At 50.9% G+C, this 55,875-nt stretch overlaps 4 protein-coding genes and 1 non-coding gene across 8 annotated transcripts; 1 reads left to right on the top strand and 4 right to left on the bottom strand.

Moving 5' to 3' along the window:
- Positions 1-15,855: 15,855 nt before the first annotated feature.
- On the top strand, positions 15,856-24,468 carry ATG4D (autophagy related 4D cysteine peptidase). 2 transcript variants are annotated; one of them, XM_040240716.1, is made up of 10 exons: positions 15,868-16,395; positions 17,150-17,233; positions 17,316-17,489; positions 18,116-18,389; positions 18,465-18,529; positions 21,269-21,399; positions 22,710-22,788; positions 22,870-22,946; positions 23,027-23,146; positions 23,927-24,468. In XM_040240716.1, the coding sequence occupies exons 1-10, from the start codon at positions 16,164-16,166 to the stop codon at positions 24,107-24,109; spliced, it is 1,419 nt and encodes a 472-aa protein (XP_040096650.1). In that variant the 5' UTR covers positions 15,868-16,163; the 3' UTR covers positions 24,110-24,468. The 2 variants fall into 2 exon arrangements, with proteins under 2 accessions (XP_040096649.1, XP_040096650.1); XM_040240715.1 differs by having other exon boundaries at positions 15,856-16,395; positions 22,710-22,946.
- On the bottom strand, positions 24,119-33,477 carry KRI1 (KRI1 homolog). 2 transcript variants are annotated; one of them, XM_040240712.1, is made up of 19 exons: positions 33,341-33,477; positions 33,151-33,224; positions 32,438-32,543; positions 31,646-31,751; positions 30,992-31,046; positions 30,857-30,906; positions 30,442-30,538; positions 30,272-30,349; positions 29,695-29,831; positions 28,680-28,806; positions 28,489-28,584; positions 28,229-28,399; positions 27,411-27,486; positions 27,234-27,322; positions 27,028-27,154; positions 26,812-26,942; positions 25,837-25,901; positions 25,623-25,721; positions 24,119-24,990 (listed from the first exon to the last, which is right to left on the bottom strand). In XM_040240712.1, exons 1-19 carry the CDS (start codon positions 33,432-33,434, stop codon positions 24,651-24,653), a joined length of 2,118 nt encoding a protein of 705 aa, XP_040096646.1. In that variant the 5' UTR covers positions 33,435-33,477; the 3' UTR covers positions 24,119-24,650. The 2 variants fall into 2 exon arrangements, with proteins under 2 accessions (XP_040096646.1, XP_040096648.1); XM_040240714.1 differs by having other exon boundaries at positions 30,857-30,903.
- Positions 33,478-33,901: 424 nt separating this feature from the next.
- Positions 33,902-36,246, bottom strand: CDKN2D (cyclin dependent kinase inhibitor 2D). The gene is made up of 2 exons (XM_040240719.1): positions 35,809-36,246; positions 33,902-34,851 (listed from the first exon to the last, which is right to left on the bottom strand). Exons 1-2 carry the CDS (start codon positions 35,947-35,949, stop codon positions 34,492-34,494), a joined length of 501 nt encoding a protein of 166 aa, XP_040096653.1. The 5' UTR covers positions 35,950-36,246; the 3' UTR covers positions 33,902-34,491.
- A 1,594-nt stretch (positions 36,247-37,840) lies between these two features.
- On the bottom strand, positions 37,841-48,691 carry AP1M2 (adaptor related protein complex 1 subunit mu 2). Of its 2 annotated transcripts, none has more exons than XM_040240718.1 (12): positions 48,580-48,691; positions 47,163-47,319; positions 46,898-46,965; positions 44,676-44,806; positions 44,417-44,564; positions 44,186-44,312; positions 43,351-43,493; positions 43,199-43,270; positions 40,502-40,660; positions 39,810-39,935; positions 38,679-38,754; positions 37,841-38,252 (listed from the first exon to the last, which is right to left on the bottom strand). In XM_040240718.1, exons 1-12 carry the CDS (start codon positions 48,619-48,621, stop codon positions 38,230-38,232), a joined length of 1,272 nt encoding a protein of 423 aa, XP_040096652.1. In that variant the 5' UTR covers positions 48,622-48,691; the 3' UTR covers positions 37,841-38,229. The 2 variants fall into 2 exon arrangements, with proteins under 2 accessions (XP_040096652.1, XP_040096651.1); XM_040240717.1 differs by having other exon boundaries at positions 43,351-43,499; positions 48,580-48,682.
- LOC120864978 lies at positions 46,307-46,410 on the bottom strand. The gene has a single exon (XR_005721305.1). It is a non-coding gene; the product is annotated as a U6 spliceosomal RNA (small nuclear RNA).
- Positions 48,692-55,875: the final 7,184 nt, after the last annotated feature.

Raw genomic sequence — 55,875 nt, 5'->3', positions numbered from 1 at the left:
AACTGTGAAGGAAATCAACCCTGAATATTCATTGGAAGGGCTGATGCTGAGGCTCTAATACTTTAGCCACCTGATACAAAGAGCCGACTCATTGGAAAAGACCCTGATGCTAGGAAAGATTGAGGGCAAGAGAAGAAGGGGAGGACAGAGGATGAGATGGTTGAATGGCATCACCGACTTAATGGACATGAGTTTGAGCAAACTCTGGGAGATAGTGAAGGACAGGAAAGCCTGGTGTGCTGAAGTTTATGGGATTGCTAAGAATCAGACACGACTTAATGACTGGACAACAACAACCCATTGTCTCTTTGTTTCTGGTGTCTTTGAATGTGTTGTTTGTTCTACCAAGAATGCACTTCCTTCCTCTCTTTTCTTATTTATTTATTTGGCTGTGCTGAGTCTTCATTGCTGCATGTGGGCTTTCTCTAGTTGAGGCTAGTGGGAGTTACTCTCTAGTTGTGGGGCTTCTCTTGCTGCTGGGCACCAGCTCTCGGGCGCGTGAGCTTCAGTAGTCGCAGCACTCGGGTTCTAGTGGGTGGGCTCAGTAGTGGTGGTGCACGGCCTTAGTTACTCTGCAGCATTGTGGGATCTTAATTCCCGGACCAAGGATTGAACCCATGTCCCCTGCATTGGCAGGCAGATTCTTATCCACTGGACCACCAGAGCAGTCCTCCTCTCTTTTTCCAATTCCCACCATCTTTTAGCTCCTATGATAAACATTTTTAGAGATCACTATCTTTTGAATGAAAAACAACTTCAATTCGGTGACTCTCTTGACTATTTCTGGCTATTGAAATGTGAGTGGAAATGACATTTCACTTCTGTATGTCAGTCACTTCTGAGGAGGCATGAAAAAGCCCATACAAGCTTCTCCAGTCTCTCTCTCGTCCCTCCACAGCAATTGAGACAATGATTTCTTCCTGATGGTGCAGCTGCAAGATGGTGGATATCTGGTCAACCTGGACCCCAGCAAGACCGTGTGGAGCTAAGCCCCTGCAGCTCATGTAGGATGAATAACACGAGGGAGAAGTAAACTTTGGTTGAGTTGAACCACTGAACTTTGGACTTGTTTGTTACTGCAAGGAAACTTGACCTTTTCTGACTAACGTCAGCCTCTTCTGACTAATAAGCTTCTTCAGAAGTCCTCCTGAATCACAACCCCTGAACTATGCTATTTCCCACCATTGCAAGCTTTCATTTTCCTATGTGACCCATATTGTAATCATTAACTATGTAATTATTTGTGTAATGAATTCAATATCTATCTCCTGGGACTTCCCTTGTAGTCCAGTGGCTAAGACTCTCCATTCCCAAATCAGGGGGCTGGGATTCAATCCCTGGTCAGGAAATTAGATCCCACATGCTGCAGCTACATCTCAGTACAGAAAAAAAGAAAGAAAATAAAGAAAACATCTCTCTCCTTTATCTCACCTCCAGAACCCCGAGAGGAGACAAAGATGTTTTTGTTCCTGTTAATACCTAGCAGAGCTTGACATACAATAAATGCTCAGGATACACTTGTGCTTTTTTTGGTTTTTGTTTTCATAGCATTGTTTTAATTTTTATTTTAATTAAAATTTCTATTGATGTAGAGTTGATTTACAATGTTGTGTTAGTTTCAGAAGTACAGCAAAATTATTCAGTTATATGTCTATATATGTATGGGTGCAGACGATCACTCGCGTGTATATGTATTCTTTTTTAGATTTTTTTCCATCATAGGTTATTACAAGAAATTGCATATAGTTCCCTGTCCTCTTCAGTAGGTCCTTGTTGGTTGTGCTCAGTAGCTCAGTCATCTATTACTCTTTGTGACCCCATGGACTGTAGCCCACCAAGCTCATCTGTCCATGGGATCTTCCCAACTCAGAGATTGAACCTGGGTCTCCTGTGTCTCCTGCATTGACAGGTGGACTCTTGACCACTAGCACCACCTGGGAAGCCCCATTTTATTTATAGTAGTGTGTATATTTTAATCCCAAACTCCTAATCTGTCCCTCCCCCCAGGATACATTTGTTGAATGAAAAAAGAGTTTAGCATTCTTTCAGCCAAAAAGGGGAAAAGGCAATGGCACCCCACTCCAGTACTCTTGCCTGGAAAATCCCATGGATGGGGGAGCCTGGTGGGCTGCAGTCCATGGGGTCGCTAAGAGTCGGAAACGACTGAGGGACTTCCCTTTCACTTTTCACTTTCATGCATTGGAGAAGGAAATGGCAGCCCACTCCAGTGTTCTTGCCTGGAGAATCCCAGGGACGGGGGAGCCTGGTGGGCTGCCGTCTGTGGGGTCGCACAGAGTCGGTCACGACTGAAGCGACTTAGCAGCAGCAGCAGCCAAAAAAGTAGCGTAAACAGAGAGCTTCCCTGGTGGCTCAGATGATAAAGAATCTGCCTGCAGTGCAGGAGATGGAGGATCTATCCCTGGCTTGGGAAGATCCCCTGGAGAAGGAAATGGCAACCCACTCCAGTATTCTTGCCTGGAAAATTCCATGGACAGAGGAGCCAGTCAGGGTACAGTCCATGGGGTCACAGAGTCGGACATGACTAACACACATATACAAACAGAGTTCATTTCTAAAACATTCTGTCATGCAAATCTCATGTGTAATAGAAGCATGAAAGACAGGACAAGGTGGCTCCAACAAGGCAAGGAAGTTGGATGAGGAAAATGATCTCTCATGAGAAAGCATCTTTGCACGTATTTATGTTTCTTTCAAGAGTATGTAATTTAGTCAGCTCAGCCATGGGGGGAGTTATTGCAGAAAAGGGCATGAGAACTGGATGGAGAGACACAGAAACATTCCAGAAACATTCCTAGAATTGCTGAGGAACCCAGGATGAAATTCATGCACTGAAGCCAAAATACAGTCACCAGAAGACAAGCCTACCTCATTGGATTCCACTCAAATGTAATTTTGTTCCTGTGTCCTAACATTACCATGGTGATTTGTTCTTTCAGCTTTATTGGGGTGTCACTGACATACGAAAAACTACCCCACTTTTTTTTTAATTTCATTTTTTGTCCGCATTGGGTCTTCATTGCTGTGAATTGCCTTTCTCTAGTAGCTTGGGCTTTTCGTTTCAATGGCTTCTCTTGTTGCAGAGCACAGGCTCTGGGGCGTGTGGGCTTTAGTAGCTATGGCTCGCCGCCCAGGCTCTAGAGAGCAGGCTCAGTAGTTGTGGTGCGGCAGCTTTAGGAGCTCCGAGCAGTCTTCTCGGACCGAGGATTGAACCCGTGTCCCCAGCATTGACAGGTGGATTCTTATCCACTGTACCACCGGGGAAATCCTCTTCTTCCTTTTTCTTAATTGAAGTGCAGTTGATTTAAAGTATTAGTTTCAGATGTACAACATAGTGATTCAGTATTTTTGTAGAATACTCCATTTAAAGTCATTATAGGAGGACTTCCCTGGTGGTCCAGCGGTTAAGAATCCACCTGCCAATGCAGGGGACAGGAGTTCAGTCCCTGGTCAAGGAAGATTCCACATGCCTTGGAGCAACTAACCCCACGTGCCAGGATTACTGAAGCCCATGCGCCCTCAAACCTGTGCTCCACAACAGGAGAAGCCACTGCAATGAGAAGCCCGCACACGGCAACTAGAGAGTAGCCCCCACTTGCTGCAATTATGGAAAAGCCCATGCAGCAATGAAAACCCAGTGCAACCAAAAATAAATAGGTATACAGAGTCGTTGCAGGGAATCCCCTGATGGTCCAGCGGTTAAGACCCCAGGCTTCCACTGCAGCAGGCATGGGTTCAGTCATTCATTGGGGAATTACTACACAAGCCACGTGGTGTGGCCAAAACATTTCTTTTAAAAAGTCATTATAAAATACTGGCTATCTTCCCTGCATTGTACAATGTATCCTTGTAGCTTATTTATTTTATAAGAGTAGTTTATACCTCTTAATCCCCATGCATATGCTGCCCCTCCCTCCTTCCCCAGCCCACTGGCGAGCACTAGCTCGTTCTCTATATCTGTGAGTTTGTTTCTGTTTTGTTATATTCATTTATTTGCATTGCTTTTTAGATCCCACCTATAACTTTTTGCTTTGTCTGTCTGATTTATTTCACTAAATCCTGATACCCTTCAGGTCTATCCATGTAGTTGCAAATAGCAGAATTTCATTCTTTGCCAGGGATGTTCTTGAAAGAGTAATGGAATTAGGACCACTGTGATTCTTGTCTTCATGGAGCTTCTGCTCTCACAGGAGACACTAGGATTAATAAACAATGACACAGTTGATTGTAATGATGTAAAGTGGCTCAGCAGTGAAAAAATCTGCCTGGAATGCAGCTGCCTGCAATGCAGGAGACACAAGTTCAACTCCTGGGTCAGGACGATCCCCTGGAGAAGGAAATGGCAACCCACTCTAGTATTCTTGCCTGAGAAATCCCCTAGATAGAGGAGCCTGGCAGTCTCTGGGTTGCAAAGAGTCGGACACGACTTAGCAGCTGAAACCATCACCACAATAATTCATTTGTGTTAGGAGGAGCCTGAGAATAAAGAGAGCCTGGCCCAAGCTGGAGGTCAGGGCAGATCTCTAAGAGCAGGCGATGGGCAAGCCAAGACCTGGTGAAGAGAAGGAATAAACAGGTTGCATTGGTTTCCTAAGGATGCTATTCCCACAGACAGTGTGTCTTGAGACAGAAATAGATTCTCCCACAGGGCTGGGAGTTGGAGGTGCAAAGTCAAAGTTATCAGCAGGGCTAAGCTCTCTCTGAAGGCTTGAGGGGAGAATCATTCCCTGTCCTGTCCTAGCTTCTGGTGGTTGCTGGCCTTCTTTGGTTTGCATGCAAGTGCATTACCCGAATCTTGGCTTCTGTTCACATGACCTCCTTCCTCTGTGTCTGTCTGCATCTCTGTCTTCTCTTCTTGTAAAGACAGCAGTCATATTGGACTCAGGACCTGCTCTAGTTCAGTATTGATCTTGTCTTAATTAATTACACCTGCAAAGACTCTATTTCCAAATAAGGTCCCAACCATAAGTACCTGGGGTTTGGATTTCAACACATCTTTTTTGGAGAAACAATAGAGCCCAGAAGAGAGGCTGGTCTGTGACAGTCATTGTTAGTTGGAATCTGAGGTAGTGGCCCCCAGGTGAATCCAGACAAGCCTGGGGTGGCCTAGTGGGGTTGCCTGGTATCTGGTTTGCTTAAAGTAGTGGGACCTTGCAGGAGGAGGAGGGAAAAGAGGAGAAGGGGTTCAAAGAGCAGAGTAGCACCTAACTGACTCTGTTAGAACATCTCAATTCCGACTGGCCATATTTCAAGTTCTCCATGGCCACATGTAGCTAGTGGCTACTGTCTGAAGGTACAGACGGGGGCATTTCCCTGGTGGTCCAGTGGTTAAGAATCCACTTGCCAATGCAGGGGACACGGGTTCGATCCCTGGTCTGGGAAGATCCCACATGTTGCAGGCAACTAAGCCCGAGTGCTCCAGCTGCTGAGCCTGAGCGCCACAAATACTGAAGCTCATGCATCCTAGAGCCTCTGCTCTACACCAAGAGAAGCCACTGTCGTGAGAAGACCGCTCACTGCAACTAGAGAGTAGCCCCCACCTGCTGCAACTAGAGAAAGCCCACACACAGCAACAAAGGCCCAGCACAGCCAAAAAATTAATAAATAAAATTTTTTTAAAAAGAGCAGTCAGCACCTTTGAAGATACAGCCTGGGTGCCAACCCTATACCAGGTGGTCCACCCTGACACAGGCAGAGGTTGTCTGGGGACACAGAGGGAAGAACCCAGGGTTCCAACTGTATCTGGTATGTCCCCTGTCATTTCCTGGCCTGTAGTTACATTTTCCACACGAATACAGTAGCCACTAGCTGCATGTGGCCAGGGAGAACTTGAAATATGGCCAGTCTAATTGAGATGTTCTGTGGTTGCAAAACACACATGAAATGATATCAGACGTACAGACCACTACCAAAAAAAGGTAAAACAGCTCCATGATAATTGTTTATACTTGTTACATGCTGAAATGATCATATTTTGTGTATATTGGGTTCAGTAAAGAGTATTATTGGGAATTTCCTGGTGGCCGCTTGGTCAGGACTCATGCTTTCACTGCCAAGGGCCTGGGTTCAGTCCCTGGTGGTGGTTTAATTGCTAAGTCACGTCCAACTCTTGCATCCCCATGGGCTGTAGCCTGCCAGGCTCCTCTGTCCATGGGATTCTCCAGGGAAGAATACTGGAGTGGGTTGCCATTTTTTTCTCCAGGGGATCTTCCTGACCCAGGAATCGAACCCGGGTCTCCTGTATTGCAGGCAGATTCTTTACTGACTGAGCTACAAGGGAAGCCCGCAATCCCTCATTGAGGAACTAAGATTCTACAAGCCATGTGCTCCTCCCCCTGCCAAAAAAAAATAGTATTAAAATTAATTTCACTTCTTTTAATTATTTAATGAAGTTAGAATTGACATGTAACACTGTGTTCATTTTTAAAATATTTAAGTATGCAACAGTACAATTTGCTATATGTATATAATCTGGAGTGGTCACAATAAGTTTAATTAATATCCACTACCACATATTTTGGGCTTCCCTCATAGCTCAGTTGGTAAAGAATCTGCCTGCAATGTAGGAGACCCAGGTTCGATTCCTGGGTTGGGAAGATCCCCTGGAGAAGGAAATGGCAACCCACTCCACTATTCTTGCCTGGAGAATCCCATGGACAGAGGAGCCTGGCAAGCTATAGTCCACGGGGTCGCAAAGAGTCGGACACAACTTAACGATTAAACTAAACCACCACCACCTGGTAGCTCAGCTAGCAAAGAATCCGCCTGCAATGCAGGAGACCCAGGTTCAATTCCTGGATCGGGAAGGTCCTCTGGAAAAGGGATAGGCTACCCACACCAGTATTCTTGGGCTTCCTTGGTGGCTCAGACAGTAAAGAATCCGCCTACAATGTGGGAGACCTGGGTTCAATCCCTGGGTTGGGAAGACCCCTGGGGAAAGGAACAACTGCCCACTCCAATAAAGGGCTTCCCTTGTAGCTGCCTGTAATGCAGGAGACCTGGGTTCGATTCCTGGGCCAGGAAGATCCCCTGGAGAAGGAAATGGCAACCCACTTCAGTATTCTTGCCTGGAGAATCCCATGGACGGAGGAGCCTGGCAGGCTACAACCCATGGGGTTGCAAGAGTCAGACATGACTTATCAACTAAACCACCACATATAGTTCAGTTTTTTTTCTTGTGATGAAGATTTTTAAGAACTACTCTCTTAGCAACTTTCAAACACAATACAGTATTATTAACTATAATCACCGAGTTGTACATGACATTCCCTTGACTTATTTGTCTTACAACTGAAAGTTTGTACCTTTGACTCTGTTCACTGATTTCATCCACCACTCATTGCCTCTGGCAACCACTTATCTGTCTCTGTATCTGAGTTTGTTTGTTTGTTTTTTTACGATTCCACATATAAGTGTGATCCTGCAGTGTGTCTCTCTGTCTGTATATTTACGCAATATAAATTTATATATATATGAATATATTTATATTGTTGTTGTTCAGTTGCTCAGTTGTGTCCAACTCTTTGTGATCCCATGGACTGCAGCACGCCAGGCTTTCCTGTCCTTCACCATCTCCTGGAGTTTGCTCAAACTCATGTCCGTTGAGTCGGTGGTACCATCCAACCATTTCATCCTTTGTTGTCCCCTTCTCCTGCCTTCAATCTTTCCATCATCTTTTCCAGTGAGTCAGCTCTTCGCATCAGATGGCCAAAGTATTGGAGCTTCAGCTTCAGCATCAGTCCCTCCAGTGAAAATGCAAGGTTAATTTCATTTAGGATTGACTTGTTTAATCTCCTTGCTGTCCAAGGGACTCTCAAAGTCTCCTCCAGCACCACAGTTCAAAAGCAGCAATTCTTCAGTGCTCAGCTTTCTTTATGGTCCAACTCTCACATCCATACATGACTACTGGAAAAACTATAGTTTTGACTATATGGACCTTTCTTGGTAAAGTAATGTCTCTGCTTTTTAATATGCTTTTTAGGCTTGTCACAGGTTTTCTTCCAAGGAGCAAGCGTCTTAATTTCATGGCTGCAGTCACCATCTGCAGTGATTTTGGAGCCCAAGAAAATAAAGTCTGTCACTGTTTCTGTTGTTTCCCCATCACTTACCATGAAGTGATTGGATTGGATGCCATGATCTTCATTTTTTGAATGCTGAGTTTTAAGACAGTGTTTTCCGTCTCCTCTTTCACCTTCATCTTTAGTTCCTCTTTGCTTTCTGCCATGAGTGTGGTGTCATCTGCATATCTGAGTTTATTGATATTTCTCCTGGCAATGTTTCTCCTAACTTGTGATTCATCTAGCTCAGCATTTCGAATGATGTTTTCTGTATATAAGTTAAATAAGCAGGGTGACAATATACAGGCTTGATTCCTTTCCCAATTTTGAACCAGTCTGCTGTTCCATGTTCAGTTCTAACTGCTACTTCTTGACTTGCACACAGATTCCTTAGGATGCAGGTAAGATGGTCTGGTAGTCCCATCTCTTTAAGAATTGTCCACAGTTTGTTAAGATCCATACAGTCAAATTTATATATTAATATATACACATATATAACTTTTCCCCCATACTTCTTAGCTTGTGAGATCTTAGTTCTCCGACCAGGGATCAAACCCATGCCCTGGAATGGAAGTCCCGAGCTCTAACCACTGGACTGCCAGGGAATTCCCCTATATCACATTTTCTTTATCCATTCATCCATTGGTGGAAATTTATGTTGCCTGCTTCCACATGCTGGCTGCTGTAAGTAATACTGTAATAAACATGAGGGTGTGCATATCTTTTTGAGATAGTGACATCATTTTTTTCAGATAAATATCCAGAAGTAGTTGGATCATATGATAGTCCTATTTTTACTTTTTTGAGGAACCAACATAGAGTTTTTGATAATGGCTCCACTAATTTGCATTCCTACCAACAGGGCTGAAGTGTTCCTTTACTCCACATTCTCACCAACACTTGTTATCTCTTGCCTTCTTGATAATCGTCATTCTAACAGGCATGAGGTGCTATCTCATTGTGGTTTTGGTAAGCATTTCTCTGATGATTAGTGTTGCCAAGCACCTTTTCACATACCAGTTAGCCATCCGTATGTCTTCTTCGAAGACCATCTATTCAGATCCTCTGCCTGTTACTGGAAAACCTGCCTCTTGGTGAGTGTCGAGCCCAAAGACACAACCAGAGATCTTTCTCAGAGCAGCAAAATTGGGGACCTTTTATGCTAAGATTATGTGCATATGCATGAAGGGGCTTGAGCAAAGGAGAATTCAGCATAGAATTTGGACAAAGGTTAACAGAGTCCAAGCTTTGAAAGTGAAAGTCACTCAGTCGTGTCTGATTCTTTGAGACCCCATGGACTATATAGTCCATGGAATTCTCCAGGCCAGAATACTGAAGTGGGTAGCTATCCCTTCTCCAGCAGATCTTCCCGACCCAGCAGTCAAACTGGAGTCTCCTGCATTGCACTGCATTCTTTACCAACTGAACTATCAGGGAAGCCCTAGTCTAAGCTTTAGTTAATTGAAATCAGGAGGATTAGAAAAGGTCAACATCATTATTCCTTCAGTTCAGTTCAGTCTCTCAGTTGTGTCCGACTCTTTGCAACCCCATGAACTGCAGCATGCCAGGCCTCCCTGTCCACCACCAACTCCCGGAGTTTACCCAAACTCGTGTCCATTGAGTCAGAGATGCCATCCAACCATCTCATCCTCTGTTGTCCCCTTCTCCTCCTGCCCACAATCTTTCTCAACATCAGGGTCTTTTCAAATAAGTCAGCTCTTTGCATCAGGTGGCCAAAGTACTGGAGTTGCAACATCAGTCCTTCCAATGAACATCCAGGACTGATGTCCTTTAGGATGGACTGGTTGGATCTCCTTGCAGTCCAAGGGACTCTCAAGAGTCTTCTCCAACACCACAGTTCAAAAGCATCAATTCTTTGGCACTCAGTTTTCTTTATAGTCCAACTCTCACATCCATACATGACTACTGGAAAAACCATAGCCTTGACTAGACAGATCTTTGTTGACAAAGTAATGTCTCTGCTTTTTAATATGCTGTCTAGGAGAAGGCAATGGCACCCCACTCCAATACTCTTGCCTAGAAAATCCCATGGATGGAGGAGCCTGGTGGGCTGCAGTCCATAGGGTCCCTAGGAGTCGGACACGACTGAGTGACTTCACTTTCACTTTTCACTTTCATGCATTGGAGAAGGAAATGGCAACCCACTCCAGCGTTCTTGCCTGGAGAATCCCAGGGACGGGGGAGCCTGGTGGGCTGCCGTCTGTGGGGTCGCACAGAGTCGGACACGACTGAAATGACTTAGTAGCAGCAAGTTGGTTGTAACTTTCCTTCCAAGGAATAAGCGTCTTTTAATTTCATGGTGCAGCCATGAAAATCACCATCTGCAGTGATTTTGGAGCCCCCAAAAGTAAAGTCAGCCACTGTTGCCACTGTTTCCCCATCTATTTGCCATGAAGTGATGGGACCAGATGCCATGATTTTAGTTTTCTGAATGTTGAGCTTTAAGCCAACTTTTTCACTCTCCCCTTTCACTTTCATCAAGAGACTTTTTAGTTCCTCTTCACTTTCTGCCATAAGGATGGTGTCATCTGCATATCTGAGGTTATTGATATTTCTCCCGGCAATCTTGATTCCAGCTTGTGCTTCTTCCAGCCCAACGTTTCTCATGATGTACTCTGCATATAAGTTAAATAAGCAGGGTGACAGTATACAGCCTTGAGGTACTCCTTTTCCTATTTGGAACCAGTCTGTTGTTCCATGTCCAATTCTAACTGTTGCTTCCTAACCTGCATACAGGTTTCTCAAGAGGCAGGTCAGGTGGTCTGGTATTTCCATCTCTTTTAGAATTTTCCACAGTTTATTGGGATCCACACAGTCAAAGGCTTTGGCATAGTCAATAAAGCAGAAATAGATGTTTTTCTGGAACTCTCTTGCTTTTTCTATGATACAGTGGATGTTGGCAATTTGATTTTAGGGTCTAGTTAATCTGGTGGTTGAGTGCTTGAGGGAGGTTTGAATTTTACAAAATGCTTCAAGTGCTTCAGGCTAATCCTTACCACTGAAACAGAACTGGAAGTCTTTACAACTAATTTATTACCTTCACTGTTGTTACTTCTCTTGCCTAATAACAGTTGTATGTTTCTCTATCTTTCCTTCCCTTATGATCATTAATTACTGAGACTTGATCAAGGGCAAGCTTGTAGCCAGGCTTAGATCACAAAATGCCTTAGGGAAAAAAAAAAAAAAGGCTTCTCTTATGTCAAAGGGCTTCCCTGGTGGGTCAGACAGTAAAGAATCTGCCTGTAATGCGGGAGACCTGGGTTCAATTCTGGGTTGGGAAGATCCCCTGGAGAAGGGAATGGCAACCCATTCCAGTGTCCTACCTTGGGAAATCCCATGGACAGAGGAGCCTGGTGAGCTACAGTCTCTGGGGTCGCAAAGAGTAGGACATGGCTGAATGACTTTCAGTTTCACTTTTCTTATGTCAAAAAGGTGTAGTTGGTTCTTTTCCTCCAGGGATCTCTACCCTGTCTGCTTAAAGCCCACTTAAATTTTTTTTTTTTTAATTTAGCTGTAGCGGGTCTTCCTGGAGAAGGAAATGGCAACCCACTCCAGTATTCTTGCTGGGGAAATCCCGGGGACAGAGGAGCCTGGTGGGCTACAGTCCATGGGGTCTCCAGAATTGGACATGACGGAGCACTCATCAGCAGCAGCGGTTCTTAGTTGCAGGATCTTCATTCCTTCACACAGTATCTTTCGCTGTAGCACTCGGGCTCAGTTGCCCCAGCATGTGGGATCTTAGTTCCTCATGCATGCATGCTTGCTCTGTCACTTCAGGCCTGCCAGACTCTTTGCCACCCTATGGACTGTAGCCTGCCGGGCTCCTCTGTCCATGGGACTCTCCAGGCAAGAATACTGGAGTAGGTTGCCATTTCTTTCTCCACTTAATTCCTCAACCAGGATCAAACCTGTGTCCCCTGAATGGCCAGGCAGATTCTTAACCACTAGACCACCAGGGAAGTCCCACATGCCCGCTTTTTAACCCAATTATCCGTATATTTTTTTACATGGTTACTAGAATATTGAAAAATGTACTTCATGTTTCTGTTGAACAATGCTGCTCTAGATTTTTTTGTGTGTGGTGGAAATTGTTCAGGAGAATAATTTTATATATAGGCATGTTCCTAGGACTTCCCTGGTAGTCCAATGGCTAAGACTCTGAGCTCCCTATGCAGGGGACCCAGGGTCTAATACCTGATCAGGGAGCTAGATTCCATATGGCGAAACTAAAGACCTCACATGCCACAACTATCAGTAATAATAAACGAAACAAACCTGCTTGCCACGACTAAAACTCCCACATGATACAACAAAGATCAAAGATCCTGCATGCCACCACTGAGACCCAGTGCAGTCAAATAAATAAAGAAATATTTAAAAATAGTTTCTTCCAACTGTTGTGTGGATTCGAAGGGTCAACGATGGCATTCAGGAGGCCAAGAAGGATGCACAGCGATGGTGGGTGCCGGACCTCAGAGGGCAATGGTGGGCGTAAGAATGACAATAGCAGTAACAATTCACAGTAAAGTGGTAGTTGCTGTGTTGTAAGCATTTTGCATGTTCATTTCATTCTTCTCCGAAGCCCTAGGAAGTAGGAACAATTACTATCCCATTTGGCAGATGAAGAAACTGAGGTATAGAGAAGCAAGGTCATCTGTTTAAGACACCTGGTTGCAGCCTATGCCTCTTTGGGGACACGAGGACAATTATGGACAGATTAGTAGGTGGACTGACCGACCCTGGGAAGGGAGACAATGAAGCCTGTGTATGGGGGAGCCAAGGGCATGGGAGGAAAAGCCAGAGGTGGTGAAAGACAGGATCAATTAAGGGTGCATCAAACCTGGGGAGCCTGGAGGACCTCCAAGGGGGGATACAAGTTGCAACTGGATGCTAGGTGGGGACAGACTCCAGGTGGAGAGCTGAGGTTGTGGCTATACTTGCATGAAATGGGGGTAACGGGAAGGAACTGAGGGTCACAGTAAATCACTGCCCTCCTCCAGGCAGGAACTGTTGCAGGAAGGGGGACCCCTTCTGGGGCCCAAGAATGGGCCCTTGTCTAACACTTGGAAATGAATTGTCTGAGGAGACACGTGTGCTGACAAAGCAGAAGACTATTGGCAAGGCACGCGCAGGCAGAGAGCAGCAGGGTAAGGGAACCCAGGAGAAGTGCTGTAGCACGTGGCTTGAAGTCTCACGTTTCTATGGTGATGGGGTTAGTTTCCGAGTTGTCTCTGGCCAGTCGTCTTGCTGCTGCTGCTGCTGCTAAGTCGCTTCAGTCGTGTCAGACTCTGTGCGACCCCATAGATGGCAGCCCACCAGGCGCCCCCGTCCCTGGGATTCTCCAGGCAAGAACACTGGAGTGGGTTGCCATTTCCTTCTTCAGGCCAGTCATCTTGCTTGGCCCATATTTGGTCTGACTCAGGGTCCTTCCTGGTGGTTTGAATCTCTCAGCTGAGAGGGACTTCAGTGCAAAGGATCCTTGGAGGTTGGTAGGACATATGATAGACTGGCATCTCCTCCCTCCTTTTGACTCCTCCGGAATTCTCCTGGTTAATTTTGGCGGCAGCGCTGTATTCTTTATTGGAATCTCCTGTTGTGAGACCACGCATGCAACTGGTTATCATTCTGCCTGGCCAAGGTGGGCAGTTTCCATCAACAGTGGTGGTCGTGGTGGGAGGGGGTCCAGGCAGGAAATCAAACAGAAGGGGGTCACCTGTGGCCACCCAGTCAGTCTGCCCCTGAGAGGCTATAAAGTCTCCTTGCATTCCACAAGTTGCTTGAGCACCTATGTATGCCAGGCCCATGTTGAGTGTTGAGGAGTCAGCAGTGACCAAGATGGACGGAGATGTCTGCCCTCGTGGTGTGGTGGGGACAGTGGATATAACATAATAAGAATTATATATAAATAGAAGATCAGTGCTTTGGTCTGAAAGTTTGTGTCCCCTCTCCCAAATCCATATTTTGAAATCCAACTTCCTTATGTAAAGTTATTAGGAGGTGGGGCCTTTGGGAATTGATTGGGGTTAGATGAGGATTTGAGGGTACAGCCCCCATAATTAGATTAATGCCTTTATGAAGAGGAAGAGAAACAGGTATTTCTTTCTGTGTGCAATGCACTAAGGACAGGCCATGTGAGGACGTAACCAGGAACAGGGACTTCACCAAGACCCCTGCAGCGCTGGCACCCTGATCTTGGACTTCCACTATCCAGAAGGATGTGAAATAAATGTCTGGGAATTCCCTGGTGGTCCAGTGGATAAGAATCTGCCTGCCAATGCAGGTGACAGGAGTTCGATCCCAGGTCCAGGGAGAGCCCGCATGCTGTGGAGCAACTAAGCCCGTGGGCCACAACTACTGAGAGCCTGCATGCTGCAACTACTGAAGCCCATTAAGCCCTCAGGCCTAGAGTCTGTGCTCTGCAACAAGAGAAGCTACTGCACTGAGAAGCAGCAATGAAGACCCAGTGCAACCATTAATAAATAATGTCTAAAATTTTTTTTAAAAAGAAAGAAATGTCTGTTACATAATCCACTCAGTCTGCCCTATTTATTATAGCAGCCCCAGTTTACTCAGACAATCAGGCTATGATAACTGCTCTGGAAAAAAAAAAATGTAACAGGGAAGGGAGAAGGGTCCCAAGGGTAGGGATGGGGTGGAATTTTGAAGATGGTCACACTGCAGGTATGACATATGAATAAAATCCTAAAGGAGGCTGAGAGAGAGCCATGCAGATACCTCAGGGAAGAGAGGTCTAGGCAGAGGCAACAGCAGGTGCAAAGGTCCTGAGGTGGGATGGTACCTATTGAATTTGAGAAAGGGGGCAGATCTTCACATCACACACCCTTGTCCAGATCCTTCATCCAACTTCCTTCAGCCGGCTGGGGACACAGCCCTTGAGCTGGCCACTAGAGGCCACTCTCTCTGCGGTTTCCAGGGTCACTACACACACTCTGCCTGTGAGGTCACGATTGGCTTTCGCTGAGCCCTAACTGTGCCTCAAATGCCATGCTAAGCGCTTTAGAGAGATGAACTCAGCTGTTCCAAACGTTCCTCTGAGTTAGACGCATTGAAAACATTTATTGCAGTTTTATTGAGTATAAGTAACATACAACAAACCATACACTTTTAACGTGCACAATCCGTTGAGCTGGAAGCAATCACCATAATCAAGATATTAATACTAAACAAATCCTAGTTCTTTTTTTTTAATCCCTTCCTCCCACGTCTCCGCACCCAACCCCCAGGCAACCACTATAGATGAGATTGCATTTTCTAGAGTTTAAATAGAACCATAGAGTACATACTTTCTAAATTTTTGGTCTGGCTTCTTTCCCTCAGTAAAATTAGGAAGATTCATTGTGTTGTATTTTCGAGTCCCTTTTTGCTCCTGGGGAAACTGAAGCACGTAGAGATGTGGCTTGAAGGGGGATTTTGGGTGAGTGGGTGTCATGCACAGATTAGGCCCCCGGGGAAGGCGGGTCCTGGGTGCGCAGCTCTCCGAGGGGCGCTCTGATCCCTCGGGGGATGCAGGCAGGTGCAAACGGCATAAGTGGCCCCGCCTCGCGGGCGGAGGGTAGTCAGTCCCTCAGCACCTGGAGGGGGCGGGGCCGGGGCAGGGCAGGGGCGGGGTCGAAACCGGGGGCGGGGCGGTACCGGGGCGGGGCATCCCGGCTCTGGGGCCTCCGATAAGTACCTGCAGGGGCTCGGTCGCGCCTGGGCGCCGCGATAAGGCGGGCGGCGGTGAGGGTCGCGTGGCGCTGCCGGGAGGCTCCGCGTCAGGAGGACTCAGCGCCGCCACCCGGGACCGGGACCGGGGCCGGGGCCCCAGGCTGGGGGCCGGCCAGGGCGGGGCGTCCGGCCGTGTCACGCCCGCCTCCCTCCCGGGGCCAGGGCCGCTAAAATGGCGGCGGCGGCGGCGATAGCGTCCCGCACCGGGCCCCGGGGCCTGGTCGCCGCGCCGGGGCCCCACTAGCACTTTCCTGGGCGTCCGCGTCCCGGCCGCGTTCTGGCCTCTGGGGCGCTCGCACGCGGCCCCCGGGGCCCTCGGTCCGCCCTCCCCGCGCGCCCATGAACTCCGTGTCGCCGGCCGCCGCTCAGTACCGGAGCGGGAGTCCGGAGGACGCGCGCCGCCCGGAGGGCCGCAGGCCGCGGGGACCCCGAACCCCGGACCCCAACGGCCTGGGGCCCTCCGGAGCTAGCGGCCCCGCTCTTGCATCGCCCGGGACCGGCCCCGGAGAGCCGGACGAAGTGGACAAGTTTAAGGCGAAGTTTCTGACCGCTTGGAACAACGTCAAGTACGGTGAGGAGGGGGCGGGGCCGAGCGTTCAGGCGGGCAGGGCTAGGAGGTGGGTGGGAGTCAAGGAGAGCCAGGACCCTGCCGTTGCCAAGTATTCCACCCTTTGTTCCCCTCCTGTGAGTCACCTGTGGGTCGTCTCCCGCCCTTCCCAGCCCAGGGCGGGCCGCTGGCTGGCAGGTCCAAAGGGGAATGTGTTTTCAAGTCTCAGCCGACACCTCAGTGTGACCTAGGAAACGGGTTTTTTTGTTTCCCTGTGCCTCCATTTTCCTCCTCTGTAAAATGGGTACAACAATCAGACCTGCTTTGATTCATCCTGAAATTAATTGCAGACATGCATGTGGCTTCTCAGGTGCCGCAGTTGGTAAAGAATCTGCCTGCCAATGCAGGAGACTCAAGGGACATTGGTTCCCTTCCTCGGTGGGGAAGATCCCCTGGAGGAGGAAACAGGCAATCCACTTCCATGTTCTTGCCTGGAGAATCCCATGGACAGAGGAGCCTGGCGGGTTACAGTCCATGGGGGTGGTATAGTGTTGTACATGACTGAGCATGCATAGGAAACACATGTGGCTGTTACTAGGGGCCCCGCCTCCATCTGAGAGGAATGTAGCAGATTCCCCAAGAGCCTACCCTGACATAAGAAAAACGAGAGTCCCCGTCTCACACACGGAGGCACGTAAGCGCTGTTGCTGTCCTGTTAGGGTGCGTGTCTGCCAAGCAAGTGCTTCATCTTGCTGGGGGCTGCCCTATGTCTCCCCAGGCTGGGCAGTCAAAAGCCGGACCAGCTTTAGCAAGATCTCCAGTGTCCATCTCTGTGGTCGCCGCTACCGCTTCGAGGGCGAGGGTGAGCTGGTGGCCCCTGACTAGGGTTGGAGGAAGCCCCAAAGGGGTGTTTCTGGTGGTAGCTAACAAGCCTGCTCTTGCAGGTGACATACAGCGTTTCCAGCGGGACTTTGTATCCCGCCTATGGCTCACATACCGCCGGGACTTCCCACCCCTCGCAGGAGGCACCCTGACCTCAGACTGTGGCTGGGGGTGCATGTTACGAAGCGGGCAGATGATGCTGGCTCAGGGCCTTCTGCTTCATCTCCTGCCCAGAGGTGAGCGGTGGTGGAGGGGGAAGGGCTCAGTAGGAGTATAGCGCCAACCCCAGATCAGCAGTGTTAGAATGGTTTGTAAACCAAGAATTTCAAGTCCTGTTAGAATTGTGTGTAAAGTTACAGTTTGGGGGTGGAGTGAGAGTTGTTTGTAAAATAAGTTTAAGGGGGCTTCTCTGGTGGCTTAGGGGACGGTAAAGAATCCACCTGCAATGTGGGAGATGTGGGTTCGATCCTGGATTGGGAAGATCCCCTGGAGAAGGGAATGGCTACGCACTCCAGTATTCTTGCCTGGAGAATTCTGTGGACAGAGGAGCCTGGCAGACCCCAGTCCATGGGGTCGCAAACAGCTGGAGATGACTGAGCGACTTTCACTCACTCCTGGTGGCCCAGCAGTTAAGACTCTGTGCTTCCATTGCACGGGGCTAGGTTCAATCCCTGGTCAGGGAACTAAGCTCCCACATGGCATCAGTGCAGCCAAAATGTAAAAACTAATAGTAAGTTTAAGGAATGTGAACAGTGTAGTTAAACACGAGGTTTCTAATGGAGCATTAGTGTTGTGTGTGAATCATGGGAACTGCCCCACCCCCACCCCATCACCATTTGACTCTTTGCTGCATCCCTACCAGACTGGACGTGGTCCCAGGGCGCAGGCCTGGGCCCCGCTGAGCCGCCGGGGTTGGGCTCTCCCAGTCGGTGCCGGGGGCCTGCCCGGCGGCTGCCTCCGCACTGGGCCCAGGCCCCTGAGCTGGAGCAGGAGCGCCGGCACCGGCAGATTGTGTCCTGGTTTGCTGACCACCCCCGGGCCCCCTTTGGCCTACACCGGCTGGTGGAGCTGGGGCAGGGCTCAGGCAAGAAGGCAGGCGACTGGTATGGGCCGTCACTGGTGGCACACATACTCAGGTGAGGGCCGCGGCAGGGGGCGCGGGAGCCCCTGGGTGCCCCCCGGGGAACTCAGGCCTTTCCTCCCATCCCCAGGAAAGCGGTGGAGAGCTGCTCAGAGGTCACCCGCCTGGTGGTGTACGTCTCTCAGGACTGCACAGGTAAGGGACTGGGAGCCGAGGTTATGGGGTTCTCACCCTGAGCCAGTCGCTGCCTCAGCTGCCTCTTAGGACCCACTTTCCTCAGGGGCTGAAACAAGTCCTGCAGCAGAGGGACCCTTGGAAAGGACTGGAGGCCCACACTGGGCGGTGGGGGCGCTGCTCAGGATCCCTTCATTCTCTCTAGAATCAGGAGAGGAGACTTCAGGGGCGTCTCTGAGTAATAGAATAAAGGACAGAGGAATTCCTCTCTTGGGTCCAACTCACTCTTTTTTAAAGAACTAATGATTATTTATTTGTGGCTGCACTGGGTCATCGTTGCTGCGGGCGGGCAGGCTTTTCTCTAGCTGTGGGGAGCAGGGCCTACTCTCTTTTACTCTAGTTGTGGTGCATGGGCTTCCCATTGCTGTGGCTTCTCTTGTTGCAGAGCACAGGCTCAAGGCACTCAAGAGTCCATAGTTGTGGCACATGGGCTTAGTTACCCCTCGGCATGTGGAATCTGCCTAGGCCAGGGATCAGACCCGTGTCCCCTGCATTGGCAGGCAGATTCTTAACCACAGGACTGCCAGGGAAGTCCCCCACTCACTTTTACTTTGTAAACAGTGCTAACGCATACAAAAGTCAGGTCTCCTCTGCCTCACAGGGTTTTCATGAGGATTAAGTGAGTCAGTGATAAACATAACTCTTAGGGGCTTCCCTGGTGGCTCAGTGTGCTAAAGAACCCACCTGCCAATGCAGGAGAGATGGGTTTGATCCCTGATCCAGGAAGATCCCACATGCCACAGAGCAGCTAAGCCCATGAGTCACAACTACTGACCTGTGCTCAACAACTGTAACTATTGAGCCTAAGGGTCACAGCTACTGAAGCCCTCACTCTAGAGCCCGTGCTCCACAACAGGAGAAGCCACTGGCAATGAGAAACCGGTGCACACAACTAGAGAGTAGCCCCTGCTCTCTGCAGGGAGAGAAAAGCCAGAGCAGCAATGAAGACCCATTACAACCAAAAATGAATAAAAATTTTAAATTAAAAAAAAGTAACTTTTAGAACAGAGCTTCTCATATAGTAAGTATTCTCTAAATATTAGCTCTCACTGTTATTGAGTGAGTGAAAGTCGCTCAGTTGTGTCTGACTCTTTGTGACCCCATGGACTATACAGTCCATGGAATTCTCTACGCCAGAATACTGGAGTGGGTACCATTTCCCTTCTCCAGGGGATCTTCCCAACCCAGGGATTGAATCTAGATCTCCTGCATTGCAGGCGGATTCTTTACCAGCTGAGCCACAAGGGAAGCCTAAGAATACTGGAGTGGGTAGCCTATCCCATCTCCAGCGGATCTTCCCAACTCAGGAATCGAACTGGGTTCTCCTCCATTGCAGGTGGATTATTTACCAACTGAGCAATCAGGGAAATCCCCCTCATTGTTATTATGCCCTCCCAATCAGTTTAGAAGGGAGCTTTTGTGGATTGATATCAAGGAATCTACAGATCCTATACATTTTAATGAAAGAATATAGATGTTTGGGGGCAAGGTGTAATTTTTCACAGAGAGCCTCTTAGTCTGTTAGGGCTGGTATAACGAAAATACCATAGGCCAGGGAATTCCCTTCCCTGGTGGTCCAGTGGTTAGGTGCGTTCAGTGCTGGGACCTGGTTTTGATCCCTGGTTAGGGAACTCTGATCCCACAAGCTACACAGCATAGCCAACAAAACAAAACAAGCACCCGCAGGCTGGGTGGCTTGTAAACAAGGTGTTTATTTGTTATAATTCTGGAGGCTGGGAAGTCCAGGATCAAGGCACTGGCTGTTTGGGTGTCTGTTGGGGGCCTACTTCCTGGTTTGTTTCTCTGTATCTTCAGGCAGCAAAATGGGCAAGCTTGCTCGCTGGGGTCCCTTTTACTGGGGCAGTCATGATCTCATCACCTCCCACTTCCTCATTCCATCACTTCTTGGGGGTTAGAATTTCAACATATGAAATGAGGGAGGGGGGCTGTGGGGGACAGTGCTTCCCAGGTGGCGCTAGTGGTAAAGAACCTGCCTGCCAGTGCAGGAGATGTAAGAGACTCGGGTTCCATCCCTGCGTCAGGAAGATCCCCTGGAGGAGGGCATGGCAACCCACCCCAGCATTCTTGCCTGGAGAATCCCTTGGACAGAGAAGCCTAGCGGGCTGCAGTCCATGGGTTCTCACGGAGTTAGACACAACTGAAGCATTCAGACCATTGCAGCCCCTGTCTCCAGGAAAGATTAAATGTACTTTTCTGGGAGTCAGGAGGGGGTTACATAGGCATGAGGGAGACGACAGGAAAGCAGAGACCAGTGGATGGAACTTGAGGAGGGACATACAGGGATATCCAACTGACTGACGAGCTGCTTGGTGCTCCCATCTCCATCTCGGCAAACCAGGTGCTGAGGAGGGGAAGACTAGTCAGGACCGGGCTTGGGCAGGCACTGTGGGCTGTGGGGAAAGCTCTTCACCTCCCTCCTGGCTCTACACTTTTTGTCATAATCTCAGGACCTCAGTTGCCCTCTCTGTGAAATGGAGGTGTCCATACCTGCCTGGCGTGCCTGGGATTGTCTGAGGGAGTTTGGGGCAGAGGGTGAGGAATGCTGGAAAGCTTTTCTGCCAGCAATAGGAGTGTCATCCAGGGAGGTTGCTCAGGCGAGGTTGGGCCCCAAGGATGGAGGGTCATACAATGAGACTTGAAAGGCGGGTGAGAATGTGACCTGCTGCCCTGTTCTTGCAGTATACAAGGCGGACGTGGCACGGCTGGTGGCTCGGCCAGACCCCACGGCTGAATGGAAGTCCGTGGTCATCCTGGTACCAGTGCGGCTTGGTGGAGAAACTCTCAACCCCGTGTACGTGCCCTGCGTGAAGGTAGGTTCTGCCAGGCTCCCCCGTGCCTCCCCGCACCGCCCCCCTCACTGGAGCCCTGCAGACATTTTCAGCTTGGGTTAGGGGTTTATGCTTCCTTTGTCTCTTCATTGGATTATCCAGTACTTATGAAGCAACTATTATGTGCCAAAAACCCTCGCAGCTGCTGAGGCCTCAGAGGTGAACAGGCAACAGTTCATGCCCTCTGGGAACTGACATTCTAGTGGGGGAGTGACAGGCAGTAGGTGTGGAACCACATCAGCAGCTGTGGCATTGCAACTCGTACTCTAACGGAACCAAAACTAACGTGGTGAAGGGCAGGTGGGGGTGGCTGCCTGGCCTCGGAAAGCCCCTCTCTGGCCAGAAGCAAATGAGAAGCCAGGGGAATAGTAGTCCAGGCAAAAGGAACAGCAAGGCTGCAAAGACCCTGGTGTGTTTACACTCAGAACAAAGGCCAGCAATCTCCCCACAGCCCACAAGGCCCTCTACCATCTGCCCACACGCTGCACCTCACTTCACTCTGCCCCAGCCACACAGGCCTCTTTTCTGTTCTCAGAAAACACCTGCCTCAGGGCCTTTGCACTTGCCATTCCCACCACTTGGAGTGCTCTTTCCCAAAATGATTTCTGAATTCCCTTAACTGTTTGCTGAAACATCATCTGTCAGTGAGGTCTTTCCTGACTCCCCCTGCTTAACACTGCAAAGCCTTCTTCCCTCCTTTTATTCTTCTCCAGAGAGCTACCACCTTCTGACGCATGACAGAACTTATTCCTCTTGTTCTTCATTCTCCCACACTAGAACATAGGCTCCATGGGGACATGGTTTTGTCTATCTTGGTCACTGCCACCCCCCAGAGCCCTGGCTTGGGTTTGCACACATTGGGCCTTTGTCTTTTTTTTTTTTTTATGATTATATTTATCTATTTTTGGCTGTGCTGGGTCTTTGTTGCTGAACAGGTTTCTCTCTAGTTGCGGCGAGCCAGGGCTATTTTTTGTTGAGGGTGCAGGTTTGTTATTGCAATGGCTTCTCGTTGGGGAGCACAGGCTCTAGGGCACGGGCTTCAGCAGTTGCAGCTCCCAGGCTCTAGAGCACAGGCTCAGTAGTTGTGGTGTATGGGCTTAGTTGCTCCTTGGCGGCTGGGGGGTGGGGGGGGGGTCTTCCCCCAGCAGGGATCCAACCCATGTCTCCTGCACTGGCAGGCGGGCTCTTTACCACTGAGCCACCAGGGAAGAAGCCCTGGGGTTTTGCGAGGCATTTGGGTGCCTGACAGCACCTGCCCTGGGCCGTCACTCCGTCCCCTTTCCTTCCCGCAGGAGCTCCTTCGTTCAGAGCTGTGCCTGGGCATTATGGGGGGCAAGCCCCGCCACTCGCTGTACTTCATCGGCTACCAGGGTAGGCCCACACGATGCTGTTCCATCGCAACCCCTACCCCCCTTTCCGCTGCCACCCCCCCCTCACACGTCCTCCCTGCAGATGACTTCCTGCTCTACCTGGACCCACACTACTGCCAGCCCACCGTGGATGTCAGCCAGGCCGACTTCCCCCTGGAGGTGAGAGAGCTGGGATCCCCAGGGTGGGGTTGGAGGTGTGTGCAGGGAACCCGCTGAGCCCCCTCGTCTGTCCACCCCAGTCCTTCCACTGCACCTCACCCCGCAAGATGGCCTTTGCCAAGATGGACCCGAGCTGTACCGTGGGCTTCTATGCTGGAGACAGAAAGGAGTTTGAGACACTCTGCTCAGAGCTGACCAGGGTGAGCTGGGTGTGCTGGGAGGTGGGGGGTCAAGGGGAGGTCTACAGCAGAAGAGGAACAGAGGCCATGAGGCCAGCAGACCTGGCCATGTTGTCAGGATTATTATCCTGCAGGAGCCCTACAGAGTTTTTCAGTTTGGGTTAGGTCTGATTAGAAAGCCCAGCTGATTAGAGCAAAAAGCTTCATGAAATGAAAAATTTAAGGGAACAGCTGGTCCCCAGAGGCTGAAGTGGCAGGACCTGCCTTGTCCTTTGGTTCTGTTCTATCAGGGATTTACCCTTACGGTGGCAAGAATGACCACCAACTTCTCTTGGTGTGCACACCAGTCATGTCTGACTCTTTGCAACCCTGTGGACTGTAGCCCACCAGGCTCCTCTGTGTATGGTATTTCCCAGGCAGGAATACTGGAGAGGATTGCAATTTCCTTCTCCAGGGATCTTCCCAGCCCAGGGAACCTGGGATTCTTTATTGCTGAGCCACCAGGGGAGCTGCCCCCCACCCCACCCCCACTATCTAGTTCAGTGGAAAGAGCCCCATGTTCTTAGCAGGGAAGGAAAATCCCAGGGCTGTGGTTCATTGGTTGCACAAGGTCATATGCTCATTACTGAGCCAATCACTATAGCCACAGCATGGAAGGTGCTGATTGGCTGCTCTGCGTCACTGCGCTGGAGGGATGGGAGTTGAGTTCAGGAAGCACCTGATAAGTACGGCTGTTAATTGTATCCACTTGGATAATTACCATGGCTTCGGGGACTGAGCTGCTCCCTCCCCTCGCACCAGGTCCTCAGCTCCTCCTCAGCCACAGAACGATACCCCATGTTCACCCTGGTCGAGGGCCACGCTCAGGACCACAGCCTGGATGACCTCTGCTCCCCGCCCTCCCAGCAGACACTACGGCTCCCTCGAAGTGGCCGGCTCCTCAAGGCTAAACGCCCAAGCTCTGAGGACTTTGTGTTTTTATAAAGGGAGGGGATAAGGGAGAAGACATGACCCTATTTATTTTTTAATTTATGTCATGTTAGGTGTGGGAGCTTGAACTCCCCCCTGACAAGTGCAGCTGAGAGAGACCAGTCCAGGAAGCCTCAGGGCTGGGGCTGTTCAGCCAGGAACAGAGCCCGCACACCTGCCTCCCACCAGCTGGGCCCTCCTCATGGGGCAGGGAGGGAGGCCCCCGGGCACCCACTCAGGGCCTGACTCCGTACTGTAGTTTGCACTGGACCGTCCATGCCCCTCCCTGGTCACAAAGCCCCCATCCTGCCAAGAACTGGTGAGAGGGAGGAGGGGCTGTGGCTGCTGGGGGGTAATAAAGCCGTTTGACTTGAGTGTGGCTATTGCTGGGCCCAGCATTTGAGTGTGTCTTGCGGGGAGGTTCCCTGAGTCATCTGGGGAAGCTTGTTGAGTAGGCCTCAGCTTCCACATCTCTAAGATGGGAAGACTCCCTGGCCTACAGGTAGATGTGAGGGTCGATAAGAAGGGGAAGGGGCCCCCGCAGGCTCCCTCGAGCTCAGTGGCTAGCCTTGGGCCCCTGCTGCTTCCTCCGCTGTCGGCCCAGCTGCCGGAAGTGCAGCCGTTTGGGGTTGAGGCCAAAGGCCTGCAGTCTCTGACGGCTGAACTCATGTCCCCCAAGTGTCACTGTGGGGCCCAGGAGACGTGCCTTCTTGCCCCTCTTCCGCCTCTGGGGGCCCAGCTTCTCCGTGAGTGTCAAAGGGTCTGCCTCTTCCTCTGCTGGGGTGCTCTCAGGCCGGGACCGCTTGCCACAGGCCCCATCAAGTGCCACCAGCTGTCCTGATGAGCCAGCTCTGTCTCTCTGTGGCTTCCCTGTGGCTTCCGTGGGCATCTCTGCCCTGGAGGAAGAAAAGTCATGGATCAGCCCAGGCAGGTCACAATTTTTAGAGGCCCGTTTTTACAGATGAGAAAAGCAGCAGCTCAGAGAAGTGGCCAGAACAATTTGGGGGCCTGCCTGCACTCAAACATGGGTCTGATACCACACTGGGATTTTTCTACTCTGAAGCTAGAGTGGGAAATTGATGGATGCTCTTGATCACTGAGCCTGTGCCTACACTAAGCTCTTCACACAGACTAACTCATTTTAGCTTTATGTCAACTCTGTGAGCACTCCTGATTTATTGATCAGGAAATAACAGGCACAGTAACAGTAACAAGAGCTAACAACTAACCAGCATTTATTGTTTTAAGCACTTTACATGAATTGATTTACTTAATCTTCAAAAGAAAAAGAAAAACCCAGCAACAAGTGAGCCATCTGTATCTCCATTTTGCAAATGAGGAAACAGGCCCAGAGAGGGAAAATGACTTGCCCAACGTCATACAGCTATGGCCCAGCCAAGACCTGATGCCCGGGTATTGGAAAGGAAACCCTACCCCCAAGGTCATGTGACAAACAGCTGACAAAGCATGACTCAAACCCTGGGCCTGACAGGGCTCCGAAGCCCACCCCTCCACCAGCCATACTCACTCCTCTGGGCAGAGTGACTTGAAGATCTGCCGTTTTTTCCATACGTTCTGGGCCTTCTGGCTGTATGCCCTCTTGTCCTGCAGTTCCTCCTGCTCCGACCTGCGGTCCCCCAGTGGACATGTTTGTTGCTGGGTGGCCTGGATGGGGCCCATGCTTGCCTGCCAGCCTGCTTGCCCCTCCTCCCGGGGTACCTGGCCCAGCCCCACCCCATCACCTGTACATGCAGGTCTTCTTCAGGGAGCACCACCGATTCAGCTCCTTGTCGTCGGCAGCGAGGATCTGTAAGGGAAGGGCGGGTGGGGTCCTGCTGGTGAGCCCCGGGGGCCCCTGACTCTCAGCCTTAGTCACCTCATGGGTCAAAGCAAAGTAATGCTAGTTCCACCAAGCAGCAGTGTCATGATGGTGAGAACTGATTTCTGCAAAGGCCAATGGAGGTTTTTTTGTTGGGGGCATCAGATGGGGAAACTCAGAAAAGGGGATCCTTACCCTAAGTCACATGGCCAGGAAATGGCTAATGTCAGATTTACAATCTGGGCCCTGACGGGTACACTGGTCCCAGCAGACTCAAACCAGGGGAGGGGTCTGCATGCCAATGACCAGCTTTGCTAATGAGACCCAGGTTCCCAACCTTAAGACCTTAAGTCTCCTCACTTATGAGTTGGGCAGCCCCCACCAGAACCTACTGGAAGGTTGTAAGGATGATGAAGTGAATACAGATGGTATAAGCTCAATTATCATGGCTATTTTTACTGTCAAGCATCCACAGCCATCATGGCTAGGGCACAGTGACATTCAAAGCACATTTGTTTCACAGCCACAGTCATAAGGTGGGGCTGTTATAAGGCCCATTTTACAGATGGGGAAACCAAGTTACAGAGCCTTAAGTCATACGTCCAAGGTTATACAGCTGGTGAGTGGCCCAGTCAAGATTTCAATTGGTGCCAAGTCTTAATGGCCACGCTGCTACCAATATACAGAATTAAAACTGATATTTACAGGGGCTTCCTGTGGACAGAGCACTGTTTGAGCCCCCGCCTCACAGAAAACCTTTGTGGCAGGCAATATTACTAGTATTATTATTAGCACTCTTGGTCCTGTTGTTTTGGAGATAAAGAAATAAATAGGCTGTGTCACAGCATGGCCAGTTCTGGGCATCCCCGCTTGCTTCTGGGGTACCCCAGGGTCCCACCTCCTCAGTGCTAAGTCCAAAGTCACAGGGCACCACCGTGCGGTACTTGAAGCGACAGGGCAGATCATCAATGATATCCTCGTAGTCCAGACGGTAATACTCGTCCAGGTACTCCTCGAATGTCTTGTCCCCTGAGTGGGGACAGAGCCAGGCTGTCGGGGTGTGCTGGGCCCCAGGGAGCCCCTGCCCACCCACCGGCACCCGCCTGGGCCTCACCGGGGTCAAACACAGGCTTCTCCTGTCCCACAGCCGCAGCGAAGGGTGACTTCCGCTTCTTCTTGCCCAACGAAGGGGCCTCTCGCTGCTGCTTCCGGGGCTGGCTGGGGTCATAGTCTGCGTCCATCTGCCAGGACACACAGGTCAGGCCTGCTGGGGGACCCCCTGAGGTGCCCCCCGCAGGTTCCCATGCCCAGGGCACCTACATTGAAGTCGGGGTCCTCGCAGTGAGGCTCCTGTTGGCTCCAAGCTCCACCTTGCTCCGGCCCAGCCCACATGTCCCAGTTCCAGTCGTCTGGTTCGGGCCAGACAGGCAGGGGGTGAATAAGGGATCGGTGGGCCAAGCACCCCCACCCCCAGCCCGGTACCCCAAGTGACCTCACCTTCCAGCCCTTCTTCTTCCTCAAACTGTGGCTTCTCCTCCTCCATGGCGCCATAGTACTCGTCCCCGAAGCACTTCTACATGGTCAGGGCCGGGAGGGTCAGCAGGGCCCGTTCCCTGCCAGACACTGGTGCTCCCGCACCTTCTGTGGCTTCCCGGCCACCGCCCCCCAGGACCCAGCTCCTGATGTGGGGAGAACCCTGTGTGTCTAGGTCCCTCCACCCCCACTTCTTAGCTCATCTTGCCCCACTGACCCTCCCGCTCTCTGCCCCCCCCCCCCCGTTCCACTGGCTAGCAAAGGCAAATATTGCTAACTGTGCCACTTATAAACATCTACTACATGCCCAACACTGGGCTGTGTCTCACTGCATTCTCACAAGCACCCCAGAAGACAGAAACTACTAACAAACACAGAACCTGAAGCTCAGGATTAAGAAGCTCCTAGAAAGCGAAAGTTTAACTTCAACTACCCTTCCATGAACCCCCAGGCTGAGTCTGGGTCCACTTTTTGGTGCCCGGAGTCCCCACTGCAGCTCCCATCCAGGCCTCACTGTCTGTTTCCATGGTCTGAACCCGCGTTCCCCTCCCAATACAACAATCAACACTAATGGCTCAGTAAATGGGTTTAAAGAAAATATAGCAGCCCACGGTTCCTTGAGCCTTTACCAAGCTAATTAGCATTTAGTATATCTCACAGCCCTGAGGTAAATGCTGCAGTTTGGACCCACTTTACAGACAAGAGACACAGGATTAGAGAGGTCAAGTCACTTCCCTGAGCCAGAAAGGGACTGCTCGCTCCAGAGCCACCCTCGGCTGCACCTGCATGAGCTGGTCGTGCCGGGCAGGGTCGAAGTCCTCCTCCAGGTCCTGCTCTTCAAAGCCCAGCGTCTCGTTGCCTGTGACCTGCCGCAGCCTCTCCAGCTTGGCCAGGATCTCCTTCCTCTTCAGGTTCTTCAGCTGCTTGAGTTCCTCCCGCTTCCTCGCTTTCTCCTGCAGGTGGCAGGTCAGAGGGTGTCAGCAACCCCCCCAACCCCTGCAGGATGCACGTCCCCCCAAAGGCCACCCTGAGAGTCACTCACCCTCTTCTTCCGCTCCCGTGTCTCCTCCCTCTTCTCCTTCCTGCGCTCGTCCTTTCGGCGCACAGAGGAGGCAATGCTCCGAGGGTAGGTCTTGACCTGTGGGCACCAGAGAGGATTCTGGGTTCCTTCCCTGGCCTGGGACCCTCCGGCCAGGGCCTCCTCAGCCCCCAGCCCCTGGCCCTGCCACCTACTGAGGCAGAGTCTGGCTCCTCAAAGCGGAAGTTGTACTTGAGCTCAAAGTCCTCCTGCTTCTTCAGAAACAGTTCACCCTCATCTGAGGAGTCGTCCACAGCCAGCTGGACTGGGGGACCGGGGACCCTGAGGGATGAGATGGGGTGGGGCTGAGGGGTCAGCAGAGCTCCTGCACACTTATGTACCAGCGTGTTCACACATTTAATCCTCACAAGAATGCTCTGCTAGGGAGCCACTGTTACCCCATTTTACCGATGGGGAAACCGAGGCATGGAAATCCAGGAGCAGGGTCCCCTGGCTCCAGAGCCCACACTCTGGGTCTCTTCCTCAAGAAAGGCTGATTCTGGGGACTTCCCTGGTGGTCCAGTGGTTAAGGCCTGCGCTTCGAGTGCAGGGGGCACGGTTCAACCCCTGATCAGGAAACTAAGATCCTACATACCGTGTGGTGCAATCCCCCCCACCAAAAAAAGGCTAACTCAGCTGCTGTTGTTCAAGCGCCAAGTTATGTCTGATTCTTTGCGACCTCATGGTCACAAAGCCAGGCTTCTCTGTCCTCCACTATCTCCTGGAGCTTGCTCAAACTCATGTCCATTGAGTTAGTGATGTCATTCAACCATCTCTTCCTCTGTCGTCCCCTTCTCCTCCTGCCTTCAATCTTTCCCACCATCAGGGTCTTTTCCAATGAGTCGGCTCTTCATATCAGGTGGGCAAAGTATTGGAGTTTCACCTTTTGCATCAGTCCTTCCAATGAATATTCAAGGTTGATTTCCTTTAGGATTGACTGCTTTGATCTTGCAGTTCAAGAGACTCTCAAGAGTCTTCTCCAGCACCCCAGGCGATCTTCCCGACCCCAGGATCGAACCCATGTGTCCTGCATTGGCAGGCGGATTCTTTATCACTGAACCACCAGGGAAGTCCCTAATTCTATTACCATCTGTGTGATAAAGTAAACACCCAGTGCCTTTTCCTTTCTGGCCAGTGCTGTCTCCAGGCCCCTGGAGGACGGGCGCTCACCTTTCCTCCTCTTCATCTTCCTCCTGCTCATCTCCCTCCTCCCCTTCTTCCTCATAGCGTTTGTTGAGGATGTAATCTCGCAGGAAGCGCTCCCCCTCGTCCAGCTCTGGGTTGTTCCAGAATTCCCTGAGGTGAGTCTAGGGGTGAAGGGTGCATGATAAGACCCAGGTCAGGGACTCAGGGTCAGCGAAGCAGGAGGGTGGGGGTGTGGATTGTGGGGAGCCAGTGGATGTAAGTGACTGCAACTTCACAGCCAGTCTATGAAGTAAGTGGGATAATCCCCATGTTATAGACGCTGAGGCCCAGAGATGTGGGGCCCCCATCCTCAAAGGATGTGCTCCTGGGGACTTCTCTGGGGGTCCAGTGGTTAAGACTCCATGCTTCCACTGTAGGGGGCACGGGTTTGATCCCTGGCTGGGGAACTTAAGATCCCAAAGGCCGCATGGTGCAGGGAAAAAAAGAAAAGGAACAGACTATGTGCTCCTGGCTGGCCACTCAAGGGTGAGTTTCCAGGAAAAGGCTGGATGGAGGCAGACCAGGAAGTTTAGGGGGTCAGTAACCAGGGATGGGAACTCACCAGTTCTTTCAGGGTGTCGGGGTTCTGAATCTCCTTCTGCCCCTTCAGCCACTCAATGTAGTCAGCATCCTCCTGGGCCTGAGGAATGGCCAGCGATGAGGATCTGCCGGACACTCCTGGTGCCCCCTCTCTGCCACCACCCCCCTGTCCCACTGGGACCCAGCACCCACCTTCTCCTCTTTGCTTTTAGCACGTTTCTGCAGCAATCCGGAGCCACCTTCCTCGGCGCTGTCTTCATCCTCACTGTCCTCCACAAACGCCCGGAAGCTGCCCAAGCAAGAAAACAAGCCTCAGGATGGGTGTGCTGGCTCTGCCCGCTGATCCAAAGATGAGCCCCATCTACTAATAAGCCCTGAGCTCCTCCTGACCAGCCCAGAGCGGTGCTGTGACATACAGCCCATGATCAACCCCATTACACAGATACAGAAACTGAGGCCCAGAGAACAGAAAATGACAGGCCCAAGGGAACACAAGTGCCCATTAAGTGGTCACATTAAGTGACAGAACTGTATTTGAACCTGGGCCCGCCAACCTCAGAGCCTCAACTCTTTTCCACTTGGCAGCTCAGCCGGCTCCAGGGCTCACCTTTCCTTCAGCTGTTTCTGTTCTTCCACATAACTTTTCGACGACATCTGCTGCAGAGAGAGTGACAGGGGCCTCAGACCCTGCCATGGGCCCCTTAGCCCCCCAACCCTCCCACCCAGCCTCCATCCCACACACCTGGAGTCTCTGATCGGAGGTTTCCCCATCTGAATTCTCCTCATCGACATATTTGCTGGGCAAGGAAGGATGAAGGTTTCAGAACAGACTCCCCCTGGCCTGTCACCGTGGGGTAGGGGGCTCTTAAGAGCAATAGCTGGGGCCTCCCTGGTGGCTCAGTGGTAAAGAATCCGCCTCCCAATGCAGGAGACACAGGTTCAATCCCTGATCCAAGAAGATCCCACATGCCTTGGAGCAACTGAGCCCTTAGGCCATAATCATTGAGCACGTGCTCTGGAGCCTGGGAACAACTACTGAAGCCCAGATGCCCTAGAGCCTGTGCTCCACAACAAGAGAAGCCACCGCAGTAAGCCCACACACCACAACTAGAGAGTAGCTCCTGCTTGCCGCAACTAAAGCAAAGCCCTCGCAGCAATGAAGACCCAACACAGCCAAAAATAAATAACAATTATTAAAAGAGACAAAAATTCAAAAACAGAGCACCCGCTGGGGGATGGGGGCGGTGGGATGCAGGCAGGTCACCAAGCCTCCTGCTCTCTGAGGTTCTCCCAACTCTGGTGGGTCATTGGCTTCTTCCCACCCCCACCCCTAAGTCCCCCATGTGTCCACCTGCCCTGGGAAGGTGGAAGCAGAGGAGTTAGGCTGTCTCCTCACCCTCCTTTCTCCAGGATAACCTTCCTCTCGTAGTCCTTCAGGTACATGGGTTGCACCTTCTTTCGCTTCTCAGCTGCCGGCTCCTCTTCGCTGTCTGAGGACGATGCTGCGGGGCCACCACAAGACACCTGTCATCACCCACACCCACAACCCCCTTCCTCCCCCAGGCAGAGACTAACTGTGCTGGGCCAGAGTCAGATGGAGGTTTCAAATCCCCTAGCCACCAGTTCCCAGCTATCAAATAGGCATCACACTTGCTACTACCTGGTAATAGCTGGTGGTGATCACTCAGTGAGTAATTCACACTCAGAACAGTGCCAGACACACAGCCATTATTAGTAACAACGGGTCATAACTCTGGACACTCTTAATCAGTTTTTTTTTTTTCTTTTGGCTGTGCTGCATGGCCTGTGGGATCTTAGTTGCCCCACCAGGGATGGAAGTGCAGTCTTAACCTCTGGACGACCAAGGAAGTCCCTCTGCTAATCAGTGCTGACTTGTAGGTGAAAAAAAAGTGAAAGTGTTAGTTGCTCAGTTGTGTCCGACTCTTTGCACCCTATGGACTGTAGCTTGCCAGACTCCTCTGTCCATGGGATTTCCCAGGCAATAATACTGGAGTAGGTAGCCATTCCCTTCTCCAGGGGATCTTCCTGACCCAAGGATTGAACCCAGGTCTTCTGTATTGCAGGCAGCCTCTTGACTGTCTGAGCCACCATGGAAAGATTCATTAAATAGCCACAACAGCTTCTAAGACAATGAGGACCCAGGATCCCATGAGAAGCAGCCCCAGACCTGTTTGCTGATAGAAGGTGGCATCTTTCTGATAAATGCAGGGATCCTTCTTTTTCAACAAGGAGAGAGTCCTGTAAAAGTCACGCTCTTGCTGAGGGTCAAATTCCTAGAGCAGAAAAAGGGGGTGGGGACAGATTTCAGAAGGGTGCTGTGATGGGGGCAGTAAGCCACAGGGGCAGGAGGGCTGAGACAGTGTGGGAATTAGGGTTGTAGGGAGGGGTACAGGTTAGAAGATGGGAGAATCCAGCTGGGTAGAGGAAGGTGGGGGGAGGGCTGGAGGGCTGGATCTCAGTGGGAGGGAGGGTCAAATGGGTGGGAGAGGGGACCCCGTCGGGGTGGACCACAGACGAGTAGAGAATAGGAAGCAAAAAAAGGCAGCAGGCAAGGGGGTGGTGGTACTTCCTGGAATCAATACCGGATGAATGATACAGGGGCAGGTGGCAGCGAAGGCATATGAAAAACAGAGAGGAAGGGATGGATGGCTCAGTGAGTCTGGGAAGATCAGGACTGGTGTGGGGAAAAGCTAGGTGCTCCACATGGCAGAGGGATGCCCCATTTTGGAAACAGAGGCAGACACGGAGAAATGGTTAGACTGTCAGGGATTGAAGGCGCAATGGGGTTGGAGGTTAGCTGCCCCTTGTAAGTCCGGGCCAGGATAAGACACGGCCCTTGGACACCTCCCGCAACTCCGGGACGGAGGCGGAGAAGCTCACCACGTGCTCGTCGCTGGAATCAGACTCGGAGCTGGAGTCGCTGCCGCTGTGCCGGTCTCCGTAGCGATCTTTCACTGTGGGACAAAGATGCGAGCCCCCCACCCAGGTGAGCCTGGGGGACCAGATCAAGCCCCACCTGCAGACCGCCCGACACGCGCCGGCCCCCCACACGCATGCGTCCCGCACTCACGCCGCTGCAGCTCCTCTCGCTCACGGTAGCGGCCGTACCTCGCCGCGAACGCCGCGTTCACCCGCAGGGGCGACGACCCGCGCGGCTCCGGCATGGCTGCTCTCCGGCCCACTGCGCACGCGTCAGGAAAGCACCGCCTCCCTGGAGGCGGGGCTACGCACCGTTTACTTTAAATAGGGGCGGAGCCTCCTGGGCCGCACAGAACCTTGCCCCGGGCCCTTCCGGGATCCCTGGCCCTGGGACCGCAGTCCCCGCCCACGAGCCACGCCTCTGCGGGGAAGGCTGCAGCCACCGCCCATCCCACTCCCCCACCCTCGGGGCTCCCGGCACCCAGCTGACATCTGGGGGCCCTTTCTCCACTCGCGGTTTCCTGCCTCCCTTCCGTTCCGACAGCGTAAACCGCTGCCCCACCCAGCTCACTCACCCCTGGCGCCCTGGGAATTACCACTGTCTCCCCTCCTCCAAAGCATCCACGATCCTCGACCCCCAGGGCCCATCCCCACAAACATCCTGGATACGCGACTCTCCATCGCGGCCTTAAAAATGACAAGCCACCAGAGCTGTGGTCATGCACAAGTCTTAATTTAATGGGTAAAAACATTAAATTACACACACAACAATATTTTCTATAAAGCTTAATAAATAGACTTTTTTTTTTAAACGCTGTACAAGGGACTGGAAATGAAGCTTTCAACAAAATATGAACTCATACTACCCTTTTATCGATTTGGAACACTTCCCCCTCCCCCATGCCGGAAAGCAGTGTGCACACTTGAGGTCTCTCTCCGTAAGCCGGCCAAGGTCGACAGGTTCCAAGAGCCTTGGAAGAGATGACCTCACTCTCTCACTCTCTCGAGGGCTGGGGTTTTAAACGCTCTGCCCTTGGGACTCAGTCTGTAGGCGTGGAGGAAACTGAACCGTTTAGATGGCTGTTGCCTCTAGGAGCCCTTCTCTGCCCAACACACCGAAAGGGGTGAGAAAAAAAAACGAGAAATGCACGTCAAACACACACACCCCAGAAATCAACACCAACAAGCCACAAACCGGTGCCCCTCGGCAGCGGGCAGGAGGAGCAAAGGGAGAAAGTGTTTTCTTCCCTCTTCTGACACAGAACTCAGCTGGGTCCTGCTGCTGGAGTGGGTGGCCCCAGGTCACAGGGGTGCCACTGTGTGCCGCTGCAGTATGTCCATGAGCTCTTGGGCCCCTCTCCCCCGTGCCAGCTCTAGGGGTGTGAGCCCCCTGGCGTCCCTGTGATGGAGATCAGACTCGGCAGCTAGGAAGCTGACCACAGCGGTGTGGCCCTCTCTCACTGCCAGGTGGATGGGGAGCGCACCGGTGCCATCGGGTGCGTTGACATCGGCACCGTGCTCCACCAGCACTTTTAGGGTGTCAAGGAATCCAGTGCGGGCTGCATCGTGGGCTGGAGTGGTGCCCGAGGCGTCCTGGACGTTGGGGCTGGCGCCTTGCTTCAGGAGTTCCAGGGCAATGGTGGGACTGCCGAACATCATGACCTGGTAGGGGGATGGGGGTAGAGAAGGGTCAGGGAGTCTCCAAAGGAGGAGGCCCGGGGAAACGGGTGACTGGAGAGAGGGGTCATTCGGGAGTTGAGACTGCCAGATACAAGGTTCTCAAGAGAAGGAAAAACTCCGGGGAACATAAACTTCCAGGCAGCTGTTGAGACCCCAGAGAACAAGATCTCCTGGGAATAAGGACCTTCAAAAAACTGGTCACCACCCCCCCCGCTAGGGTATATCCCCGTGGAAATTTTCAAGGAACCTAAGACCCCTCCCCCAAGGAACCAGAGACACTTCTCACAGATGGGAAATCATCAGTAAATATGAACCCCACCAGGAAATAGACCTCAGAGAACAGTCCCCTCCAGGAAATGGAGATGGCCAGGGAATTTAAAACTCCTCCAAGGAATTTTCCCCTCCCATATAGTAGGGATGCTTTCTGATGAAATGGGGTTCCCCTTTTGTAAATGTCCCCAAGGGAACAGGGACTCCCATGTAATCTGTGACTACTCCCTTATTGGTATCCCCCTCCCCAAATATGCCAGTAAGAAAACCCCGCGGGAATAGAGATTCTCCCCCACGGGAAACTGGATACCTCGCAGAGAACCCCCTGAAAATGGGTACACCTTGGAAATAGGAATCCTTCCTTCCTGCGGTCGGATCGTCCATAGACATTGGAGCCGCCCTCATGAAACTCGGATCCAAAGAAGGTGAACCCTCACCCAGGGAATAAGAACTTCAGGGAAAATGAATCCTTCGCAATCAGAGAACAAGGAATCCTCCAAAGATGGAAAGCTCTCCCCTCCCCCCAACCTAACCCCATCCACCACCCACCTAAGAAAGGGGACATTAGGGAGCCAAGTCAGCCCAGAGACGCAGGAACAGACCTCAGTCGGCTACCAACGGGAACAAGGAGAGAAGAGGGAAGGGGTCTGCGGGCCGGCCTGGGCTCACCTGCAGCGCCGTCTTGCCAAAGCGGTTCAGAACGTCTGGGTGCACCAGCTCGCGGTGCAGAAGGCGGCGCACCTCCTGCACGTCTCCTCGGGCCGCCGCCCCGCTCAGCCTGTCGCCGGCGTGGACCTCTTCCAGCAGCATGTCGATACTGGCGGCCTGCGAAGCCCCCCGTCCCACCCCGCGGCGGTCAGTGACGGGGAGCCCACCGGCGCTGGCGCGAACAGCCCTCCCGCAGCGTCCCCGGCCTGCAAAGAGGTCGGACTCTCCTGTCCCGGTCTCGGGAGCGACCCCCGCCCTCCCGGCCGGCTCCTCTCCCTGTCAGCCGGTGGGTAGAGAGGGGCTGAGAGCCCGGGCCCAACCCTCCGCTAGCCCGCTGGGCCCTGCCCGGCGCCCGCCCCTTGGGGGCCGGGTCTCCCCCCAACTCACCCTCCCTCCTCCTCGACGGGCGGGGTCTGTTCTGAGCCAGCGTCTCCGCCGCTGCGGAGCAGGCCGCTAGGGGGCGGAGCCAGAGCTCTTGCGGCCCCGCCCCCAAACGCCGCGGATTTGTTTTCTTATGAACTTGCTACGTTGTAGCCCAGCTGCGATGCCCAGCTCCCGACCCTGTAGTGCTCCGCCCTCCTTGCCAGCGCAGCCAATGGCCACGCGTTGCCAGGGAGGCTTTGGGCGCCGGCGTGGGCGGGCCCGCTTCTGATTGGACAAACTGCGGCGACCGGTGAACCGCGAACAATGGCGGGGTTTTCGGTTTTTCAAAAGCGACGGGCGGGCGGGAAAGAGGGCCGGTTTAACTGACCCAGGGGAGAAAGGTCAGGCGCAGGGTAGCGCGGGCTGCTCCGGGACCTCGGCACTTCCGAGGGAAAGGGAGGCAGGGCTGGGACCGCCCAGTTTGGAGTTATGCGGTGCGGTAATATTTGTTAGTTCTTACTGTGCAGAGTGCTTTATTTCATTCATTCACTGTGTGCCGGAGCCGTTCCTGGCGCTGGGGGTCCTGCATTCGAGCTACTGAGTAATTTTAGTGTTAAGCACCGTGAGGAAAATAAAGTATGGAAATGGGGTGAGTGAAAAAGGAATCACGTTTGGCTCAGATTGCGCCAGCCCTGGCACAGCAAATGCAAGGGCGTGGAAGAAAGTTCATTCACCAACTGCCACGTGGGTGAGACTGGGAGGCGAGAGTCGCGTCGGAGGCTCTTAACAGAGGCCTTCAACGGAGGGGCCTTCACACATTTACTGACCTGCTACTGTGTACTATGCACCCCAGTAGAAAGCAAGCCAGGTGCCTCCTGGCTGTTGGATACTTACCTTTTAGAGCTGGAGACGACAATAAATATTTTCAGAGTGCTATACACTGTGGAGCTGACAAAATGAGATAAATAATGGTGTCTTGGGAAAAGAAGGCTTTGAAATAGAGAGGTCGGGCATGGCCCACCCTAAGAAGGTGACATTTGATTTGAGACCTGAAGGTGAGGGAAAGAGCCATGTGTCTCTCAGAAAAAACATACCAGGTGGAGGCGCTACAGATTCAAAGGCCCTAAGCTGTAAGCATGTCTAGTAAGTCCAGGAAGAGCGAGGTATAGAAAGGGAGAGAAGGGGGAGGAGGTGAGGGGTGAACAGGCGTGTGGGCTGTGGTGAGCACTTTTACTTTTTAAAAAGAATGGGTAATTTCCCTGGCGGTCCAGTGGTTAAGACTCCGCGCATCTGCTGCAGGGGGTCTAGGTTCAATCCCTGGTTGGGGGAACAGCGGTCCCGCAAGCTGCCCAGAACGACAGAAATCAATGGGTGGAACCCTGGGAAGCGTCTGTATTGAGGAGCCACGATCTGGTTTAGGAGTTAATAGGCGCCCTCTGGTGGCTATGATGGGAACTGGCTGTCATGGGAGAGGGAAGCCCAGAGCCTGGGAGACCAAGGTGGGAGCAATTGCGAGGGCCCAGCTGAGAGATGACCAGGGCTGAGAAACGGATATGTTGCCCACTCTTATCCCAGCACCCCAGGGACACCTCTGGCATCCCCAGCCCCCAGCCAAGAAGTACATAACAGCTAGATTCATCTTTTTAATGCCATCCTAAAACTCAGAAATGGGCCAGTGGGGCCTCTGGGCTCAGCAGCTGTGGAGGAGGGACTCCCCACACCTCCTAAGGCAGGTCACTGCAAAAAGGCACTCATGAGGGGGACTTCAAGCCCCTCTTCTATTTCTTCATATAAAATTGGGGGAGGGGGAGGGGTGAGAGTCTGAGAGCTGGAGATTATCATTCCCAGCCTACCAGTAAAGGAAATGGGTAGGAGCAAGTCAGGTGCTGGGAGTAACAAACCAGTAATTCAAGGGCTGCCCTCACACACACACACCCCGTCTTCCCTCCTTCTCTAGTGGAGGCTGCAGTTGGGGCCTGGGGAGAAGACAGCCCAGGTTCAGGCCCCCACTTCTCCCTTCTAGCTGGTACGAAGTTGATAATCTGTAGGGAAACAATGAGCAGGGACCATCTCAGAATTGGGGGAAGGAGACAGGACAGCACCCCTACCCACAACCCATCCCCTTCCCCAGCGCTCATGATCAACCCCACAAGTATGTAACAGGGCTAAGGATGGGCTCAAACATGGCGACTGTAACCACAGCAACATGCCTGTCTCCAGGCAACAGATGGGGCTGCTGTGTGTTCAGTTGCTTATCCAAACCCCACCACCACCACCCTGGAACTGGCAACTGTCCCCATTTTAAAGATAGGCAAACCAAGACTCGGGAGGGCACACTGACAAAGATAGGATAGACCTGGGGGCCACGCCTGTCGGTTTTGGAGCCCTCTGAGACAAGATGTTTCAAAGCCCCAAGACCATGCCCATTCATCTTGTCCCTGTCATCTCAGGGAGCCGGGCCACCTTACCGCCACTCTGGGTGATATAGCGGACCCAGGGCAGGGCCTGGTAACCACTCTTCTCAATGATCTTCATGTATCGGACCTGGAAAGGGATGAAAGGAGGTGGCCCAGGGTAGGGGAAGAGAGCAGGCTGGGGCCAGGGGAACATAAATAACACAACTTCCGGGAATAAGAAAGCACAGCCTGGGAGGAATGAAGTAACAAGGCTCAGGGCAAAGATGTGACCAGGACAGTGTATGTGTGTGGGGAGATCAGGCGGTCCAGGACAGTGGGAAAGATGGCACGTTCTAAGAGAATTGACACAATACAGTTTAGGCACAGGGCAAAGCTAGGGGGGAGGGCAAGGGGACCCAGGCTGAGAGCAGAAAAAGCAACACCGTGGGACTTCCCTGGTGGCTCAGTGGTTAAGAATCTGCCTGCCAACACAGGAGACACGGGTTCAGTCCCCAATCTGGGAGGATCCCACATGCCCTGGATCAACTAAGCCCATGCGCCACAACTACTGAGCCTGTGTCCTAGAGCCCAGGAGCCTCAATTAATGAGGCCACATGCCGCAACTGCTGAAGCCTGTGCGCCCTAGAGCCCGTGCTCCACAGAGACGCCACCGGGGAGAAGCCCACACACCACGACTGGAGAAGAGTCTGTGCAGCAGTGAAGACCCAGCCCAGCCAAAAATAAGTAAATCATTTTTGAAAAAAGAATCTGCCTGCCCATGCCGGGGACTTGGGTTTGTGGGATGTGGGACATGTGGGATCTTCCTTGGTCCAGGAAGATCCCACATGCCAAGGAACAACTAAGCCTGTGCTCTGCAACTACTGAGCCTACATTCTGCAACTATTCAAACCCTCGGGCTCTAGAACCCATGCTCTGCAACAAGAGAAGCCACCGCAATTAAAAAAAATAGCCCCGACTCACTGCAACTAGAAAAAGCTCACGCACAACAAGGAAGACCCAGCGCACCCAAAAGTTGACATTAAAATGTTTGTTTAAAGAAAAAGCAACACTGTTCCAGGAAAAAACAAGAATGATTGTAAAGATGAGACAAGCCAGGGAACGGAGATGGTCCAAGCCAAAAGATGAGAGAAAGGGGGACCCACCAAGGTGAAGAAGAGGAACCACCCTGCCCCCTTCCCTCACCTGGATCCCAGAGACAGTGAAATAGGGGATCTCAAACTTCACCCCGATGGGGGGTCGGCCCTCTACTTCCTCCTTCTCCACGCTGGGGAGGCCAAAGTGGGCGCGCATCAGGTACTCCTTGCCCCCCTGAGGGAACATGGGGGTTTTCAGACACATTGAGGGCCCCTATACCCCAGACCACTCCTCATGGCAGCCCCCTGGGGGCAGGCTTTGCTCTCAGCCCATCTGACAGGCCAGAAAGTAAAGTCTCCTGGCCAAAACTTGCAGACGAAGCTTCTGATAGCAAAGCCTAGTTGGGGGTCTTCTGGTGATCATCTCCCATTTTCCAGGGGCCGATGGACATCCCCCAACCAAGATCCCAAAGAGAGACCAAATCCTCCAGCAGCCCAAGGATGTGGGTAGCATGATCCTGTCTATTTCACAGATGGACACACTGAGGCTTCATGAGGGGAAGTAGGGTCCCCAAGGCTGGGAAGCTCAGAGAAACAAGGGTGAGGAATCTGAACCCAGGGCTGGTTTCCTCAAGACCTAGGACAAGAAGAGCTTAACCATGCTGAGAGCTTAACCATCATCCAATTTTATTGTCTGCAAAGGACAGCCACGTGCATGCATATGTGGCTCTGATTTATTCTCTACTTTGCCCTCAATCATCAAGGGCCCTTCCAGTTCCCCGGCCCATCCCCGAGGCTCACCGGAAAAGACTTGATGCTCCAAATAACCACGTTCTTCTCTGGTACATACTTGGCGCTGCCCACACTGGTCTTGAAGCGAGGGGAGTCGGCATCACTGGGTACGGGCACAGATATCTCTACGCCGTTAGCCACCGACTGCTTTTTAAACTGCCCCTTGGCCTGTCGGTGGAGAGAATGTGGGGTATGAAGAATGCATTCATGCAAATGGAGACCAAGCCCTTTCCATGCCCCATTTCATCAAGAGCCCAGAAGTGGGGACCATGATCCTGTCCATTTTCCAGACAAGGGAACAGAGGCACAGAGAAATTAAGGCATTTCTCTGGAGTCACAGCCAACAAGGGGCAGAGTCACACCCACAAGTGACCCCAGCGGTTCTGCTTTTGGCACCTTCCGTTTGGAAAGTATCATATACATTTTCCTGCTTCAAAATGTAATTCCTCATTTGAACAGCTCCTAGGGCAGGCTCACCTCAGCCCATTTCACAGACAAGATAATAAAGCTCCTGGTCAAGACTCACACTCACACCTGGAAAGCCAGGATGGGACCCTCAGTCTATCAGAATTTTCTTTTTTTTTTTGGTAGTGCTGCAACGTGCAGAATCTTAGTTCCCCAGTCTGGGATCGAACCCGTGTCCCCAGTAGTGGAAACTCAAGAGTCCTAACCAAGAGACCACCAGGGAATTTCCAAGTTTTCATTTGAAAGCTGGCATCTTCGGAGCCCCTACCATGTGCGGGGCCCTGTGCCAAGTACTTAACCCTCTCACTAATTTTCTAAAGTAGGAGCCATTCCAAAGGTCCATTTTACAGATGAAGAAACTGAGGCCCAGAGAGAAAGAGCACTTTGCCTGCATTGTGTAGCTGGTAGCCGGCACAGCACAGAGATTTGACTTGAGCCTGTGTTCTCAATCCTCACATGCTCTCCTTACAGATAATAAGTTATTACATTATAGCTAGATCCAGATCCATTTTGACATGGGCAAGCTTTTAACACAAGGACTCTAAGTGTCCATGTGCAGTAGCTAGCACTATGATAGCTGCTCTTAATCATCTGGTGCCAGAGGGTGGGGACTGGCACCAGAGGACCTGGAGGCAAACAGGGCAGGGGATGTTCTTTCTGAAAGGCACCAACTTTTTAGTATTTATTTGGCTGTGCTGGGGCTTAGTTGCAGCCTGTGGGATCTAGCTCTCTGACCAGGGATCAAATCCCGGGCCTTCTACACTGGAATTTCAGAGTCTTAATTGCTGGGCCACCACGGAAGTCCCAGGAAGGCACCAGCTTTAGCGGCCCCTTCTCCTCTCCCTGACTATAGAGACAGGGACTTTGGGGAGCACCAACACCATCCCCCCCCCCCCCGACCAGTGACTGTCCACTTCATGAACCGGTTCCCCTGAGACTCTAAGGCTGGGGAGCAAAGTTAAATCTGAGAACACAGACTCTTGAGCCAGGCAGCCCCAAGTTCAACGTGACCCCTCCCTTCCTAGATGAATGACATCTTAGTTCTTCTGGGCCTCTTTCCCCATCTGTAAAGGGGGCTAAGGACTTCCCTGGTGGTCCAGCGGCTAATACTCTGCCCTCCCGATGCACAGGGCACAAGTTAAACCCCTGGTCAAGGAACTAAAACCCCACATGCAGTACGGCGTGCCCTCCCTTGTCCCCCCAACTTTTTTAATTAAAAAAAGAAATTGGGGAAAAAAAAAAAACTTTTAAGGGTGGAGAGGGACTAATTATATGTTCTGGAGAAGCTCTTGTTTGGGGGACTGGGGACATGCACAGGACTATCCATGGCAATGTGAACCAGAGAAGCCAAGAAATGAAAACAACCCATGCAAAACACAGGACAGAAAACTCTCCTGGTGGGATATTCTACAGTCACCGAAATAGATGCCCTGCGCCGCAGGTCCTGGGATTCCTCTCAAAAGTTGACATTACACAAAGAAGGCAAATTATACAAAAAAGTCATACAGCAAGAGTTCATGGATATAAAGGTCAGAGACTGGCAGAATGAAGTTTTTGCGGTTGCAGAGGACAGCGGCAAAATTACAAACAAAAGCAAAGAAATGATTTACATGGAATTCCAAATTGTGATCACCTGTGGGCAAGGGTGGGTGGAGCCATGATCGGGCAAGGGGCAGGTAGGGGTTTAGAGGTGCTGGTTGACCCAGGCACATTCAATTAAGCTGCGTGGTATGATATGATGATATGGTATGACAATGATAACATTGTTCTTTAACACACTCTATGGTCTATATACATACCTGAATATAAATGTAAATTCATAAAAAGTAAATTTCAATGTAAACGTAAATTTATAAAGTAGTATGAATGTATATTTTTTAAGTAAATTAAGTAAAACAGATCATGTATCACACGATGGTGGTTCAGTAATAAGGGAAGAAAACAGAGCAAAGAAGGGGGGTGGAGAAATCAGGGAAGGCTCCTCTGAGGAGGTGACACTGAAGCAAAGAACTGAAGGAGGTGAGGGAAAGAGCCAGGGGGATATCTGGGTGGCTGGGAGCAGAGTGCTCCAGGGAGAGGGGATAGTCAGGGACCATGCCTAGCATGTTGGAGAACCAGCCAGGAGACCTACGTGGCTGGAAGGACGTGATGATTGGGGAGGGAGGTGGGAGATATGGTTAGACTGCTGAGGGGGTAGGAGGGGTGATCTGAGCACTGTAATGATTACCCCGGAGGGCCCACCTTGACCATGATCTCCACGCGGCTGTGGGAGAATTTCTCAATGACGGATTCAATCCAGATCAGTGGCTTGACCTGCAGACAGAGGAAGAGGGACTTCTCCAAGGTTCTGGGGTCAACCCTTGCCCCCAGCCAGGGGCTCGACCCTGCCTCACCTGGGTGCTAAGGCGGTAGGACATGAGCTCAAAGTCACCATCGGGCGGGATGAAGGAGATGGTGCGGTCATTGTCAAAGCGAGAGAGCCGCACACACTGGTGGAATTTCACATCCTCTAGTTCCACAGACTTGTTCTTGCTCCCTGAAACTCAGAGCCGAGTTAGCGGGGTGACACTGGAGCCCAGGGAGGGGTCCTTATCCTTACCTTCCCTGTCTACTGCTACGATCACCCCTACATTACAGATGAAGAAACTGAGGCCCAGAGAGGATGAGTAACTCACCCGGGGTCACCCAGCTGGCCAGGAACAGAGCTGGGATCCCCAGGGAATCAGGCCCTTGCTGTCAGGATGTTATCCTGTGGGTGTTAGTCGCTCAGTTGTGTCTGAATGTTTGTGATCCATGGACTGTAGCCCACTAGGCTCCTCTCTCCATGGAATTCTCCAGGCAAGAATACTGGCGTGGATAGCCATTCCCTTCTCCAGGGGATCTTCCCAACCCAGGGATCGAACCCAGGTCTCCTGCATTGCAGGCAGAGTCTTTATTGTCTGAGTCACCACGGAAGAAATGTGAGGCTATTCTGTCTCCTGCTCCCACTAGAACGTCAGCTCCGTGAGGACGGGGATGATTTTTTCTTTTCTGCCATGTCCTTGTGCCTGGCACTCAATAACGAAGCAGAGTTGTTTGCATTAAGGCACGAGCAGCTGCAGTACTGGTCAAGACCAGTAGAGGGCAGACGAGTACTATTTCAGAATTGACTGCAGGTCTCCGGATACCACCCACCCCAGATGAGGCGAGGTCTCAGGCTCCCCCTCGCGCCCCCTTCCAGAAACTTACGGCCAGTGAGCTCGAAGAGTACACGGTCGTTGAGGCCCAGCCGCAGCTCTGGCATTCCCGACAGAAACACCTTGAGCTTGATAGTGCCCACGATCTCGCTCAGCAGGACACTGCCGTTGGCATTGACCTGAGATGCAAACACTGGTGATGTGGGAGGCGGTTAACAAGCATAGGGCTCCCTCTCCTGGCCCTTGGCTGTAGCGAGGGTGGGGCAGAGGTGTGGAGGCTCACCAGCAGGTTAACGGACTCTATGACATCGATGAAGACCTCATTCTTCTTGTACTTAATGCCCTCCGAGCGCCAAGACACAGCATTGGTAACAGTGGGTGGCACTCGTGACTTGCCCGTCTCCAGCTTGTTGCCCTGCTGGGTGATGTACCTGGCAGGGGGGGCCGGGAGATGAGCAGATAGGCCCCAGGATACTTCCCTGACCCTCCCCAGGTTTCTTCCACCCATGGCCCACCCTGTGGCTGACCCCCAGCCCACTCACTCCTGCAGGATTTTGCTGTCTGTGGTCTGTGGGAAGCCAAAGTCCATGAGCTCATCCAGCAGTTCGTAGACGATGACAAAGTTGTCTCGGATACTCTCCTCCTCCAGCTCCTTGAAGTATTCGGAGAATACCTGGGGGTGCGAGGAGACCAACACCCACAGAGATGCGGCTGGTGCAACTCTTGGGCTGGGTTCCCACTCATCCAGCCAGCTGCCCAATAAGCAACTATTGAGTACCTACTGTGTACCAGTGTCAGGACATTAACCGTGAACAAAGTCAACAAGGTCTCTGCCCTCCTGGAACAGTCTCGAGGGGGAATGGACAGGTAGTGGAACTAATATTATCCAACATGTAGAGTGCAATAATGAGGAAAACAAGTGAAGTAGGAACCCAGAGGTAGGGAGGTCCAAGAAGACTTCCTGGAAGAGGGATTAGAAGGACTCAGAATTTTTTGTGTGTGTGAATTATGGGATTGCCGTGTATCTGGTGATGTTAATGGACCCACCTCAGAATAAGGTTTGTAAATGCATGAAATAAAAGATATACACACACACACAACACAAAAGACACAATATGGGAATTCTCTGGCACTCCAGTGGGTAGGACTCCACGCTTCCACTGCTGAGGGCCCAGGTTCAATCCCTGGTTGGGGAACTAAGATCCCACAAGCCAAGCCATGCAGCATGGTCAAAACAAAAACAAACCAAAATAACCCCACAAGATGGCAAAGGAAAACTGTTACACTACACAAAAATACATCTAAGTTCTTGGATTCCTTGAATTCCATCCAGGGGCCCTTGGGACTTGGGGGACCCCCAGACAGGAGCCCCTGGGAATTAGCAAGTATCTCCTTAGCAGAGAACCTGTCATGCACCCAACACTGGAAACCCCATCCCTCATCCTGCTCCAGCGTCTGTGGCCTCCTTCCTGTTCCCACCTCAGGGCTTTTGCACATGCTATGCTCACTGCTCAGGATACTCTCACACAGGCTCCTTGTGACAGGCCTTACTCCTTGGTGAAGCCACTACTATCCCTTGACTCCTGTGAGTATCAGGGTGAGACTAGCACCTACCCAGTCACTGGTTAAAACAATGTCCCCTTGAATATCCTTCATGCCCTTTAACTCCTGAGGACAGGCCAGAACCGTGCCTGCCTTATACACAGCTGTGCGTCCCTCCTCTGCCTGGCAGAGAGGAGACAAATCAACACAGATCTCTTTATTTGTTGAAAAGTATCCCAAAAATCCCTCTGGGAATTCCCCGGCGGTGCGGTGGTTAGGACTTAACCCTTTCACTGCCAAGAGCATGAGTTCAATCCCTGGTCAGGGAACTAACCTCCTGTAAGCCAGGAGGTGACCAAAAGTAAAAAGTACTTTCTCAGCCACTTCTTCTATCCTTTGTTTACCAAATAAAATTCTGAGCAGTTAAAAAAAAAGTACTTTCTCAATCATTGAGAATGACATAGCAAGTGCTCGAAAACTATGGGATCATGTGATATTACATTAGTGGTAATGCTAACAATAATACCAAACCTTTATTAAGCACTTACTATATACTAAGCACTGTTTTCAGTGCTCTAGAGGTATGAATTGGATTGAATTATTCTTTTTTTTTTTTTTTTACTTGTTCTTAAAAAATATGGAACGCTTCACGAATTTGCGTGTCATCCTTGCGCAGGGGCCATGCTAATCTCTGTATCGGTCCAATTTTAGTATATGTGCTGCCGAAGCGAGCACTGAATTATTTTCTACAACAACTCTGAGGCAGGGCTAAACCTGGCTTATAGTATTTCTTTTTTTTTTTCGGTTGTACCTTGCAGCATGTGGAATCCTAATTTCTTGATCAGGGAATTCAGGCCCCTTGCAGTAGAAGCATGGGGTCTTAACCACTGGGCCATCTGGATTAAACCCAGGTTAGAGGCACAGAGAGAAGTAACTTGTTCAAGGTCACACAGCCAGTAAGCAGTGGAGCTGGGTCTGGAACCCAGTATCCTCAGGTTCAGATTTGAGCAGTACACCCTCTCGGAGACTTCCTTGCTTCCTGCCCAATAGGGAGAGTTGATCCCACAACAGCTGATGAGAACAGAGTGATGGTGGCACCCCCTTTGATGGTGGCACCCCCTGGGAAGTCAGGGAAGGCTTTCTAGGTGGGATGGATCCCGAAAGAGGCAGGCAAGACAGGTGGACAGACAGAAGAGCCGGCCAATAGAAGGCCAGAACCTACCTCCACTATCTTGTAGAGGAAGGAATACACGAGGGAGGCGTTGGCATTCTTCAATGTGGTGGCCACCACTGCAGGCAGCGAGGTTAAGGAAAGGCAGCATTTTGGAGAGTTCCAATGGAGCATAGACCCAGAAACGCCACCCTGTCCGCTCCCACTCTCCCACCTGAGCCACTGCTATGTCGCGCACCTCTCGTCCCAGCCCATCACCTCTGGGCCTGAGATGCCACCACCCCAGGCCGCCAGGGATGCCCCCATGGCTGGATACAGTAGAGGTTGCTGTATTTGATCCACAGGAAGTGGACCCGTCCGTGACTCAGCAGTGGGGTCAGGGCGCCTTCCTCCTCCCGCTGCATGAGCAGAGGCATGAAGTGATCGATCTCGCCCATAGCCACATCACCCTTGTAGTTGCGGCTGATCAGGGGCTGAAGATGAGCAGAGAAGGTCTGGTCATTGCTGGGATCCAGGGACCTTCCCCCCAGGGGCATCAGAGTGCCAAGTTCTGACCCTACTTGCTGGTTGAGGGGACATGGACAAGGCTCTGCCTCTCGGCATGTCGGTTGCCTCCTCTGCAGAATGGGCTCGTGACAGTGACAGCCAGAGCGTCTAGAGCCCTCACTGACACCTCAGCCGTGTTCTGCTAAACCTGGACGTTTGCTTACTTATGTTGTTGTCACCACAACCCTGTGAGGCAGGCGGCCTCACCATCTCCATTTTACACACGGAGAAACTGAGGTATGGACCCGGTCCATAGCCAGCAAGGAAGCTGGGAATTGAGCCAACACGCCCTGGCTCCAGAATTCCTGCTCTTGAGTAAGGTTTCAGAGGCATCAAATCAGCGGGGTAGGGGTGAGGAAAGAAAAGAAAGAGAGGAGAAGAGAAAAGAAAGACGATTATATCCATTTATCACTCATAGCTCATATAGCTCTGCCTGGCAGGCAGTAAGTGGTTAATTTTAATAATATTTACGTAAGGGAGTTATTTAGTCCAGTGTTTAGAAGGAAGAGGGTACCCAGCCAGTGCTCACACATCTTAGCCCTTACTATGTTTATTATCAGGAATATTATTCTCATCACCACCGTTACTATTGCTGGGTTTCCCAGGTGGCATTACTGGTAAAGAACCCACCTGGCAATGCAGGAGACCAAAGAGATGCAGGTTCGATCCCTGGGCCCTGAAGATCTCCTGGAGGTCAGGGCAACCCACCCCAGACAGAACAAAACGAATGGGAGGGGGCGCCAGAAAGAGACAAGGCAGCCCCACAGGGGAAGTACGGTCTTCTGCCCCGGCTTTCTTCCCCAAATATCAGTACAGTGGATGACGACGGTGATAGAAATAATAATTTCAATTGCTTGAACGCCTAATGTTTGCATCAGGGTCACTGTACTAAGTGGTACACACTGCATACGGCTGTATTAATTCTTCTTGGGTGGGGACCTCTGTTATTCCCATTTGTACAGACAGGGAGACTGAGGCTCAGAGAGGCGAAGCCCCTTCCCTCAGACACGCCGCTGGTAAAAGTGGAGGTGGGATTCGAGGCGGGAGTCCCAGGAATTGGGGGAGGGGTGTTCCCACGCCCCCAGAGCTTTCCGGGGCCTCGCTGCCTGCAAGGAGGGGCCGCCCCCTGGGTCCGAGAGGGAGCAACCTTCACCTGTCGGCCTCCCACTCCCTGCACCCAGCCTCACCTTGCCCTTGACGTCGAGGATGAAGACAGCCGAGGCGGACATGGTGGCGGCCGGCGGACCTGGGGGGTGGGGAGGGAGCGCCGGGAGGCGACGGTGTCGCCGCTTCCTTCTTCCTGCGGAAGCACCCGCACGCAGGTGAGGACCCAGGTGAGCGCGTCTTAAAGGGGAGGGCCACCAGGTGAGCGGCGCCGTCGGCCGACGGGAAGACGCTGCGGGGGCGGGGCGGGGCGGGGCGGGGCGGAGCTTAAGATGTGACAACTGCCCCGCCTCACTTTCCCTTTGCGTCCTGGAGTGAGAATGGGCGGAGACCCCAGACCAACCGATTCTCTCTCCCAGGAACCGAATATCTATCCTTCCATCCATTCATCCATCCACCCACCCAACCGTTCATCCATCCACCCATCCACTCATCTTGTTTCTTCTGTCTTTCCCACACTCACGTCCACCCCAATAGAGCAGGGACTTAGTCCTTTTCATGTCTGTGTCCCCAGGGCCCAGTGCTGGGTGCTCAACGTGTGTGTAATTTATTAATTAATACATGCCATAAATATTTGCTAATTAATTTATTCTTTCGTTCAGTGACAAGAACTATGAGTTACACTCTCAGCAAGAAAAACGTAGCTGCCTTTTTTTTTTTTTTTTTGGTGGGCCAAGTGGGATCTTAGTTCCCTGATCAGTAATCGAACCCATTCCCCCTGCAGTGGAAGCACAGAGGTTTAACCACTGGACCAGCAGGGAATTCCCCAAGTAGTTTTTATAGTTATTCCTAATGTTATTCTTTCAAAACTTTTTTTTAACTTTTAAATTTTTATACAGTTTCTAAAGGGCTCAGACGGTAAAGAATCTGCCTGCAGTGTGAGAGACCCGGGTTCAATCCCTGGGTCGGGAAGACGCCCTGGAGAAGGGGGTGACAACCCACTCCAGCATCTTGCCTGGAGGATCCCATGGACAGGGGAACTTGGTGGGCTACAGTCCATGGGGTCACAAAGCATCAGACAGGACTGAGCAACTAACACTTTCACTCCGTTTACAGTTATTACAAAATATTGGCTATATTTCCTGTGTTGTACAATACATCCTTGTGTTTTATCTTACGCCTAATGGTTTGCGGCTCCCTTTTCACTCTATATTACCTCTCCCCTACCCTCTGGTAACCACTAATTCGTTCTCTATATCTGTGAGTCTGCTTCCTTTTTTGTTATATTCATTGGTTTGTTGTATTTTTCAGATTCTACGTATAAGTGATATTATACAGTATTTGTCTTTCTCTGTCTGACTTCTTTCACTTAGCATAATGCCTTCCAAGTCCATACCTGTTGCTGCAAATGGCAAATTTTCATTCTTTTTTTTACTGCTGAATAGTATTCCATTGTGTATATATCACATCTTCTGTATTCATTCATCCGTTGATGGACACTCTAATGTTATTCTTTTTTTTTTAATCTTTTTATTTATTTGTTTTGGCTGCATCGCAAAGCCTGTGGGATCTTAGTTCCCTGGTCAAGGATTGAACTCTCAGCCCCTGCACTGGAAGTGCAGGGTCACAGCCACTGGACTGCTAGGGAAGTCCCTAATGGTTTCTTTCTAAAAATTTTTATTTTCTTGAAATAGAGTTGATTACAATGTTGTGTTAATTTCTGCTCTACAGCAAAGTGATTCAGTTTTATATGTTATATATATATATTTTTTTCAGACTATGTATATTCTTTTTCGTATGCTTTCCATTATGGTTTATCATAGGATATTGAATATAGCTCTCTGTGCTACACAGTGGGAACTTGTTGTTTATCCATTCTAAATATAATAGTTTGCTTCTAATCCCAAGCTCCCACTATTTCCCCTCCTTCCCCTCCTTCCCCTTGGCAACCGCAACACCATTCTCTATGTGAGTCTGTTTCTGTTTCGTGTTTATTTATGTCATATTTTAGCTTCCACATATAAGTGATATCTTATGCCATTTGTCTTTCACTACCTGACTTACTTCATATATGATCATCTCTAGGTCAATCCATGTTGCCACAAATGGCATTGTTTCATACTTTTTCATGGGTGAGTAGTATTCCATTGTATACATGGACCACATCTTTTCTATCCCCTATTATTACTCTTATTCATTCCAAAATATTTATAAGCTCCTACTGTGTGACATTAAGATACTGATAGCGTGCTGCAGTCCATAGAGTCACAAAGGATCAGACTTGACTAAGCGACTGAACAACAACGGCAAAATGTTGAAAAGATAAATGGTTATCTTTAGTATGACTGTAATTGTTATATTATTCACTCAACCAACATTTATTGAGCACTTACTATGTGCTTGACTGGACATATGGAAGCTGCTTTTATTATGGTGATAATGGTTCACTCAGCGAGTGAGTATTTATTGAGTGGAGAATTCCATGGACTGTCCATGGGCTGCAAAGAGTCGGACACAACTGAGTGACTCTCACTTCACCTGTGGCACCAGGTGATGCAGACAAAGCCACTCCAGGCTCTCTATCTAGGAAGAGCAAGAGACACACAACTTGGAAAAAATACAAAACAGAACAGGTGATCCCTGGGACTTCCCTGGTGGTTCACTGGTTAAGACTTTGTGCTTTGTTGCCAAAGGCCTAGGTTAGATCCCTGGTCAGGGAACTCAGATCCCACAAGCTGCACGATGCAGCCAAAAAAAAGCGATTCCTCATGAGAATGGGTACCCCGAAAGCAAGCAGTTGGCATGTGTTTGTGTGTGTTGGAGAACAAATGGGGGACTGTGCGGCGGGGAGATCAGAGAATGAGCTGACATTTGAGAAAGGTCTGAGGGGCTGAGGGTAAATGGAGACATGAAAAGTTCACATTACTGGCAGCAACTATTTGCCGAGCCCTTAAGTGTGTTAAGGGTTTCATGGGCTTCCCATCCCTGAATTTCCAGAATGATCTTAAGAGCAGGGGCAACCCAAGAGAAAGTCCCATGGAAGAGCCTGGCACAAAGCTGGTGCTAATATTGTTTCTGTTGGTGGTGGTGCTGTGTGTGCTTGCTGAGGGCATGAGCTCTGGAGCCTGCCACTTGGGATCTTGTGCTGGGTATGCAAGCAGCCAGCTGGGGGCCTCGGGCACCTGGCTTCCCCTCCCTGGACCTCGGTTTGCACATCTGTGAAATGTGGTTAAAGCTGTGCTTTCCTATAACTCACAAGAACCTACTGGATAACACAGGGAACTTAATTCAATATTTTGCAGTAATCGACAAGGGGAAAGAATCTGAAATTTTATATATATATATAAAATGACTGGATCACTGTGCTGTACACCTGAAACTAACATGATATTGTAAATCAACTATACTTCAATTAAAACACACACGAATAAAATAAGTAAAAAATAGAAAAAAATAAGGAGGGATATATCAGGAACTTGGGATTAACATACACACAATACTATATATAAAATAGAAAACCAACAAGGACCTACTGATTAACACAGGGAACTTTACTCAATATTCTGTGATAACCTACAGGAGAAACAAATCTGAAAAAAATTGAATATATGTATATGAATAACTGAATCACTTTGTTGTATACCTGAAACTAACACAATATTGTAAATCAACTATACACCAAAAAAATGTTTTAAGTCTTGAAAAGAAGAGGACAAAAAGAAAAAATAAAACACAATAAAAAAAACACAATAAAAGAAAAAATGCTCTTTTCTAATAAGATTAGAGTGCAGCTCACTCGACTGAGTGATGACATGCAACGTGATGCTTGGAACTGTGCCTAGGATACAGCCAACACTCAATCATGTTATTATTATCTATTATTTGCTGTTATTACTGTTTACTGTATGGCAGGTAAGGCTACAGGGGCTGGGTTTGAATCTTGACTCTGCCGTTGGCTGTAAGGCATTGGGCTAGTAATGGCACCTCTTGTTTCTCAGTCTCCCCTTCTTTTAAATGGGTATAAAAGCCATAGTGCCGCTTCCTCAGGCTGCATAGCACTGACTTACAGGGCATAACTCAATGCCTGGCACACCACCTATGCTACCCCCACTCATCAACTATTGCAGACCCTGGGTTCCACCCCAAGATTGTTGGTAGGGAAGGTGAGGCTGGGGGTAAATAAATCTCAGGCAGGTTGGAGTGATCTTGCTCTACAGAGAGTCCCTTGGACAGCAAGGAGATCAAACCAGTCAATCCTAAAGGAAATCAGCCTGAATATTCTTTGGAAGGACTGATCCTGAAGCTGAAGCTCCAATACTTTGGTCACCTGATGTGAAGAGCTGACTCATTAGACAAACCCTGATGCTGGGCAAGATTGAGGGCAGGAGAAGAGGGTGACAGAGGATGAGATGGTTGGATGGCATCACCGACTCAATGGCCATGAGACTGAGCAAACTCTGGGAGAGAGTGAAGGACAGGGAAGCCTGGTGGGCTGCAGTCCATGGGGTGGCAAAGAGTAGGACGCGGCTGAGCAGCTGAACAACCTCAGAGGGAGGGAGAATCCTGCAAGACCACAAGGGGGCGACATTCAGCTCTCCCAGGCGTCGTGCTTCCTCCGCCAAACCCAGCCCGGTCTTTATCAGCCCCTGAGGGTGGGATGGGCGTCCCCACAGGAGACTTGAAAGGAGGAGGACCGCAGCTGTCAGAGCCATGCACTGCTTCTGGCGTCACTCGCTGAGCACATGTCCCCTCACAGAGAAAGAAGCAGAGGCACAGAGCGTTGAAGCCACTTGCCCAAGGCCACACACGAGTTGGGCCAGAATTGGAACCTGAGTTGTGAGTCCTCATCCAGTGGCTCTGCTTTGCGTAACACACACAAGCATTGCTGCTACTAGCAATAGCTAACCCCTGTGTGGTGCTCACTTTACCCAGGAGCTGGTTTCCTCTGACTCAGGTGGTAAAAATCCGCCTCCAATGCAGGAGGCACGTGAGTGCAGGTTCCTCCCTGGGTGGGAAGATTCCCCTGGAGGAGGAAATGGCAACCCACTCCAGTATTCGTGCCTGGGAAATCCCATGGACAGAGGAGCTTTGTGGGCTACAGCCCATGGGGTCGCAAAGAGTCAGACACGTCTGAGAGTCTAAGCACACGTTCATGTGCACCCAGGGGCTACCCTAAAAGTCTTCCAAGTGGGAGGTAATGTTTTGAGTTCAGGAACCTGGTGTTGCCATTTGACAGATAAGAAAACTGACGCTCAGGAAGAGCGAATGACTTGTACAAAAATCAACCCCAGCCAGCAGAGACAGAGCTGGAAATTCTAGCCCTTGCAAAGCCCCACCCTAGGTTTTATGTCACCTCTGCCCAAAAGAAAGCTGTCCTTTCTGTACCTGATAGGGGCAGAGAAAAGGGACAAAGTGCATGCATGCTTCGTCAGTCTTTCCGACCTAAGGATTGAACCTGCATCTCTTACGTCACCTACACTGGCAGGCAGGTTCTCTACCACTAGCACCAACTGGAAAGCCAAAGGGACAAAGTAGATGATTAAATAGCTAATTCCATTGGGGGATTATAAATAGAAAAATATGGGAGACCCCTGTAAATTAATGATTACTCAAAAAATCAGGTTTGCTTAACCACAGAGTCAGGTGGGCTTGCTTAGCAACACAACTTGCTTATGCAACAGAAGGACGACATGTCTATAAACAATAAAACAATGGTAGCATGAGCCCCGCATCCTGTCCAGTGAGCTCAGTAAGTTAGTTATCCCTAGGATATGCTCTCTGCACAAATAAACAATAATCTGTGGACCTAGCTTGACCCTGTCTTTGTGTGCATGCTCGGTTGTGAGTTGTGTCCAACTCTTTGGGACCCATGGACTGCAGCCAGCCAGGATCCTCTGTCCATGGGATTCTCCAGTCAACAATACTGGGATGGGTAGCCATTTCCTCCTCCAGGGGGTGTTCCTCACGTAGGGATTGAACCTCTTACATCTCCGGCACTGGCAGGAGGATTCTTTACCACTGAGCTGCCTGGGAAGCCAGACTTGACCGTGTAGGGACAAAAAAAAACTCCGCTGCTCAACCTGAAGGAGGAACTGATGATAGAAGCATGTCATTTACTCAAGAAAGACGAACAAATTCTTCTCCATGTCCCCACTTTTCCTTGATCATAAAAACTGTAGCCCATTAAGTTCTCAGGGCATGGCATCCCCTCACCTACCTGCTTGTAAATCTCACAGGTATCCTACTCTAATAAATCCCTTATCTATCACTTTGCCACTCGCTGATTTCTTTCTATGCTGAGACAAGAAGGGCCATGGTACTCTTCAGAGCACCCCGGCCCCAAACGATACCAATCACCAATCGGTTTCACTCCTACCAGCCCTTTGCTCCAGGGTTCTTGCCAGGAAAATCCCATGGACAGAGGAGCCTGGAGAGATGCGGTCCATGGGGTCACAACTGAAGCAACTGAGCACACAGCCCCTTGCTCAGAAGGTGACCTTGGTAGACTGAGGACTTGTCACACCCTCGCCCCAGCCCAGGCATCATTGAACCTTGCAAGGGCCCTTCTCCTAGGGCCCTCAGATGTTTTCAGGCAGTAAACAGAACCCAGATGCCTGGGCCCAGCGCCCTGGAATCTGAAACTCAAGGTCTGTTTGGCTGAAAAATTCATGAGCCCAAAAGCCTCAGTGGAGTCAGAGAACAGAGCAGCTCTGTTTGCCGAACCACCCTGCAGCAGCTGCAACCTCCGCTGTCCCCAGAGCCTGGGGCCCTGCCCCAGTTCCTTCTAAAAGCCTACGGGCATCCTGCCTCTTTGTTGTTCAGTCGCTAAATTGTGTCTGACTCTTTGTGACTCCGTGGATAGCAGCACGCCAGGCTCCTCTGTCCTCCACTCTCTCCCAGAGTTTGCTCAGTCTCATGTCCATTAAGCCTATGATGCCATCCATCCATCTCATCCTCTGTCAGCCCCTTCTCCTCCTGCCCTCAATCTTTGACAGCATCAGGATCTTTCCAATGATCGGCTTTTCATATCAGGTGGCCAAAGGATTGGAGCTTCAGCTTCAGGATCAGTCCTTCCAATGAATATTCAGGGTTGATTTCCTTTAGGATTGACTGATTTAATCTCCTTGCTGTCCAAGGGACTCTTAAGAGTCTTCTTCAGCACCGCGGTTTAAAAGCATCAATTCTTCGGTGCTCAACTTTCTTTATGGTCCAACTCTCACATCCATAAGTGACTAGTGGAAGAACCATAGCTTTAACTATGCGGATCTTTGTCAGCATAGTGATGCCTCTCATTTTTAGGTCTGTCATAGCATTATCCAGTTACCCCCTTAACTCCTTATCCACAGCACTAAAGGGATCGTCCTGATACTCACAGCTTC

The sequence above is a fragment of the Oryx dammah genome, unplaced genomic scaffold, assembly GCF_014754425.2.
Source record: "Oryx dammah isolate SB20612 unplaced genomic scaffold, SCBI_Odam_1.1 HiC_scaffold_5, whole genome shotgun sequence".
In the NCBI taxonomy this organism is placed as follows: domain Eukaryota; kingdom Metazoa; phylum Chordata; class Mammalia; order Artiodactyla; family Bovidae; genus Oryx; species Oryx dammah.
Note: the sequence above shows the minus strand (reverse complement) of the source record. Positions and strands in the feature narration are given on the sequence as shown.

Bases quoted from the DNA above. Each gene is read 5' to 3' on its own strand.
- AP1M2 (XM_040240717.1), bottom strand. From the start codon at position 48,621: ATGTCCGCCTCGGCTGTCTTCATCCTCGACGTCAAGGGCAAG. The intron at 46,966-47,162 runs GTATCCAGCCAT...CGCTGCCTGCAG, and splicing joins CAAATACAGCAACCTCTACT to TGGTGGCCACCACATTGAAG. The intron at 40,661-43,198 runs GTGGGCCCTCCG...CTCCACCGACAG, and splicing joins GCGTGGAGATCATGGTCAAG to GCCAAGGGGCAGTTTAAAAA.
- CDKN2D (XM_040240719.1), bottom strand. From the start codon at position 35,949: ATGCTGCTGGAAGAGGTCCACGCCGGCGACAGGCTGAGCGGGGCGGCG. The intron at 34,852-35,808 runs GTGAGCCCAGGC...TCCCCCTACCAG, and splicing joins TTGGCAAGACGGCGCTGCAG to GTCATGATGTTCGGCAGTCC.
- ATG4D (XM_040240715.1), top strand. From the start codon at position 16,164: ATGAACTCCGTGTCGCCGGCCGCCGCTCAGTACCGGAGCGGGAGTCCG. The intron at 21,400-22,709 runs GTAGGTTCTGCC...TCCTTCCCGCAG, and splicing joins TGTACGTGCCCTGCGTGAAG to GAGCTCCTTCGTTCAGAGCT. The intron at 23,147-23,926 runs GTGAGCTGGGTG...CCCTCGCACCAG, and splicing joins TCTGCTCAGAGCTGACCAGG to GTCCTCAGCTCCTCCTCAGC.
- KRI1 (XM_040240712.1), bottom strand. From the start codon at position 33,434: ATGCCGGAGCCGCGCGGGTCGTCGCCCCTGCGGGTGAACGCGGCGTTC. The intron at 30,350-30,441 runs GTGGGTGCTGGG...GCCATTCCTCAG, and splicing joins CTAAAAGCAAAGAGGAGAAG to GCCCAGGAGGATGCTGACTA. The intron at 28,400-28,488 runs GTGAGTGACTCT...TGCCACCTGCAG, and splicing joins CACGGGAGCGGAAGAAGAGG to GAGAAAGCGAGGAAGCGGGA.